The sequence below is a fragment of the Mustelus asterias genome, chromosome 21 (genome assembly GCF_964213995.1).
Source record: "Mustelus asterias chromosome 21, sMusAst1.hap1.1, whole genome shotgun sequence".
Classification (NCBI taxonomy): Eukaryota; Metazoa; Chordata; class Chondrichthyes; order Carcharhiniformes; family Triakidae; genus Mustelus; species Mustelus asterias.
This window is the reverse complement of record NC_135821.1, coordinates 12,975,577-13,047,665: the sequence shown is the minus strand read 5'-3', so window position 1 is coordinate 13,047,665 and position 72,089 is coordinate 12,975,577. Positions and strand designations below refer to the sequence as shown.

The window sequence follows — 72,089 nt, the reverse complement described above, 5'->3', positions numbered from 1 at the left end:
ATAGAGAATCTGGTGAACTGGTGCGGCAACAATAATCTCTCCCTCAATGTCAACAAAATGAAGGAGATTGTCATCGCCTTCAGGAAGTGTAAAGGAGAACATGCCCCTGTCTACATCAATGGGAATGAAGTAGAAAGGGTTGAGAGCTTCAGGTTTTTAGGTGTCCAGGTCACCTACAACCTGAGCTGGTCCCCCCATGCCGACACTATACTTTTTCTACTTTCTCAGAAGACTAAGGAAATTTGGCATGTCAGCTACGACGCTCACCAACTTTTACAGATGCACCACAGAAAGCATTCTTTCCGGGTGTATCACAGCTTGGTTTGGCTCCTGCTCTGACCAAGACCGCAAGAAACTACAACAGGTTGTGAATGAAGCCCAGTCCATCACGCAAACCAGCCTCCCCATCCATTGACTCTGTCTACACTTCCCGCTGCCTTGGCAAAGCTCTTGGAATGAGCTTCAACAATCTCAAAAGCCCACTTCCTCCCGCTTTGAACTGCTCCCTCTCGGGTCAGTTCCCACATCCTTTCCAAGAACTCGCTCAGGCTCCTGACTGCCTGTTACACAACTTGACCAATATCGTACAAAGATCAAAGATACAGAAGTCTGAGGTCACGTATCAACCGACTTGAGAACAGCTTCTTCCCTGCTGCTGTCAGACTTTTGAATGTACTTACCTTGCATTAAGTTGATCTTTCTCTACACCCTAGCTATGAGTGTAACAGTACATTCTGCACTCTCTCCTTTCCTTCTCCATGAACGGTATGCCTTGTCTGTATAGCACGCAAGAAACAATACTTTTCACTATGTTAATACATATGACAATAAATCAAATCAAATCAGAATGGCCACCTTCTGCACGGGAGGATTCTATGATTCTATGATTAAGCCTGGAAATCTCCGGCTGGTCACACCTTTGCGGCGAGGATGGAGAATTTGCCTCTCAGTCTCACTCTCTGTTCGCTGCAACGGGACTGGATAATCCCGGCTGCGATCGAGGTCGGAGAATCCGGCTCCAGATTTCCGGGATGAGTGAAGCAGCTGGGCTATGCCGGTCTGATAGCCTCACTGCTCCGCTTGTTGCTGCTAGTCCTGAATCCCAGATTGATCGGAACTTCCTTCAGCCTGGACAAGAGTTAACGGGATGAAGTATCTTCTATTAACGTTCAATTCCTCTGTCCTTAAGCAGAGTGAATAATAAATGAGAATCGTTTGGTCTTTTAATAATATAATCATTAATGATGGAATCTTCATAATGTCAGGCATTGATTTGCAAGATTTATCACGAAAATGGAACTGATGTGATTCTTATCCACCGCTCACAAAGCCGGCACGGTGGCCCAGTGGTTAGCACTGCTGCCTCACAGCGCCAGGGACTCGGGTTCGATTCCCGGCTTGGGGGTCACTGTCTGTGTGGAGTTTGCACGTTCTCCCCGTATCTGCGTGGGTTTCCTCCGGGTGCTCCGGTTTCCTCCCACAGTCCAAAGATGTGCGGGTCAGGCTGATTGGCCGTGCTAAATTGCCACATAGTGTCAGGGGGAACTAGCAGGGTAAATACTTGGGGCTACGAGGATAAGGGCTGGGTGCGATTGTGGTGGGCGCAGACTTGATGAGCCGAATGGCCTCCTTCTGCACTGTAGGGATTCTATCATCGGGTCTGTGGGAGGAAACCGGAGCACCGAGAGGAAAAACCCCACGCAGACACTGGGAGAACGTACAAACTCCACACAGACGATGACCCAAGCCGGGAATCGAACCCGGGCCCCAGGCACTGTGAGGCAGCAGTGCTAACCACTGGGCCAGTATGTCGCACACAGAAAGGGCAGGCAAGTGAGTCTGATTGGCTAGCTCTTGCAAGGAGGCAGCAGGAGCTGGAAGGGGTAAATTGCCTCTTACTAATATGAATCCTACACTCAAATTGATTGTGTCCATAATGCTGCGAATATCATCCGGTCATCATCACATTGCTGTTTTGTGGGATCTTGCTGTGCGCAAGCCGGCTGCTGTGTTCCCTACCTCACAGCTTCAGAAGTAAAATCAAAACATGGCGGCGGATACTTGAACCTGAAACAAAAGACAGAAAAATACTGGAAAACTCAACAGGCCTGGCAGCTTCTGTGGAGAGAGAAGCCAGAATTGACGTTTGGAGTCTGGATAAGTCGTTGACATTGGCTGTTCAGAGTTTGGGGAGACTCTCTTCAAGGTGGGAAAGGGTGCTATACAAATGTAGACTGTTCCTATCCTCTCACGGATAGACATCGAACAAATTAGGCTCCGCACCCGTACTCCTGTCCAGCCTCGCCGCGCGGCAACAGAGAGGAGACAGCTCATTAAGCGGATAAAAGGCAATGAAGATGGAGGGAAGTGGTGTCTGATAACCTCACTGCAGGTTCCATTAGCTCCCTTGGCGAATATCTCAGTCCATAAAGCAGCGCGGTAATTACTGAAGGAACCTCCAGGATGCTGCGAGTAATTTTCTGTTTCCTGAGCTGATTGAAAAAGGTTGACTGCTCCACGGGAGGCCGACAGAACCTCGGCTTCATCTGCTTATCGCTTGATTGGCTGGCACAGCTTGGCGCCACGTTGGATTGGCACAAATGACACATTTGCCATTGATGACGCAAGAGAGATTTTTTAAAAAAGCTTTTGGCCTGAATTAGCACCTTTGATGACCAGCCGAAGTCCCGCAGAGCTGTTCAGCCGATGATATAATTTTCGATTGTTGATGTTAGGGTCTACGACAGGCACAGCAAGATTCCGCAAGGATCGACTGATGACTTGGAGGCGCGTTGGTCCTCCTTTCCTCTATTGGGGAGGCGTGGAGAGGGAGAAAGCAGCGACAGAGTCAGCACCCCAGCTCATCAAACTGAGGACTTCCTGGTTTCACCTTAGCACAAACCGGGCGGCACAGCGGTTAGCGCTGCTGCCTCACAGCGCCAGGGGCAGGGGGTTCGATTCCCGGCTCGGGTCACTGTCTGTGTGGAGGCTGCATGTTCTCTCCGTGTCTGCGTGGGTTTCCTCCGGGTGCTCCGGTTTCCTCCCACAGTCTGAAAGACGTGCTGGTTAAGTGCATTGGCCGTGCTAAATTCTCCCTCAGTGTACCCGAACAGGTGCCGGAGTGTGGCGACTGGGGGATTTTCACAGTAACTTCATTGCAGTGTTAATGTAAGCCTTACTTGTGATTAATAAATAAACTTTAACTTTAATTATGCAACAAATGTTGGCAAAGGAAAGAGGTACAGTTTCAATGTATTCTTTCATCCCTTCCAGACCAGGCCCTGTCTTTGTACAAATCAAAGGTGAAGGAATGTGTGCGTACACAAGCACACAGACACACGTACACATTAACGCCTGCGACAGCACCTCCCAAACCTGCAGACTCCACCATCTAGAAAGACAAGGGCAGCAGATACCTAGGAACGCCACCACCTGCAAGTTCCCCTCCAAGCCACTCGCCATCCTGACTAGGAAATATATCGGCCATTCCTTCACTGTCGCTGGGTCAAAATCCTGGAACTCCCTCCCTAACAGCACTGCGGGTGTACCTACACCACATGTGACTGCTGTGGGTTCAAGAAGGCAGCTCACCCACCACCTTCTCAAAGGGCAATTAGGAATGGGCAAAAAATTCTGGCCTAGCCAACGACGCCCCCATTTATAAAAGGATATTCATTCATGGGACATGGGCGTCGCTGGCTGGGCCAGCATTTATTGCCCATCCCTAGTTGCCCGAGGGCAGTTGAGAGTCAACCACATTGCTGTGGCTCTGGAGTCCCACGTAGGCCAGACCGGGTAAGGACGGCAGATTTCCTTTCCTAAAGGGCATTAGTGAAGCAGATGAGTTTTTCCGATAGTGATTTCATGGTCATCAGTAGATGTTTAATTCCAGATATATTTTATTGAATTCAAATTCCACCATCTGCTGTGGCGGGATTTGAACCCTGGTTCCCAGAACATTAGCTGAGTTTCTGAATTAGCACCAATCGAGCGATAATACCACTGGGCCATTGCATACTATTATGATTGACTGAAGAGGAATTAACTGGAGGCTGTACGAACTGCTACCTGTTTATTGTACCATGATGCATATTAATACACAAGTATATTACCCATGGAGTCAAAGATTTCCTGCTACCTCCCCTCACGCCTAATTTCACTGTAAAATTCAGCCAATTGCAAAAACGACTCAGTGGGTTTACATTGGCAGAAGGCAGGCAACATATGTTGCAGGCATTTAGTGGACGGCCATCGGAATGTAATGAAAAGTGCCAGAAGGATGTGGAGGCTTTGGAGAGTGTAAAGAAAAGATTTACCCGGTGTGGAGGGCATTAGCTTTGAGGAGAGGTTGGAGAAACTTGGTTTGTTCTCATTGGAACGACGGAGGTTGAGGGGCGACCTGATAGAAGTCTACAAGGTTATGAGGGGCATGGACAGAGCGGATAGTCAGAAGCTTTTTCCCAGGCTGGAAGAGTCAATTACTAGGGGGCACGGGTTTAAGGTGCGCGGGGCAAGGTTTAAAGGAGATGTATGAGGCAAGTTTTTTTACACAGAGGGTGGTGGGTGCCTGGAACTCGCTGCCGGGGGAGGTGGTGGAAACAGATACGGTAGTGACATTTAAGGGGCTTCTTGACCAATACATGAATAGGGTGGGAATGGAGGGATATGGTCCCCGGAAGGGTAGGGGGTTTTAGTTCAGTCGGGTAGCATGGTCGGTGCAGGCTTGGAGGGCCGAAGGGCCTGTTCCTGTGCTGTAATTTTCTTTGTTCTTGTTCTTTGTTCTTTGAAAAGAGATCATTCCCAGACCTCATATTGGAAGCCAATTAATTCTCCCATCATTCATGGAACCAAGCTGATTCCTAAAGGCCACCATTTCCCCATTTTCCCGTTTGTTCCCCCTCTCGCCTTGACACTTGAACAGATGGAGGGGAAATGAGAGCTATTCTTTTTTGATTTGATTTATTATTGCCACATGTATTGGGATGTGAAAAGTATTGTTTCTTGCGTGCTATACAGACAAAGCATACTGTTCATAGAGTACATAAGGCAGGAAACGAGAGAGCGCAGAATGTAGTGTTACAGTCATAGCTAGGGTGCAGAGAAAAATCAACTTAATATAAGGTCGGTCCATTCAAAAGTCTGACGGCAGCAGGGAAGAAGCTGTTCTTGAGTCGGTTGGTACGTGACCTCAGACTTTTGTATCTTTTTCCCGATGGAAGAAGGTGGAAGAGAGAATTTCCGGGGTGCGTGGGGTCCTTGATTATGCTGACTGTTTTTCCGAGGCAGCGGGAAGTGTAGACAGAGTCAATGGATGAGAGGCTGGTTCGTGTGGTGGACTGGGCTTTGTTCACGACCCTTTGTAGTTTCTTGCGGTCTTGGGCAGAGCAGGAGCCGGACCAAGGAGAATGGCATTCAAGTTGTCAAAACAACACACTGATATATGAAAGGGAATCCTGAGCAACTGGAGTTAAGAACCAAGGCAACATTTAATTGAAGGCCGCTAAGGGGAGGTGACGGCGTAGTGGCGTTGTTGCTGGACCAGTAATCCAGAAACCCGGGGTAATGTTCTGGGGACCCGGGTTCGAATCCCACCACGGCAGATGGTGGAATTTGAATTCAATAAAAAATATCTGGAATTAAGAATCTACAGATGACCATGAAACCATTGTCGATTGTCAGGAAAAAACCCATCTGGTTCACTGATGTCCCTTGAGGGAAGGAAATCTGCTGTCCTTACCCGGTCTGGCCTACATGTGACTCCAGAGCCACAGCAATGTGGTTGACTCTCAACTGCCCTCTGAAATGGTCGAGCAAGCCACTCAATTCAAGGGCAATTAGGAACGGGCAAGACATACTGGCCCAGCCAGCGACGCCCACATCCCATGAATGAATAAACTAAAATGATTCAAAGAGTGTGAAAACATGTCATTCGTTGGATTTGCTCATTTGCATAGTCATTAACATAATTGCAATTTGTTTTGGACGACGGGGAGCCAATCATTTAATTATTTTACTTTGACGGAAGTGGCAGTCCTTCTGTGTAAGTGAAAATAAAATCAATCCAATTGTAAAACGTAATTAATGGTAAATTTTGGGGATGGCTGCACTGGAACTGAATCTGACCTTTCCCTCAATTCTGCTTCCTTATTTTCACCGAAATTGCCGATTAAGTTTTCAAGGTTGCCAATGCCTCATATCACCAAAGCTTCGCTGGCAAAATCACCCCTTTGAAAGGCAGTGAGTGTGGGCAAACATGGCAGCCATGCGAAGCCCAGAAAGACCCCACAAACTGCAATGAATCGTCACTTCCTCAGTTTGGTTTGCTACTGGCTGAGGGAGGAATGTTGGCCAAGGCACTGTAAAGTAAATTTATTTATTAGTCACAAGTAAGGCTTTCATTAACACTGCAATTAAGTTACTGTGAAATTCCCCTAGTCGCCACATGCCGGCATCTGTTCGGGTCAATGCACCTGATCAGCACGTCTTTCAGACTGTGGGAGAAAACCGGAGCACCCAGAGGAAACCCACGCAGGCACGGGGAGAATGTGCAAACTTCATACAGTGACCCAAGCCGGGAATTGAACCCAGGTCCCTGACGCTGTGAGGCAGCAGTGCTAACCACTGTGCTACCATGGCGTCACTGGTGGAATTAGTTGAGGGAGGAATGTTGGCCAAGGCATCGGTGGAATTGGTTGAGGGAGGAATGTTGGCCAAGGCATCGATGGAATTGGTTGAGGGAGGAATGTTGGCCAAGGCATCAGTGGAATTGCCTGCTCTTTGATGAGGTTTGAGACTCACCTGTACAGCCTCCCATCCATTGACTCTGTCTACACTTCCCACTGCCTCGGAAAAGCAGCCAGCATAATCAAGGACCCCAAGCACCCCGGACATTCTCTCTTCCATCTTCTTCCATCGGGAATGTGGAAACTCCACACAGTCACCTGAGGCCGAAATTGAACCCGGGTCCACGGTGGTGTGGAGCAGCAGTGCTAACCACTGTGCCACCGTATTCGAAGATGAATAGAGTTGTCTACAGTGCCCTCGCCAATATTCATCCTTCAACCAACACGACTGGGAAAAAAATCTGATCATTATCACATTGCTATATGTGGGATCCTGCTGTGCGCACGTTAGAGGCCGTGATCCCTACATTATAACAGTGACTGTGCTTCAGATGAGCTTCATTGACTGCAAAGCACTATGGGATAGATTTCCACCTCCCTTTTGTGTGAAAGAGTGCATCCTTCTTTTCAAAATATTTATCCATGGGATGTGGGCCTCACTGGCTGGGCCAGCATTTATTGCCCATCCCTCGAGAAGGTGGTGGTGAGCCGCCATCTTGAACCGCTGCAGTCCCTGAGATGTAAGTACACCCACAGTGTTGTTAGAGAGGGAGTTTGACCTCTGAACACTCTGGCTCTCATTCTAAAGTTGTGTCCCATTGTTCCAGATTCTCCCAATCAGAGGAAATGGTTTCTCTCTGTCTCCTACTCCTCCTCCTCCAGGTACCAGGCCCCGAGAGGCCATTGGCCACCATGGAATGCCATTGGATTGGTCCATGGTTAGACTTGGCATATTATTGCGGTGGTTTGCCTTTGTCTCTGCAGTATGGCTGACCAGGAAACTCTCCCTCTTTTACTGCCTGTCATCAGACATATTGGGAGGAATTACAGGCTGATACTCAACCTGTTTGGCCACGTTATAAACACACCTTCCATAGTCATCAAGTCCTGAGGTGGGACTTGAACCCAGAGCAGGCCCAGAGGCAGAGACACGCCACAACATCCCCATATCGCTCCAGCTGCCCTATTGAAATTCGTTCCACTTCTTAAGCAGTTCAATTAGAGTCATAGAGGTTTACAACATGGAATAGGCCCTTCGGCCCAACTTGTCCATGCTGCCCTTTTTTAAAATCCCTAAGTTAGTCCCAATTGCCTGCGTTTGGCCGATATCCCTCTATGCCCATCTTACCCATGTAACTGTCTAAACGCTTTTTAAAAGACAAAATTGTACCCACCTCTACTACTACCTCTGGCAGCTCGTTCCAGACACTCACCACTCTTTGTATTAAATAATTGGCCCTCTGGACTCTTTTGTATCTCTCCCCTCTCACCTTAAACCTATGCCCTTTAGTTTTCGACTCCCCTACCTTTGGGAAAAGATATTGACTATCTACCTTATCTATGCCCCTCATTATTTCATAGACTTCGATAAGATCACCCCCCAGCCTCCTATGCTCCAGGGAAAAAGTCCCAGTCTATCCAGCCTCTCCTTATAACAAACCATCAAATCCTGGTAGCATCCTAGTAAACCTTTTCTGCACTCTTTCTAGTTTAATAATATCCTTTCTATAATAGGGTGACTAGAACTGCACACAGTATTCCAAGTGTGGCCTTACCAATGTCTTGTACAACTTCAACAAGACATCCCAACTCCTGTATTCAATGTTCTGACCGATGAAACCAAGCATGCCGAATGCCTTCTTCACCACTCTGTCCACCTGTGGCTCCACTTTCAAGGAGCTATGAACACGTACCCCTAGATCTCTTTGTTCTGTAACTCTCCCCAACGCCCTACCATTAACTGAGTAAGTCCTGCCCTGGTTCAATTAGATCACCTCTTCACCGGAGAAATGGCAGATGGAATTTAATCCGGATAAATGCGAGGTGATGCATTTTGGTAGATCCAATTCAGGTGGGAGCTATAAAATAAATGGCAGAACCACCAGGAGCATGGACACACGGAGAGATCTGGGAGTACAGGTCCACACATCCTTAAAAGTGGCAGCCAAGTAGGAAAGATGGTGAAACATAGAAACATAGAAAATAGGCGAGTAGTAGGCCATTTGGCCCCTCAAGCCTGCTCCACCAGTCAATATGATCACGGCCGATCATGCACTTTCAGTATCCCACTCCCACTTTCTCTCCATACCCCTTAATCCCTTTAGCCGCAAGGACCACGTCCAGTTCCCTCTTGAACATATCTGACGAAGTGGCCCCAACAGCTTTCTGTGGCAGAGAATTCCACAGGTTCACAACTCCCTGAGTGAAGAAGTTCTTCCTCATCTCGGTCCCGAATGGCTTACCCCTTATTCTTAGACTGTGACCCCTGGTTCTGGACTTCCCCAACATCGGGAACATTCTTCCCGCATCTCGCCTGTCCAGTCCCATCAGGATTTTATGTTTCCATGAGATCCCCTCTCATTCTTCTGAATTCCAGTGAGTGCAAGCCCAGTCGATCCAGTCTCACTTTATATGTCAGTCCTGCCATTCCGGGAATCTGCCTGGTGAACTATCGTTGGACTCCCTCAATAGCAAGAATGTCCTTCCTCAGACTTAGGAGACCAAAATTGCATACAAGAAAGCATATGGAATGCTTGCCTTCATCGGCCGGGGCAGCGAGCATAAAAGTTGGCAAATTATGTTACAGTTATATAAAACATTGGTTAGGCCACATTTGGAATAATCTGTCCAATTCTGGTCACCATGCTACCAGAAGGATGTGGAAGCTTTGGAGGGAGTATAGAAAAGGTTTACCAGAATGTTGCTTGGTATGGAGGGTATTAGCTATGAGGAGAGATTGAATAAACTGGGATTGTTCTCCCTGGAAAGACGGAGGCTGAGGGGCGACCTGATAGAAGTTTATAAAATTATGAGGGGTATGGATAGAGTGAACAGTTGGAATCTTTTTCCCAGGGCAGAAATGACAATTACAAGGGGGCTTAAGTTCAAGGTAAGGGGGGGAAAGGTTCAGTGGAGATGTGCGGGGGAAGGTTTTTTACACAGAGGGTGGTGGGGGCCTGGAATGCACTGCCAAGTGAGGTGGTTGAGGCAGTTACATTAGCCACATTTAAGACTTACCTGGATAGACACATGAACAGGCGGGGAATAGAGGGATACAGGCGGTTGGTCTAGATAGGACAACGTGATCGGCACAGGCTTGGAGAGCCGAAGTGCCTGTTCCTGCGCTACACTGTTCTTTGTTTCACAGGGAGTGTAACCTGAGGTTGTACAATCTCGCATCATAATTCTACACTCTTCGCTTTGGTATCATTCTATTGAATCAGCACTGACCTCTTCCCCCTCTTTCTTCATCTGGAATGAAGAATTTACTGATGACCATGAAACCATTGTCGGGAAAACTGTGGTGGACCTCAGTTGTGCCTTTGTCCTATATGGACCACCGTTGTGTGTGCTTGTCATACCTGGACACATCCCCTTCCAGTTTGGGTCCTCCCCTCAGCACCTAGTATAAAGGTGGCTGTCTCCTCCCCCTTGTTCAGTCCAGGTCGGTTATTTGTTGGGATCTGCTCCTGATTCTGTTGTGAATAAAAGCCTACACTTATATTGGCATATCGGTAGTCTTTCGCCTTATTGATAGCGCATCAAAAACCCCATTTGGTTCCCTTAGGGAAGGAAATCTGCCATCCTTACTCTGTCTGGCCTACATGTGACTCCAGAGCCACAGCAATGTGGTTGACTCTCGAATGTCCCTCTGAAATGAAGGGCAGTTAGGGATGGGTAATGAACATTGGGCCCAGCCAGTGACGCCCATGTCCCATGAATTGAACAAATAAAAAAAAACCCTCCCCAACCCCCATCCCAGCGTCTCCCCTCCCCCACCCTGTCCAAACACCCCTCACAACCCCTAACTGCCCACCCGAACACCCCTCCCCAACCACCCCACCCCACTCCTACTCCGACACCCGTCCCCAACCATCGCCTGATCCCCGAAGTCCCACACGCGTTGCAATTGGCCACCCCCACATGGCCATTCTCCACCAATCAGAAAGAGGCTAGCTTCGCAACCCGATTGGCTGATTCTTGACTCCCGTGTTTTTCTCTCCCGTGTCTGATGTTTTTCTAACTAATACAAAATGTTTGAAGAAATTTAAAAACCAAAACACCATTTTATCATGCCCCATCGATTTTTCCACCTGGGTATTGCTTGGAACGGAGTCCAGGAGATTATTAATTTCTGAATCTTGGCATCACTATCGAAGGCATTGGCACTGTTTAGATTTCAGATCATAGAATCACATAGAAGGTGCAGCACATAAACAGACCATTAAGTCCATCTGGTATATGCTGGTGCTTTTGCTCCACAACCATACTTCGATTCCGGCCTCGGGTCACTGTCTGTGCGGAGTCTGCATGTTCTCCCCACGCCTACTTGGGTTTCCTCCAGGTGCTCCGGTTTCCTCCCACAGTCCAAAGATGTACAGGTTAGGTGGATTGGCCAGGCTAAATTGCCTCTTAGTGTCCAAAGATGTATAGGTTAGGGGGATTAGCCATGCTAAATTGTCCCTTAGAGTCCAAAGATCTGTAGGTTAGGTGGCTTGGCCACGCTACATTGCCTCTTAGTGTCCAAAGGTGTATAGGTTAGGGGATTAGCCATGCTTAATTGTTCCTTCGTGTCCAAAGATGTGCGGGTTAGGTGGATTGGCCATGCTAAATTGCCCCTTAGTGTCCAAAGATGTGCAGATTAGGTGGATTGACCATGCTAAATTGCCCCTTAGTGTCCAAAGATGTGTAGGTTAGGCGGATTGGCCATGCTAAATTGCCCCTTAGTGTCCAAAGATGTGTAGGTTAGGTGGATTGGCCATGCTAAATTGCCCCTTAGTGTCCAAAGATGTATAGGTTAGGGGGATTAGCCATGCTAAATTGTTCCTTTGTGTCCAAAGATGTGCGGGTTAGATGGATTGGCCCTGCTAAATTGCCTTTTAGTGTCCAAAGATGTATAAGTTAGGGGATTAGCCAGGCTTAATTGCTTCTTAGTGTCCAAAGATGTGCAGGTTAGGTGGATTGGCCATGGTAACTTGTCCCTTAGTGTCCAAAGATGTGTGGGTTAGGGGGATTAAGGGGATAATACAGGAAAAGGGCCTGTGTGGAATGTTCTGCGGGGTGGGTTGTGCAGACTCAATGGACCGAATGGCGCCCTTCTGCACTGCAGGAATTCTATTCTACAATTCTAAAGGGGCATTAGTGAAGCAGCCGGGGGTTTTACAATAACCAATGAGCATTCTCAAAGTCACTACGACTGAGACTAGCTTTCTTATGCCAGATTTATTAATGGAATTTAAACTCCACCAGCTGCTGTGGTGGGATTCGAACCCGTGTCCCTGGAGCATTTGCCTGGGCCACTGGATCATTAGTCCAGCGACGTTACCACTCTGCCACCTTCTCCCCTAATAGAAGGGAACAGTTGCTCGTGACAGTTCTACAGACAAACAGCATGAAAAATAATGTAACCGCGTTCAGAGAGTTGTCAACTATGTCCTGATTCTATTAACCAATTTATTCATGAGGTCTATGTCATAAAATCACTGGCGAAAAGGCCAATGTTTCATGAGAATGACTTCAGGGCTAGTGTTGCCAACGAGACGGTTTTGTTAGGTGTAGTGTAATGAGGTAAGGCTCCAATTCCGTTCCAATGAACTAACCAATGTTTATTAATATACACACTACAGAGCAAAGGAAAAAAGGTCTTAAACTCGACAGGCCCGAAGCTCCGACTGCTGGGCCAAGCCCAGGCACGTCTGGGTGAATCCCCAACTCAACTTCCAATTGGACCAGCGGGTCACATGACCCTTTCAGAGACATGCCCCTTAAAGGGGCTACCACACTGCATTAGGTTTGAATCATAGAATCATGGAATCCCTACAGTACAGAAGGAGGCTATTCGGCCCATTGAGACTGTACCGACCACAATCCCACCCAGACCATATTCCCGTAACCCCACATATTTACCCTGCTTATCCCCCTGACACTAGTGTCAATTTAACATGGCTAATCGACCTAACCTGCACATCTTTGGAGTGTGGGAGGAAACCGGAGCACCCGGAGGAAACCCATGCAGACACGGGGAGAATGTGCAAACTCCACACAGACAGTGACCCGAGGCTGGAATTGAACCAGGGACCCTGGCAGTGTGAGGCAGCAGTGCTGACCACTATGCCACCATTTGATGGGGTTGTTTGCAAAAAATACAACTGCATTTATATGGCACCTGTAGCAACATTTCCCAAGGTGCTTCATAGAGTACGATGAAATGATAATGTGACACCAAGTCACATTAGGAGATATTCGGGCAGTTGATCAAAAGCTCTGACAAAAGGTCATCCAGATTCAAAACGTTGGCTCTATTCTCTCTCCACAGATGCTGTCAGATCTGCTGAAATTTTCCAGCATTTTCTGTTTTTGTTTCCGATTCCAGCATCCGCAGTATTTTGCCTTTATTTCAGATTTTGAGGATCATCTCAAGAGAGGAGGCTAGGAATACTGCGGTGAGTAACTCACCTCCTGACCCCCCAAAGCCTGTCCACCATCTACAAGGCACAAGTCAGGAGTGTGATGGAATATTCCCCACTTGCCTGGATGGGTGCAGCTCCAACAATATAGGGCGTTGGTGAGGCCACACCTGGAGTATTGTTTGCAGTTTTGGTGTCCTTATCTGAGGAAGGATGCCCTTGCTATAGAGGGAGTACAGCGAAGGTTTACCAGGCTGATTCCTGGGATGGCAGGTCTGTCATATGAGGAGAGACTAAGTCGGTTAGGATTATATTCACTGGACAGTGAGAGGGAATCTCATAAAAACTTATAAAATTCTAACAGGTTGAGGCAGGGTAGATTCAGAAAGAATGTTCTCGATGGTGGGGGAAGTCTAGAACTAGGGGTCAGAGTTTGAGGATAAGGGGTAAACCTTTTAGAACTGAGGCGAGGAGAAATTTCTTCACCCAGAGAGTGGTGAATGTGTGGAATTCACTTCCACAGAAAGTAGTTGAGGCCAAAATGTTGTGTGATTTCAAGAAGAAATTAGATATAGCTCTTGGGGCTAAAGGGATCAAGGGATATGGGGGGAGGAAGGGGGGATCAGGATATTGAGTTTGATGATCAGCCATGATCAAAATGAATGGTGGAGCAGGATTGAAGGGCCGAATGGCCTCTTCCTGCTTCTAGTTTCTATGTAACACTCAAGAAGCTCAACACCATCCAGGACAAAGCCCCCTTGATTCCCACCCCTTCCACAAGCACCCATTCCCTCCACCACTGATGCACAGTGGCAGCAGTGTGTATGATCTACAAGATGCACTGCAGCAACTCACCAAGGTTCCTGAGGCAGCACCTTCCAAACCACAACTGCTACCACCTAGAAGGACAAGGGCAGCAGATACCTGGGAACAGCACCACCTGCAAGTTCCCCTCCAATCACTGTGCGGAGTTTGCACATTCTCCCCGTGTCAGCGTGGGTTTCCTCCGGGTGCTCCGGTTTCCTCCCACAGTCCAAAAGATGTGCAGATTAGGTGCAGTGGCCATGCTAAATTCTCGCTCAGTGCACAGAACGTGCAAACGCCACACAGAAAGTGACCCAAGTTGGGATTCGAACCCAGGTCCCTTGCAATGTGAGGCAGCAGTGCTAACCACTGTGCCACCGTGCTGCCCCAGAGTACTCAGGGGTGAAAGAAAGGAGTGGGTGTAGAATATAGTCTTACAATTATATCAAGGGTGCAGAGAAAGATCAACTTAATATAAGGTAGGTCCGTCCAAAAATCTGAGGGCAGCAGGAAAAAACATGACCTCAGACTTTTGTATTTTTTTCCCGATGGAAGAAGGTGGAAGAGAGTATGTCTGGGATGCGTCGGGTCCTTGATAATGCTGGCTGCTTTTCATAGAATCATAGAATCCCTCCAGTGCAGAAAGAGGCCATTCAGCCCATCCACCTGCACCGACAACAATTCCACCCAGCCCCTATCCCCGTAACTCCACATACTTACCCTGATAATCCCCCTGACACTAAGGGGCAATTGAGCATGGCCAATCCACATAACCTGCACACCTTTTCCGAGACAGCGGGAAGTGTAGACGGAGTCAATGGATGGGGAGGCTGGTTTGCGTGATGGACTGGGCTACATTCACGACCCTTTGTAGTCTCTTGCGGTCTTGGGCAGAGCAGGAGCCATACCAAGCTGTGATACATCCGGAAAGGATGCTTTCTCTGGTGCATCTGTAAAAAATTGGTGCGTGGTGTAGGTACACCCACGGTGCTGTGAGGGACGGAGTTCCGGGGTTTTGACTCAGCGAGTGATTTAAATGGCGGGATTGGAAGAGGAATGGGTGACTGACAGGAGAAGATGAAGAGTCAATCAAGATTGTGATGTGCCCTGAGTGAAATGGCAGAGGCTGAGAGTAGAGAAAGAGTAAGAAGTCTCACAACACCAGGTTAAAGTCCAACACGTTTATTTGGTAGCACGAGCTTTCGGAGCGCTGCCCCTTCATCAGCTGAGCGAAGAGTTGGGTTCACAAACAGGGCAAGTATAGACACAGATCAATTTACAAGATAATGGTTGGAATGCGAGTCTTAACGGGGTAATCAGGTCTTTACAGGTACAGATAATGTGAGTGGAGAGAGGGTTAAGCGCAGGTTAAAAGAGGTATGAATTGTCTCAAGCCAGGGACAGTTAGTGAGATTTTGCAAGCCTAGGCATGTTGTGAGACTTCTTACTGTCCAGTCCAACGCCGGCATCTCCACATCGTAGAGAAACACGCTTGAACATGAGGGGCGTCAGAATTGAAAGAGTATTCGCCCTCAGGAAAGTAACTAAAGCCGATCTAATGGCATTTCTGTCTGAAAGTGAAGCCCTCTTGCTTAGCAGTGAGGGGAATGAGGGAAGATTCGGCCTTGTTCAGTGGGGATGGGTGTCGGTATGACACATGGTCTCAACCAGCAGAGGGCGATGTGTCCTAGGATATGAGGCTCGGGGAGCGGAGAGTGCCAGGATGAAGCGTGAGCTGGAATTGTTCCTGTCAGTGAGAGCAGTTGGAGAAAACGCTTCACGTTCGGCCACAATCACAGGCCTTTGACGAGCTGCTTCTTGGCGTGTGTGGCCATGCTTGGCCTTAGCCATGTTCCAGTTAAATTACCCCACCCACACCCTCTCCCATTCCCCCCCTCTCTCTCCGTCCCTCTCTCCTGTGGTTTTCTGTGTGGCGCTAGATTGATTTGATTTTCTCTCTCTTGTATTCTCCCATCCTGGGGAGGGAGGTGGAATTGAAAATCAGCCCCCCCCCCGCCGCTTGCTCGCTTCTCAGTGGGGGCCACCTTTGCCTCCGAGTCAGGAAAATCGAGGGTTCAAGTCAAGCGGGAGGCTGCGGAAACTCAGGCTGGAATCTCAGCGCAGTACAACGGGAGTGCTGCATCGTCAACCGAGCTTTCAGCTGACATATTACACCGAGGCTTTATCTGCCTCTTCAGGTTGAAGATTCTATCTGGCACTGCATTGGGGAAGAACGGGGTGGGGGGGTGGGGGGCTGAGGGGGGGTGCCTCTGAGGTGCCTTGTCCGCAATGTTTATCCATTAAAAAGCATCTTTAATACAGTTAACCTGGTCTTTGCTTTTCGTGGGTGTTTAATATTACATACCACCATCCCCGTAACCCTGAGTATTTACCATGGTCGATCTACCCTAACCCGCACATCCCGGGACACTAAGGAGCAATATAGCATGGCCAATCCACCCTAACTTGCACATCTTTGGACACTAAGGGGCAATTTAGCATGGCCAATCCACCCTAACCTGCACATCTTTGGACACTAAGGGGCAATTTAGCATGGCCAATCCACCTAACCTGCACATCTTTGGACACTAAGGGGCAATTTAGCATGGCCAATCCACCTAACCTGCACATCTTTGGACGCTAAGGGGCAATTTAGCATGGCCAATCCACCTAACCTGCACATCTTTGGACACTAAGGGGCAATTTAGCATGGCCAATCCACCTAACCTACACATCTTTGGACACTAAGGGGCAATTTAGCATGGTCAATCCACCTAACCTGCGCATCTTTGGACACTAAGGGGCAATTTAGCATGGCCAATCCACCTAACCTGCACATCTTTGGACACTAAGGGACAATTTAGCATGGCCAATCCACCTAACCTACACATCTTTGGACACTAAGGGGCAATTTAGCATGGCCAATCCACCTAACCTGCGCATATTTGGACACTAAGGGGCAATTTAGCATGGCCAATCCACCTAACCTGTACATCTTTGGACACTAAGGGACAATTTAGCATGGCCAATCCACTTAACCTACACATCTTTGGACACTAAGGGGCAATTTAGCATGGCCAATCCACCTAACCTACACATCTCTGGGCACTAAGGGGCAATTTAGCATGGCCAATCCACCTAACCTGCACATCTTTGGATCATGGAATGAACCACATGGGATGGGGACAGCATTTGTTGCCCATCCCTTATTGCCCTTGAACTGATAGTCTTACTAGGACCATTCCAAAAGGCATTTATGGACCAATCACTTTGCTGCGGCTCTGGAGTCACATGTGGGTCAGACCGGGTAAGGACGGCAGATTTCCTTCCCTAAAGGGACATTAATGAACCAGATGGGGTTTTTTTTAAACAAAAATAGACAATCATTGCATGGTGACCATTAGATTTAATTCCAGATTTGTACTGGATTCATATTTGACCATCTGCTGGGGTGGGATTCGAACCCCGGTCCCCTGAGCATTATCCTGGGTCACTGAACGACTAATCCAGTGACAATATCACTGGGCCATCGCCTCCCCTTCATTGGCTGTGCAGTGCTGGGGAATTTCAGAGGGCCTGAACTCTGCTCGATATTGCAAGTCTTTAGTGAAGTTAAAATTGCTTGCTCTCCTGCAGACTTGGTGCAGTTTTCCCCAGGGCTATTGGATGGAATGGCAGTCTTGCTGTTTTAGTTTACATTAAGCCTGAATCATATGCACTGAGTGTCTGATCTTTACTAATAAAACAGGGAGAGCCTGAGCAAATTTTGAACCAGGAAAAGCTGAGGTTGGGAGCGGCCATTTTGTTGTTCGGGGTGATGCCATTTTGGGATGTTCATCGGCCTGACGGTTGGGGCTGTCCCTTTTATTGGGGATTGGAGATGGTGACAAAAAAATAATGGATTGAATTGATAGTGACTGCTTGCTCAATTTTCATCTCAATCTGGACTGAGTATCGGCACGTATAATGACCAAAGGCCCAAAGGAAGCAATCACACAGCAAAGAGCTCAATGAAAATTGGACAATCAGTGTTGAGAGAATTGCAGGAAGAGAACATAAGATCAAGGATGCTTAGAGAGACTAATAACCGAGATTATGAAGGGAAAATGTACATCAATCACCTTTAAAGACACGATATAGACGTGAGATAACTCTGGAGACATTGCTAACAATCACCATGGAAACAGGGTCAAGGCTCCCAAATCACTGCAAAAAATGGATACTCAGCAATGGTTCTCATGGACATGGACCCATAGCGAATGTACTACTCAGATCAGCGCGGCACGGTGACACAGTGGTTAGTACTGCTGCCTCACAGCACCAGTGACATGGGTTCAATTCCCCGCTTGGGTCACTGTCTGTGTTGAGTTTGCACATTCTCCCCGTGTCTGCATGGGTTTCCTCCGGATGCTACGGTTTCCTCTCACAGTCTAAAGAGTGCTGGTTAGGTGGATTGGCCCTGCTAAATTGACCTTAATGTCAGGGGGATCAGCAGGGTAAATATGTGGGGTTACGGGGATAGGGCCTGGGTGGGATTGTGGTCAGTGCAGACTCGATGGGCCAAATGGCCTCTTTCTGTACTGTAGGATTCTATGATTCCATCTGGAGTAATATGCACAAAAATGGTCGCTGAATTACGGGGTGTTATTGTTTTTTGAAGGGTACAAGCATCTGTCCTGTAGCGAAAATCTCTTCTTCCCAAAGCCTATCCACCATCTACAAGGCACAAGTCAGGAGTGTGATGGAATACTCCCCACTTGCCTGGATGGGTGCAGCTCCAACGACACACAAGAAGCTCAACACCATCCAGGGCAAAGCAGCCCCGCTTGATTGGCACCCCATCCACAAACATCCACTCCCTCCACCACCGACGAACAGTGGCAGCCGTGTGTACCATCTACAAGATGCACTCTTTGTTTTAATTCCTTGGTGGGACTGTTGGTCTTTCTCTACACCCTAGCTATGACTGTAACACTACATTCTGCACCCTCTCCTTTCCTTCTCTCCCTGTACTCTATGAACGGTATGCTTTGTCTGTATACTGCACAAGAAACTATAATTGGGGCGGCATGGTGGCACAGTGGTTAGCACTGCTACCTCACAGCACCAGGGACCAGGGTTCAATTCCCGGTTTGGGTGACTGCCTGTGTGGAGTCTGCACGTTCTCCCCGCGTCTGTGTGGGTTTCCTCCGGGTGCTCCGGTTTCCTCCCACAGTCCAAAGATGTGTAGGTTAGGTGGATTGGCCGTGCCAAATTGATCCTAAAGTCAGGGGGACTAGCAGGATAGCCTGCCTGGCCAGTATTTATTGCCCATCCCTAGTTGCCCGAGGGCAGTTGAGTGTCAACCACATTGCTGTGGCTCTGGAGTCACATGTAGGCCAGACTGGGTAAGGACGGCAGATTTCCTTCCCTAAAGGACATGAGTGAACCAGATGGGTTTTTCTGACAATGATCATCAGTAGATTCTTAATTCCAGATATTTTTTATTGAATTCAAATTTCACCATCTGCCGTGGCGGGATTCGAATCCGGGTCCTCAGAACATTAACATTAAATTTTGCCTGTGGAATGATGCTAACACTCTGCCAAATGTCCACTTGTCACCTTGGGATTTTTCACATCCATCTGCACTGGCTTTAACATGTCCCTGATGGTGCCAGTAGGGAAACAAAGGCCTGCATTCACCAACCCCTCACCCCTTAGGTATCCAAAGATATGTGCATTAGATGGATTGGTCATGAAAGTTGCCCCTTAGTGTTCAAAGATGTGCAGGTTAGGTGGATTGGCCATGCTAAATTGCCCCTTAGTGTCCAAAGGTGTGCAGGCTAGGTGGGTTGGCCATGCTAAATTGCCCCTTAGTGTCCAAAGGTGTGCAGGTTAGGTGGATTGGCCATGCTAAATTGCCCCTTAGTGTCCAAAGATGTGCAGGTTAGGTGGATTGGCCATGCTAAATTGCCCCTTAGTGTCCAAAGATGTGCAGGTTAGGGGGATTGGCCATGCTAAATTGCCCCTTAGTGTCCAAAGATGTGCAGGTTAGGGGGATTGGCCATGGTAAATTGCCCCTTAGTGTCCAAAGATGTGCAGGTTAGGTGGATTGGCCATGCTAAATTGCCCCTTAGTGTCCAAAGATGTGCAGGTTAGGTGGATTGGCCATGCTAAATTGCCCCTTAGTGTCCAAAGATGTGCAGGTTAGGTGGATTGGCCATGCTAAATTGCCCCTTAGTGTTCAAAGATGTGCAAGTTAGGTGGATTGGCCATGCTAAATTGCCCCTTAGTGTCCAAAGATGTGCAGGTTAGGTGGATTGGCCATGCTAAATTGCCCCTTAGTGTCCAAAGATGTGTAGGTTAGGTGGATTGGCCATGCTAAATTGCCCCTTAGTGTCCAAAGATGTGCAGGTTAGGTGGATTGGCCATGCTAAATTATGAGGACATGTTGGGGCGGTTGTCCTGGGTAAAATGCTCTGTTGGACAGTCAGTGCAGACTCGAAGGGCTGAATGGCCTCCTTCTGCACTGTTGGGGTACTGTGGATTCTCGGAAGTGGTTTGACCACACTTCCCTTTGTTCTTCATGAATTTATTATTTAACTGATGATCCATCAGTCCTGCTTTAATGTGTTGGTTCTCTGAAACACTTGGTAACTTAATGTACTAATTTTAGTTATTGGAAAAACTAAATAATTATATTATAGTTTCAACCTCCCATTTGATAATCCAACCATATTCAAACAGCAGGGGGATGTTTTACACCAAGAGTTTAACGATCATGTGAAATTAATTCCCCAATTATTTAATTTTAGAACATATTTCCAATAGTTACAAATGAATTCAATGGGTGGAAGATTCTTATATCCAGAAGAAAGCACAAATTAGGAACAGGAGGAGGCCTTCCATTCTCTCGAGCCTGCTCCACCACTCAATAGGCTCATGCAGGGGTGGCACGGTGGCGCAGTGGTTAGCACTGCTGCCTCAGAGTGCCAGGGACCCAGGTTCGATTCCGGCCTCGGTTCACTGTCTGTGCGGAGTCTGCACATTCTCCTCGTGTCTGCGTGGGTTTCCTCCGGGTGCTCCGGTTTCCTCCCACAGTCCAAAGATGTGCAGGTTAGGTTGATTGGCCAGGTTAAAAATTGTCCCTTAGAGTCCTGAGATGCGTAGGTTGGAGGGATTAGCGGGTAAAATATGTGGGGGTAGGGCCTGGGTGGGATTGTGGTCGGTGCAGACTCGATGGGCCGAATGGCCTCCTTCTGCACTGTAGGGTTTCTGTGTTTCTATGTTTCTTAGTTCATTACTTGCCACATCGAGTTTCCTTGTGTTACTCTAAGAGAGTCTGTCATTTCCCAAATTTTAATTCTTACTTGGCCTTCTTGACTTGGGAGGCGATGGCCTAGTGGTATTATCACTGGACTATTAATCCAGATACTGTTTTGGGGGACCCGGGTTCGAATCCCGCCACGGCAGATGATGGAATTTGAATTCAATAAAAAATATCTGGGAATTAAGAATCCACTGATGACCATTGTCGATTGTTGGAAAAACCCATCTGGTTCACTAATGTCCTTTGGGGAAGGAAATCTGCCGTCCTTACCCGGTCTGGCCTACATGTGACTCCAGAGCTACAGCAATGTGGTTGACTCTCAACTACCCTTCAAGGGCAACTAGGGATGGGCAATAAATGCTGGCCAGCCAGTGGCGCCCGTGTCATAGAAATCATAGAAATCATAGAAACCCTACAGTGCAGAAGGAAGCCATTCGGCCCATCGAGTCTGCACCGACCACAATCCCACCCAGGCCCTACCCCCACATATTTACCCGCTAATCCCTCTAACCTACGCATCTCAGGACTCTAAGGGGCAATTTTTAACCTTGGCCAATCAACCTAACCCGCACATCTTTGGACTGTGGGAGGAAACCGGAGCACCCGGAGGAAACCCACGCAGACATGAGGAGAATGTGCAAACTCCATACAGACAGTGACCCGAGCCGGGAATCGAACCCAAGTCCCTGGAGCTGTGAAGCAGCAGTGCTAACCACTGTGCTACCGTGCCGTCCCAAATGATTAAATAAAAAGCTAAATCCATCTCTTTTTGGGGTTACATGCCCTGTGAATGTGGCAAATTAATGTGGAAACATGCAAGTTAGAAAGTGTTTTTAAGTTTATTGATTAGTGTCACAAGTAGGCTTACATTAACACTGCAATGAAGTTACTGTGAAAATCCCCTTGTCGCCACACTCCGGCGCCTGTTCGGGGACACTGAGGGAGAATTTAGCACGGCCGATGCACCCTAACCAGCACGTCTTTCGGACTGTGGGAGGAAACTAAAACACTCGGAGGAAACCCATGCAGACATGGGGGGAGAATGTGCAGACTCCGCACAGACAGTGACCCAAACCAGGAATCGAACCCGGGTCCCTGGCGCTGAGGCAGCAAAGTGAAATTGTTGATTTGTGGAAATATCTTGTGTGCCCTTTTTTCATCCACCAAGGTAAAATGGACGGCGGGAAAAAGACCATTTGGTCTCTGCTGGTGGTTTTACTCCATGTGAATGTCCTTTTCTTCATTCTCTCATGGGACACTGGTGATGCTGGCTGGGCCAGCATTTATTGCCCATCCCGAGTTGCCCTTGAACTGAGTGGCTCACCCGGCCATTTCAGGGGGCAGTTGAGAGTCAACCACATTGCTGTGACTCTGGGGCCACATGTAGGTCAGACCAGGTAAGGACGGCAGATTTCCTTCCCTAAAGGATATTGGTGAACCAGATGGGTTTTTCTGACAATCGACAATGGTTTCATGGTCATCAGTAGATTCTTAATTCCAGATTTTTTTATTGAATTCAAATTTCACAAGCTGCCGTGACGGGATTCGAACCCAGGTCCGCAGAGCCTTACCTTGGGTCTTTTAGTTACTACTCCAGTGACATTTACCCTAGCTAGTCCCCTTGACACTAAGGGGCAATTTAACATGGCCAACCCAACTAAGTCGCATGTCTTTGGACTGTGGGAGGAAACCGGAGCACCCGGAGGAAACCCACGCAGACAAGGGGGAGAACATACAGACTCCGCACAGTCACCCGAGGCTGGAATTGAACCCGGGTCCCTGCCACTGTAAGGCAGTAGTGCTAACCACTGTGCTACTGTGCTACCCATAAGTACCACCGTGCTGCGAAGTCACAAACTCTATCGATGTTATTCACCTCAAGTGCTCCCATATTCCCACCGCTCTCTGGGCAAAGACATTTCCTCCTGAGTTCCGTACTGGATTGATTTAGTGACTGTCCTGCCTTCATGGCTTCAACTTTGATTGGACATCTGCACACGAAGGATCCAGGAAATCTAAAGCTTGCTACCATAAAAGGCAGTAGTGGGTAAAGGGAGTTTTAAAAACTGAGATCCGTAGATTTTTATTCGCGGGGGAATGGAACAAAAATGCGAAACGCTGGAAAATCTCAGCAGGTCTGACAGCATCTGTGGGGACAGACTAGAGCCAATGTTTCGAGGCTGGATGACCCTTTGTCAGAGCAGGGGAATGGAGTTAGGTACAGACCAACCATGGTCCCACTGGATGGTGGGACAGCTTAGAAGGGCTGAATAGTCCACCCCTATTCAAACATACATAAATCATCCCCTGCGCTACTGATCTTGAAATAAACACTTTCCAATCGTCCAATTCTGTCGTCATCGTTGTGGGTCTAAGTTGAGGTTGTTCAGAGTTTGGATTTGACAGGTACCGCTGGAGTCAAGGTTGTTGGTAAAATTAATTAACCTTTAATTGGACAGTATGTGGTACGTAAAGTATGAGGCCTAGTACGAGGCTCTGCATCAATGGGTAACCTGCAGCCTAGGGGGGGCCACATGTGGCCCATCTGGGTTCTGAGTGCGGCCTCCACAAGACACATTTTGTTGACCGGTGCCCCATGCGCAGGGTTGCCACATTCCGTTGACTCCCGTCCGTGTAGTTTTTTTCCTACCGGTGTGACTGAAGTGATTCGCACGTAAAGCGAGGGCGAGTGAAGTGAGGTGGGTGCTGATTCCTCACAACATTGACTGTGAGAGCCGTGCGCTCCCTCTGTGTCCAAAGCGTCAATATTTCTTTTGTTTTTACCGTTGATGACAGTTCTATTAATATATAAACGATTCAGCATTTTCCATAACTGGTTGTGAAACATTCAGCTTGTATTAAATGTATTTAATCTTATTCATGGGATCGTAGAATCATAGAATCCCTACAATACAGAAGGAGGCCATTCAGCCCATCGAGCCTGCCCTGACCACAATCCCACCCTATCCCCGTAACCCCACATATTTACCCTGCTAATCCCCCTGACATTAAGGGACAATTTAGTATGGCCAATCAACCTCACCCGCACATCTTTGGAGTGTGGGAGGTAATCTTATTCATGGGGCCATGGTTAGTGGGCAAGCCTCGTTTGAGTTATAAGGAGTTATAAGGTGCTAAATTGGGGGAAGGCTAACTATAGCCGGATTAGGCAGGAATTGGTGGGCGTTGATTGGGAGAGGATGTTCGAGGGTAAGTCCACGTCTGACATGTGGGAGTCTTTTAAGGAACAATTGATAAGGCTGCAGGATAGGCATGTGCCTGTAAAAAGGAAAGATAGGAAAGGTAGGATTCGAGAGCCGTGGATAACCAGGGAAATTGATGATCTGATTAAAATGAAAAGGGAGGTGTACGTTAAGTCCAGGCAACTGAAAACAGACGGAGCTCTGGAAAAATACAGAGAGAGTAGGAAAGAACTCAAACGGGGAGTTCGAAAGGCAAAAAGAGGTCACGAGATGTTCTTGGCAGGCAGGATTAAGGAGAATCCTAAGGCATTCTATTCATACGTTAGGAACAAAAGAGTTGTCAGGGAGAAAATCGGACCTCTCAGGGACAAAGGGGAATTATGCTTAGAACCCAAGGGAATAGGGGAGATCCTAAAGGAATACTTTGCATCAGTATTCACGAAGGAGAGGGACGTGTTAACCGGGAGTGTCTCGGAGGGGGGTGTTGACCCGTTAGAGAGAATCTCCATTACAAGAGAGGAAGTGTTAGGTTTTGTAGGAAACATCAAAACTGGCAAAACCCCAGGGCCTGATGGCATCTATCCTAGACTGCTCAGGGAGACGAGAGATGAAATTGCTGGGCCTCTGACTGAAATCTTGGTCGTTTCTTTGGACACAGGTGAGGTCCCTGAGGATTGGAGGATAGCGAATGTGGTCCCGTTGTTTAAGAAGGGTAGCAGGGATAACCCGGGAAATTATAGGCCGGTGAGCTTGACGTCCGTGGTAGGGAAGTTGTTGGAGAGGATTCTTAGAGACAGGATGTATGTGCATTTAGAACGGAACAATCACATTAGTGACAGACAGCATGGTTTTGTAAGAGGGAGGTCGTGCCTTACAAATTTGGTGGAGTTTTTTGAGGAAGTGACAAAAACCGTTGACGAAGGAAGGGCCGTGGATGTCGTCGATATGGATTTCAGTGAGGCATTTGACAAAGTCCCACATGGCAGGTTGGTTAAAAAGGTTAAGGCTCATGGGATACAAGGAGAAGTGGCTAGATGGGTGGAGAACTGGCTTGGCCATAGGAGACAGAGGGTAGTGGTCGAAGGGTCTTTTTCCGGCTGGAGGTCTGTGACCAGTGGTGTTCCGCAGGGCTCTGTACTGGGACCTCTGCTATTTGTGATATATATAAATGATTTGGAAGAAGGTGTAACTGGTGTTATCAGCAAGTTTGCGGATGACACGAAGATGGCTGGATTTGCGGATAGCGATGAGCATTGTCAGGCAATACAGCAAGATATAGATAGGCTGGAAAATTGGGCGGAGAGGTGGCAGATGGAATTTAATCCAGATAAATGCGAAGTGATGCATTTTGGAAGAAATAATGTAGGGAGGAGTTATACAATAAATGGCAGAGCCATCAAGAGCATAGAAACACAGAGGTGTGCAAGTCCACAAATCCTTGAAGGTGGCAACACAGGTGGAGAAGGTGGTGAAGAAGGCATATGGTATGCTTGCCTTTAAAGGACGGGGTATAGAGTATAAAAGCTGGAGTCTGATGATGCAGCTGTATAGAATGCTGGTTAGGCCACATTTGGAGTACTGCGTCCAGTTCTGGTTGCCGCACTACCAGACGGACGTGGAGGCGTTAGAGAGAGTGCAGGGAAGGTTTACCAGGATGTTGCCTGGTATGGAGGGTCTTAGCTATGAGGAGAGATTGGGTAAACTGGGCTTGTTCTCCCTGGAAAGACGGAGAATGAGGGGAGATCTAATAGAGGTGTACAAGATTATGAAGGGGATAGATAGGGTGAACGGTGGGAAGCTTTTTCCCAGATCAGAAGTGACGATCACGAGGGGTCACAGGCTCAAGGTGAGAGGGGCGAAGTATAACTCAGATATTAGAGGGATGTTTTTTACACAGAGGGTGGTGAGGGCCTGGAATGCGCTGCCAAGTAGGGTGGTGGAGGCAGACACACTGGCATTGTTTAAGACTTACCTGGATAGTCACATGAGCAGCCTGGGAATGGAGGGATACAAACGATTGGTCTAGTTGGACCAAGGAGCGGCACAGGCTTGGACGGCCGAAGGGCCTGTTTCCTGTGCTGTACTGTTCTTTGTTCTTTGTTCTTTGAGAGGCTGGATAGACTGGGACTGTTTTCTCTAGAGCTTAGGAGGCTTAGGGGTGATCGTATAGAGGTCTATAAAATAATGAGGGGCATAGATCAGCTGGAAAGTCAATATCTTTTCCCAAAGGTAGGGGAGTTTAAAACTAGAGGGCATAGGTTTAAGGTGAGAGGGGCACCCATCTTTCGGACTGTGGGAGGGAACCTGGACACTCGGAGGAAACCCACGCTGACACGGGGAGAACATGTAGACTCCCCTTTGGAGGGGGAAGGGGGGGTGGCGGCGTGCAGGTTTTGAGGCCTGGTCTTGACTGCCTCGAGCCAACCCAGCCCTTCCCCCAACAGGAGCCTGGAGGCCAATTGATTGGCTTTAAGGTGCTCAGGTGACAACCTGTCTCTAGTGGACAGGTAGCCCTGAGGGTCCAGAGGGGCAGTTTTTTCACACAAAGGGTGGTGAGTGTCTGGAACGAGCTGCCAGAGGTAGTAGTAGAGGCGGGTACAATTTTGTCTTTTAAAAAGCATTTAGCGAGTTGCATGGGTAGAATGGGCATAAAGGGAAATGCGCCAAATGCGGGCAATTGGGATTAGCTTAGTGGTTAAAAAAAAAGGGGTGAACAAAGAACAAAGAACAGTACAGCACAGGAAACAGGCCCTTCGGCCCTCCAAGCCTGTGCCGCTCATTGGTCCAACGAGACCATTCGTTTGTATCCCTCCATTCCCAGAATGCTCATGTGACCATCCAGGTAAGTCTTAAACGATGCCAGCGTGTCTGCCTCCACCACCCTACTTGGCAGCGCATTCCAGGCCCCCACCACTCTCTGTGTAAAAAACGTCCCTTTGATATCTGAGTTATACCTCGCCCCTCTCACCTTGAGCCCGTGACCCCTCGTGATCGTCACCTCCGACCTGGGAAAAAGCTCCCCACTGTTCACCCTATCTATACCCTTCATAATTTTGTACACCTCTATTAGGTCTCCCCTCATTCTCCGTCTTTCTGGGGAGAACAAGCCCAGTTTACCCAATCTCTCCTCATAGCTAAGACCCTCCATACCAGGCAACATCCTGGTAAACCTTCTCTGCACCCTCTCTAAAGCCTCCACGTCCTTCTGGTAGTGCGGCGACCAGAACTGGACGCAGTATTCCAAATGTGGCCTAACCAGCGTTCTATACAGCTGCAACATCAGACTCCAGCTTTTATACTCTATACCCCGTTCTATAAAGGCAAGCATACCATATGCCTTCTTCACCACCTTCTCCACCTGTGCTGCCACCTTCAAGGATTTGTGGACAAGTTGGGCCGAAGGGCCTGTTTCTATGCTGTAAACCTCTATGACTCTATGACATGACTCTTAGCCGGATTGCAATCTTGTGGGCCATTGAGATGAAGGAGGTCCCACTCATGCGGCCCACTCACTAGGCTAGGTCGCTCATCACTGCTCTATATAAAACTGATGTCACTGTGCTTTATTATCATGTGAGCTTGCATCAATGATGCTGGAGATTTTGGGGCGTGATCTTACTGGCCATTCACCCCAGTCTCCCGCTGCGGCAGAATCGGAGGATTTGGCGCCAGCCGGTACGATTCCGGCCTTTATATTTCCATTTTTGACACAAATTCTTTATACAACGTTAATTTCCATCCGTCACGAAGGCTAACTCCACCTGGTCATCACTGCGTTAGCTCTGAGGTCACAGGTCATCGTTCGGTGACTACTTCCTGCAGCTTATTTGCATCTTATACGGCCGGGGAGTCACAATGATTTGATACAACCCTTGCAGGTCTGGAGAAGAGGCTTCATCAGGCCAACAAAAGTCAAAGGTCTGAAGGAGCGAGGTGAAAATGAGGAAGAGCTCCATCTTGGCCAGTTTCTCCCCAAGGCACGCCCGTAGACCTATTGGCGAATCAAGATGGAAGATGATTTGTTAGCGCTTAGGAGGAGCCAAGAGTGTTCACAACACGGGCAGGATTTTTAGCCCCACCTCCCACCCTGTTCCCTCGCCCATGGTGGAAAGGGCGGAGGCTGGTGGGTTGCAAAGATTTGTGCCCTCAGCTGGCATGGCCATTCCTTACCCGCTCGCTATTGTCCTAGATGGCAGGCAGCAGGGCTACCTGTCCACTAGAGACAGGTCGCCACCTGAGCTCCTTAAAGCTAATCAATTGGCCTCCAGGCTCCTGCTGGGGGAAGGGCTGGGTCGGCTCGAGGCAGTCAAGACCAGGCCTCAAAGCCTGCACGCCGTCCCAACCACCGCCCCCCCCCATCCCCCCACCAGAGGAGAGTCTACACGTTCTCCCCGTGTCTGCACGGGTTTCCTCCGAGTGTTCGGGTTCCCTCCCACAGTCCGAAAGACGTGCCGGTTAGGTGCATTGGCCATGCTAAATTCTCCCTCAGTGTACCCGAACAGGTGCCGGAGTGTGGCGACTGAAGTCAAGTGAAGTTTATTTATTAGTGTCACAAGTAGGCTTACATTAACACTGCAATGAAGTTACTGTGAAAATCCCCCTAGTCGCCACACTCCGGCGCCTGTTCGGGTACACTGAGGGAGAATTTAGCACGGCCAATGTACCCTACCCAGCACGTCTTTTGGACTGTGGGAGGAAACCGGAGCACCTGGAGGAAACCCACGCAGACATGGGGAGAACGTGCAGACTCCACACAGATAGTGACCCAAGCCGGGAATCGAACCCGGGTCCCTGGCGCTGTGAGGCAGCAGTGCTAACCACTGTGCCACCATGCCGCCCCAAGGGGGATTTTCACAATAACTTCCTTGCAGTGTTAATGTAAGCCTATTTGTGACACTAAATATATAAAAGCTCCTGTTGGGGAAGGGCTGAGTTGGCTCGAGGCAGTCGAGACCAGGCCTCAAAGCCTGCACGCCCACCCTCCCCGCCACCTCACCCCCCTCCTCCACTGGGCAGGCTTTGAGGCCTGGTGTCGTCAACCTGTGGGCCACCCAGTGGGGGGACATTTTCCTCTTGAAAATGGCGTTCGGACTACCCATTCTCACCCGAGTTTGACAAATTTCAGAGGTTGCGAAGAGGGCGTCTCCATCTTGAACTGCCCTCTTGCCCCGACCTGGAAAGGCAGCCTGCTGCTTCCCCCAGGCTGGACAGACCCTTATTGAATGTCTGGCTTTGAAAGCCTGCGTGCCACATTTTAATTATACCTCGAGCCCGCACCCTGGCTACCGATTGTCCAATTCTGGGACAATCACTGCTGGGCGACTGTTCCCCGTGGCCTGCTGGGTACTGCACCATTTGTCCTTGACGTCAGGAGTCCTGAAGGATGTAGGGATAATCCTGCCTCACATTTTTTTCCCCAAATCCTCTTGCTAGCAGGCCATAGCCCACCCATCAAACTCCACACTCCAGAATAAGGCCAATATTGGTGAGAACATGCTGAAAGAATGGGGATCCACAAAGCTTTAGGTTGCCACCTTCACTGGCTTAACTTTACAATGTTGGGCCATTCCTGTTGGCCCAATTGGAGATCACATGGCATGGAGATAGGGTGAAAATCAAATTAATTCAGGCAGCACCACCCACAAGGCACAGGTCAGGAGTGTGATGGAAGACTCTCCACTTGCCTGGATGGGTGCGGCTCCAACAACACTTAAGAAGCTCAACACCATCCAGGACAAAGCAGCCCCACTTGATTGGCACCCCATCCACAAACATCCACTCCCTCCACCACCAATGCACAGTGGAGGCCATGTGCACCATCTAAAGTTTATTTATTAGTCACAAGTCGGCTTACATTAACACTGCAATTAAGTTACTGTGAAAATCCCCGAGTCGCCACACTTCGGCGCCTGTTCGGGTACACTGAGGGAGAATTTAGCACGGCCAATGCACCCTAACCAGCACGTCTTTCAGACTGTGGGAGGAAACCGGAGCACCCGGAGGAAACCCACGCAGACACGGGGAGAATGTGCAAACTCCACACAGACAGTGACCCAAGACGGGAATCTACAAGATGCACTGTGGCAACTCACCAAGGCTCCTTAGGCAGCACCTTCCAAACCCCCGACCGCTTTCATCTAGAAGGACAAGGGCAGAAGATACATGGGAACACTGTGCGGCACGGTGGCACAGTGCTTAGCACTGCTGCCTCACAGCGCCAGGGACCCAGGTTCGATTCCCGGCTGGGTCACCGTCTGTGCGGAGTCTGCACGTTCTCCCCGTGTCTGCGTGGGTTTCCTCCGGGTGCTCCAGTTTCCTCCCACACTCCAAAGATGTGCGGGTTAGGTGGATTGGCCGTGCTAAATTGCCCTTTAGTGCCAGGGGACTAGCTCAGGTGAATGCATGGGGTTACGGGAATAGGGACTGGGTGGGATTGTGGTCGGTGCAGACTCGATGGGCCGAATGGCCTCCTTCTGCACCGTAGGGATTCGATGATTCTCCCACCAACTGGAAGTTCCCCTCCAACTCACTCACCATCCTGACTTGGAAATATGTCGGCTGTTCCTTCACTGTCGTTGGGTCAAAATCTGGAGCTCCCTCCCTGACAGCACTGTGGGTGTACGTACACTGCAGCGGGTTCAATAAGGTGGCTCACCACCACCTTCTCAAGGGGCAATTAGGGATGGGCATCAAATGTTGGGTCCATCCAACGATGCTCATAAGAACACAGGAATTAAGAGCAGAAGTGGGCCATTCAGCCCTTCGAGCCCCTGCTCCGCCATTCAATGAGATCATGGCTGATCTCTCCCTGGACTTAAATCCATCTCCTCACCTGTTCCCCATATCCCTTTAATGGGTTTTAAAATTAGAAATCTTGGAAATGAATTGAAAAAAAGATCTCAAATCAGTACTTAAGCTGAGGACTCACCCAATGAGAATGGAATGAATGCATCCGGTTTGAAAAATTCCCCATTTTCAGTCAGGAAGTTTTCGGGTTTGAACTGGTTTGGATATTTCCATTGGGTCTCGGCCCACAAGACCGACGACAGGTTGATTAGAACAAAGGTCCCCTGGAAGGACAGCGCACAGACACTGTTGAGATACATGGTTAAACAGAGATATCGTGCCCGCAGCTTTTGTACAGGATGTTAATTCCCTGGCCTACGTCTTCCAGTCACACATATCCCGAAAAAGCAAACACCTTCGCCCTTTAACACCACCTCTTGCTGTCCACATTGTGTGGAAGCTTATATACCAGGGAAAAATATAGGGTTCTGACAGGAACGGGCAGCAGGGTGGCGCAGCGGGTTAGCACTGCTGCCTCACAGCGCCAGGGAACCAGGTTCCATTCCCGGCTTGGGTCACTGTCTGTGCGGAGTCTGCACGTTCTCCCCGTGTCTACGTGGGTTTCCTCTGGGTGCTCCAGTCTCCTCCCACAGTTCAAAGATGTGCAGGTTAGGTGGATTGGCCATGCTAAATTGCCCCTTAGTGTCCAAAGATGTGCAGGTTAGGTGGATTGGCCATGCTAAGTTGCCCCTGAGTGTCCAAAGATGTGCAGGTTAGGTGGATTGGCCATGCTAAATTGCCCCTTAGTGTCCAAAGATGTGCAGGTTAGGTGGATTGGCCATGCTAAATTGCCCCTTAGTGTCCAAAGATGTGCAGGTTAGGTGGATTGGCCATGCTAAGTTGCCCCTTAGTGTCCAAAGATGTGCAGGTTAGGTGGATTGGCCATGCTAAATTGCCCCTTTGTGTCCAAAGATTTGCAGGTTAGATGGATTGGCCATGCTAAATTGTCCCTTAGTGTCCAAAGATGTGCAGGTTAGGTGGATTGGCCATGCTAAATTGCCCCTTCGTGTCCAAAGATGTGCAGGTTAGGTGGATTGGCCATGCTAAGTTGCCCCTTAGTGTCCAAAGATGTGCAGGTTAGGTGGATTGGCCATGCTAAATTGCCCCTTAGTGTCCAAAGATATGCGGGTTAGGTGGATTGGCCATGTTAAATTGCCCCTTAGTGTCCAAAGATGTGCAGGTTAGGTGGATTGGCCATGCCAAATTGCCCCTTAGTGTCCAAAGATGTGCAGGTTAAGTGGATTGGCCATGCTAAATTGCCCCTTCATGTCAGGGGGACAAGCAGGGTAAATATGTGGGGTTACGGGAATAGGGCCTGGGTGGGATTGTTGTCAGTGCCGGCTCGATGGGCCGAATGGCCTCCTTCTGCACTGTAGGGATTCTATGATTGTTTTTTCGAGCGATGGATTCGTTGCCCTTAATAATTTGCAACATCCCACTTGGTTCCATCATTGATCGATGCGGAAGGTTTTCAATATGATTGACAGAAGGCCACTGACAGGGAAAAAACTATATCCCTCTTCACTCATTGCCAGGCCTGGTGACATTGTATTGGTTACTTTGATTTACATGATAAGTACTGGCCACGTGCCTGATGGACAGCTTCACCTGCCCCCTGCCCACCCCCCCAGCCCGGGGTAACGTTGTCACTACGTCAACCCACACCACCCCTTCCCCCCAACACTAGCCTGCTCCCACAGCCATGACACACTGCAGGAGGGCTAAATATCCTGCCTTTGGCACTTCCATCCCTCAGTGGCTAGGAGGCTCCACCCTCACGACCTGCCAGCCAATCAGAGTGACCAGCAGCCCCAGCCATCCCGACAATAGTGCGTAGACAGTGCGGAGGGAAGTGGCAGCTTACAGAGGGACATAGATAAGCTGCAGAGCTGGGCTGAGAGGTGGCAAATGGAGTTTAATGCGGAAAAGTGTCAGGTGATTCACTTTGGAAGGACTAACAGGAATACAGAGTACTGGGCTAATCGTAAGATACTCGGTAGTGTGGATGAATAGAGAGATCTCGGTGTCCATGTGCATAGATCCCTCAAAGTTGGCACCCAGGTTGATAGGTTTGTTAAGTAGGCGTACGGTGTGTTAGCTTTTATTGGTAGAGGGATTGTGTTTCGGAGCCATGAGGTCATGTTGCAACTGTACAAAACTCTGGTGCGGCCGCACTTGGAGTATTGCGTACAGTTCTGGTCGCCGCATTAGATGTGGAAGTGTTGGAAAGGGTGCAGAGGAGATTTACCAGGATGTTGCCTGGTATGGTGGGAAAATTGTATGAGGAAAGGCTGAGGGACTTGAGGTTGTTTTCGTTGGAGAGAAGAAGGTTAAGAGGTGACTTAATAGAGGCATACAAGATGATCAGAGGATTAGATAGGGTGGATAGTGAGAGCCTTTTTCCTCGGATGGTGATGGCTAACATGAGGGGACATAGCTTTAAATTGAGGGGTGAGAGATATAGGACAGATGTTAGAGGTAGGTTCTTTACTCAGAGAGTAGTAAGGGCGTGGAATGCCCTGCCTGCAGCGGTAGTGGCCTCGTCAACATTGAGAGCATTCAAATGGTTATTGGATAAACATATGGATGATATTGGAATAGTGTAGGTTAGAGGGGCTTTAGATTGGTTTCACTGGTCGGCGCAACATCGAGGGCCGAAGGGCCTGTACTGCTATGTTCTAACACCAAAATATACTCGTGGCCGCTGCTGGAACTCCATGCAGGTCCAAGAAGAAAGCCCAATGGATTCTGGAGCAAGGTAAATCTGGGTTTGTTTAAAGTTTTAAAGTATTTATTAGTGTCACAAGTAGGTTTACATTAACACTGCAATGAAGTTACTGTGAAAATCCCCTAGTCGCCACACTCCTGCGAATGTTCGGGGACACTGAGGGAGAATTTAGCACGGTTAATGCATCTAACCAGCACGTCTTTCGGACTGTGGGAGGAAACCGGAGCACCCGGAGAAAACCGACGCAGACACGGGGAGAATGTGCAGACTCCACACAGACCCAAGCTGGGAATCGAACTGTGAGGCAGCAATGCTTTTTAAAAATTCATCTGTGGTATCTGGGTGTCGCTGGCTGGCCAGTATTTATTGTCCATTCCCAAGTTAAAAGTTAGTTAAAGTTTATTTATTAGTCACAAGTAAGGCCCACATTAACACTGCAATGAAGTTACTGTGAAATTCCCCTAGTCACCACACTCCGGTGCCTGTTCAGGTACACTGAGGGAGAATTTAGCACGGCCGATGCACCTAACCAGCACATCTTTCGGACTGTGGGAGGAAACCGGAGCACCCGTAGGAAACCCACGCAGACACGGGGCGAACGTGCAAACTCCACACAGACAGTGACCCAAGCCGGGAATCAAACCCAGGTTCCTGGCACTGTGAGGCAGCAGTGCCAACCACTGTGCCACCGTGCCGCCCTTGTCCAGAGGGCAGTCGAGAGTTAACCACATTAATGTGGATCTGGAGTCACATGTAGGCCAGACCGGGTAAGGACGGCAGATTTCCTTCCCTAAAGGGACATTAGTGACCCAGGTGGGTTTTTCTGACAATAGTTTCATGGTCATCAGTAGATTCTTAATTTCAGATATTTTTTATTGAACTCAAATTCTGCCGTGGCGGGATTCGAACCCGGGTCCCCAGAATGTTAGCAGAGTTGCTAGATTCATAGTCCAGCGATTGTACCAGTAGGCCATCGCCTCCCCGCTAACTACTGTGCCACTGTGCCGCCCAGTGAAACTGATGGTTCGAGAAAAAAAGTTATAAGAAAGTTTCAGTACCTTCTTCAACGTGTATCCCATAAATTTAGTGTCCTGCGTTGTAGCGTGGCTGACAGAAAATGGAACTATGTTCGCAAATCTTTGAACCTCATGAATGACGGCATTGACGTATGGCATGTTGGTTCTGTCAGCCAACAGTGGGGCCCGGGACTTGCCAACCACTTCCTCGATCTCCTTCTGACACCTCCCTGCAAGACCAAAGAGAAAAATCCAAACTAATGATTCGGGTTGCGAATTTTCCAGGCCGTTCGCCTGAGCTCTGGATAAACTTGAGGAGATTCAGGGTGGACTGAATCAGGGACAGGTAGCGAGGAGGAAGATGTTCCAGTTCTATTGGATCCCTGCCACCATTCCCAGTGTTTTTTGGATCAGTCGTGAGAGTTTAATGAAAGGTCAACCGAGACAGAAGGGTTGGCTGGAATTCTAGGCCGCAGAAGCGAGGTGGCATGGGGAAGGAGGTGACTTGAAATCAGGTGCCCTTGCCCATCCATCTCCATGGGAATTTTACCATTGCTAGGAGAGGCATCAGATGGTTCCCACCAGCCTTGGGACAATTGAGGCATTTAGGTGGCCAATTAATGGCTTCCTCCTGCCACCCCTGACATTCTAGGAGATAGTCATCGACTTCAGGAAGCATAGTGGAGAACATGCCCCTGGTTACATCAACGGGGATGAAGTGGAAATGGTCGAGAGCTTCTAATTTCTTGGTGTCCAGATCACCAACAGTCCTGGTCCCCCCATGCTGACGCTATAGTTCAGAAAGCCCACCAACGCCTCTACGTCCTAAGGAAATTCGGCATTTCCGAATGTGAACGTAGCCCAGTCCCATCACGCAAACCAGCCTCCCACCCATTGACTCTGTCTACACTTCCCGCTGCCTCGGGAAAAGCAGCCAGCATAATCAAGGACCCCACGCACGCACCCCGGACATTCTCTCTTCCACCTTCTTCCGTCAGGAAAAAGATACAAAAGTCTGAGAACATATCTCAAATACCTCGAGGCCATCTCCTCCCTCTTGGTATTTCTCTTACATGACAACAGTGGGGACACATTAACGATAGTTCATTGGCTCTAAAGTGGTGAGCTGTCTGGGGGTAATCTTTGTGAAAGGCCCTATATAAATGAAAGTCTTTTCACAGACAAATTGGAATTGGTCGATGAGGTTTACAGGGATGGCAATGGTTCCAGAATGCGCCTCGCCACCACCTTCTCAAGGGGCAGTTAGGGATGGGCAATAAATGCTGGCCTAGCCAGCGACACCCACGACCAATGAATGAATCATTAAAAAAAAGAACTTATTGGGAGCGGCAGAACGGGACGGCACGGTAGCACAGTGGTTAGCACTGCTGCTTCACAGCTCCAGTGACCTGGGTTCGATTCCCGGCTTGGGTCACTGTCTGTGTGGAGTTTGCACATTCTCCCCGTGTCTGCGTGGGTTTCCTCCGGGTGCTCCAGTTTCCTCCCACAATCCAAAAATGTGCGGGTTAGGTTAATTGGCCATGCTAAATTGCCCCTTAGTGTCCCGGGATGCGTAGGTTAGAGGGATTAGTGGGTAAAATATGGAGGGATATGGGGATAGGGTCTGGGTGGGGTTGTGGTCGGTGCAGACTCGATGGGCCGAATGGCCTCTTTCTGCACTGTAGGGTTTCTATGATTCCTATGATTATGCCTTTGGTTTTTCCCCAGTCCAACGCTGGCATCTCCACATCATAGTTGTCAAGAAGGCAACTCACCACTACCTTCTCAAGGCCAACGAGTGATGGGCAATGAATGCTGGCCTAGCCAGCGACGCCCATGCTCTACGAATGAATGGGGAAAGATTCCTTTGTGCTGGAAGTTGATTTTTACCTTGTACATCTGGATAAGCCATCATGTACAGGAGACCCCAGAGAAGGGTAGTTGTTGTGGTCTCGGTGCCAGCGAGGAAGAGATCGTAGATATCGTACAGCAGGTTCCCTTCCGTCAGACACGAGTCGGGGAAATTACGTTCCTGCAAAATAAATGTCTCTCCGTTCAATAACCTTTCAACCTGGCATACTTAGTTAGTCAAACCCTTGTCCCCACATTCCAGGACTTTACTACAGATGTCAATGCTGAGGTTCCTGGTGCAGTACTGAGGGAGTGCAGCATTGTCGAAGGCAGTAGCTGTGTGTCTCAAGTGGTAGTCATGATGTGGAGATGCCGGCGTTGGACTGGGGTAAGCACAGTAAGAAGTCTCACAACACCAGGTTAAAGTCCAACAGGTTTATTTGGTAGCAAATACCATAAGCTTTCGGAGCGCTGCCCCTTCGTCAGCTGGAGTGGTTATCTGTTCTCAAACAGTGCAAACAGACACAGAAATCAAATTACAGAATACTGATTAGAATGCAAATCTCTACAGCCAGCCAGGTCTTAAATGTACAGACAATGTGGGTGGAGGGAGCATTCAACACAGGTTAAAGAGATGTGTATTGTCTCCAGACAGAACAGCCAGTGAAATTCTGCAAGCCCAGGAGGCAAGCTGTGGGGGTTACTGAGAATGTGACATAAATCCAACATCCCGGTTTAGGCCGTCCTCATGTGTGCGGAACTTGGCTATCAGTTTCTGCTCAGCGACTCTGCGCTGTCGTGTGTCGTGAAGGCCGCCTTGGAGAACGCTTACCTGAAGATCCAAGGCTGAATGCCCGTGAGTTTGCACATTCTCCTCGTGTCTGCGTGGGTTTCCTCCGGGTGCTCCGGTTTCCTCCCACAGTCCAAAGATGTGCGGGTTAGGTTGATTGGCCAGGTTAAAAATTGCCCCTTAGAGTCCTGGGATGCATAGGTTAGAGGGATTAGCGGGTAAATATGTGGGGGTAGGGCCTGGGTGGGATTGTGGTCGATGCAGACTCGATGGGCATTCAGCCTTGGATCTTCAGGTAAGCGTTCTCCAAGGCGGCCTTCACGACACACGACAGCGCAGAGTCGCTGAGCAGAAACTGACAGCCAAGTTCCGCACACATGAGGACAGCCTAAACCGGGATGTTGGATTTATGTCACATTATCAGTAACCCCCACAGCTTGCCTCCCTGGCTTGCAGAATTTCACTGGCTGTTCTGTCTGGAGACAATACACATCTCTTTAACCTGTGTTGAATGCTCCCTCCACCCACATTGTCTGTACATTTAAGACCTGGCTGGCTGTAGAGATTTGCATTCTAATCAGTATTCTGTAATTTGATTTCTGTGTCTGTTTGCACTGTTTGAGAACAGATAACCACTCCATCTGACGAAGGGGCAGCGCTCCGAAAGCTTATGGTATTTGCTACCAAATAAACCTGTTGGACTTTAACCTGGTGTTGTGAGACTTCTTACTGTCTCAAGTGGCACAGTGGTTAGCGTTGCTGCCTCACAGCGCCAGGGACCCGGGTACGATTCCCGGCTTGGGTCACTGTCCGTGCGGAGTCTGCACATTCTCCCCGTGTCTGCGTGGGCTTCCCCCCACAGTCTGAAAGATGTGCTGGTTAGGTGCATTGGCCGTGCTGAATTCTCCCTCGGTGTACCCGAACTGGGAGAATTCTCCCAGGCTGGACAAATGGGCAGCACAGTGGCACAGTGGTTAGCACTGTTGCCTCACAGCGCCGGGGACCCAGGTTCGATTCCCGGTTTGGTTCACTGTCTGTGCGGAGTTTGCACGTTCTCTCCGTGTCTGCGTGGGTTTCCTCCGGGTACTCCGGTTTCCTCCCACAGTCTGAAAGACGTGCTGGTTAGGGTTCATTGACCCGAACAGGCGCCGGAGTGTGACGGCTAGGGGAATTTCATAGTAAATTTATTGCAGTGTTAATGCAAGCCTTACTTGTGTTTAACAAATAAATTTTAAACTTTAATTGCCCCTTAGTATGCAAAGATGTGCAGGTTAGGTGGATTAACCATGCTTAATTGCTCCTTAGTGTCCAAGTATGTGTAGGTTAGGTGGATTAGTGGGTGATCCCAGAATGTGGTGGGCATGGGTGGGATTCTCTGTCAGAGAGTCGGTGCAGACTCGATAGACCGAATGGCCTCCTCCTGCACTGTAGGGGATTCTATGATCAGTATTACACCTTCACCTCTACTTCAATTCAATGAGTGCTGGTGAGGCCGCACCTGGAGTACTGTGTACAGTTTTGGTCTCCTTACTTGAGAAAGGATATACTGGCACTGGAGGAGGTGCAGAGGAGATTCACTGAGTTGATTGCGGAGTTGAGGGGGTTGGCTTATGAGGAGAGACTGAGTAGACTGGGGCTATACTCGGGTCACTGTCTGTGTGGAGTTTACACATTCTCCTCGTGTCTGCGTGGGTTTCCTCCGGGTGCTCCGGTTTCCTCCCACAGTCCAAAGATGTGCGGGTTAGGTTGATTGGCCAGGTTAAAAATTGCCCCTTAGAGTCCTGGGATGCGTAGGTTAGTGGGATTAGCGGGTAAATATGTGGGGGTAGGGCCTGGGTGGGATTGTGGTCGGTGCAGACTCGATGGGCCGAATGGCCTCCTTCTGCACTGTAGGGTTTCCCTGATTTCTATGATTATACGCATTGGAATTCAGAAGAATGAGGGGAGATCTTATAGAAACATATAAGATTATGAATCATAGAAATCATCATAGAAACCCTACAGTGCAGAAAGAGACCATTTGGCCCATCGAGTCTGCACCGACCACAATCCCACCCAGGCCCTACCCCCATATCCCTACATATTTACCCACTAATCCCTCTAACCTACGCATCTCAGGACACTAAGGGGCAATTTTAGGATGGCCAATCAACCTAACCCACACATCTTTGGAGTGTGGGAGGAAACTGGAGCAGACACGAGGAGAATGTGCAAACTCCACACAGACAGTGACCCAAGATGGGAATCGAACCCAGATCCCTGGAGCTGTGAAGCAGCAGTGCTAACCACTGTGCCACCGTGCCACCCAGGGAATAGGGATGAAGGGAATAGATAAGATAGAAGCAGGGAAGTTGTTTCCACTGGCGGGTGAAACTAGAACTAGGGGGAGCAGATTTAGGACTGAGTTGAGGAGGAACTTCTTCACCCAAAGGGTTGTGAATCTGTGGAATTCCCTGACCAGTGAAGGCTACCTCATTGAATATTTTTAAGGCAAAGATAGACAGATTTTTGAACATAAAGGAATTAAGGGTTACGGTGGGTGGGCGGGTAAGTGGAGCTGAGTCCATGAGATCAGCTATGATCTTATTGAATGGTGGAGCAGGCTCGAGGGGCCAGATGGCCTACTCCTGCTCCTAGTTCTTATGTCCTTAAGACACGGCCCTGACATTGTTGCTTCCCACGATAACCCCAGCTCAAAATCAGTCTCCCGCTATTGGTATAAAAGCTGGTAGCTGGAAATCTGAAATACAGACGTACAGAAAACGCTGGAAAAACTCAGCAGGTCTGGCAGCGTCTACAGGGAGAGAAACTGTGCTAAACCAAGTGGAGCGGAGGTTAGCACTGCTGCCTCACAGCGCCAGGGACCCAGGTTCGATTCCCGGCTTGGGTCACTGTCTGTGTGGAGTCTGCACGTTCTCCCCGTGTCTGCGTGGGTTTCCTCCAGGTGCTCCGGTTTCAACAAAGAACAATACAGCACAGGAACAGGCCCTTCGGCCCTCCAAGCCTGCGCTGCTCATGTGCCCACTAGACCATTCTTTTGTATCCCTCTATTCCCAGTCTGTTCATGTGGCTATCTAGATAAGTCTTAAACGATCCCAGCGTGTCCGCCTCAATCACCTTGCTTGGCAGTTCATTCCAGGCCCCCACCACCCTCTGTGTAAAATACGTCCCCCTGACATCTGTGTTAAACCTTGCCCCACTCACCTTGAACCCGTGACCCCTTGTGTTCGTCACCTCCGACCTGGGAAAAAGCTTCCCACTGTTCACCCTATCTATGCCCTTCATAATTTTATACACCTCTATTAGGTCGCCCCTCTTCCTCCGTCTTTCCAGGGAGAACAACCCCAGTTTACCTAATCTCTCCTCATAGCTAAAACCCTCCATACCAGGCAACATCCTGGTAAACCTTCCCTGTACTCTCTCCAAAGCCTCCACGTCCTTCTGGTAGTGTGGCGACCAGAACTGGACGCAGTATTCCAAATGTGGCCTAACCATCGTTCTATACAGCTGCAACATCATATGCCAACTTTTATATTCTATGCCCCGTCCAATAAAGGCAAGCATGCCATATGCCTTCTTCACCACCCTCTCCACCTGTGCTGCCACCTTTAAGGATCTGTGGACATGTACAGCCAAGTCCCTCCGTGTGTCTATACTCCTGATGGTTCTGCCATTTATTGTATAGCTCCCCCTTACATTAGATCTACCGAAATGCATCACTTCGCATTTATCTGGATTAAATTCCATCTGCCATTTCTCCGCCCAATGTTCCAGCCTATCTATATCCTGCTGTATTCTCTGACAATGTTCATCACTATCCGCAACTCCAGCAATCTTCGTGTCGTCCGCAAACTTACTGATCACACCAGCTACATCTTCCTCCAAATCATTTATATATATCACAAACAGCAGAGGTCCCAGTACAGAGCCCTGCGGAACACCACTAATCACAGACCTCCAACCGGAAAAAGACCCCTCCACTGCTACCCTCTGTCTTCTATGGCTAAGATGTGGAGATGCCGGCGTTGGACTGGGGTGAACACGGTAAGAAGTCTCACAACACCAGGTTAAAGTCCAACAGATTTATTTGGTAGCAAATACCATAAGCTTTCGGAGCACTGCTCCTTCGTCAGATGGAGTGGAAATGTGCTCTCAAACAGTGCAAACAGACAAAATCAAGTTGCAGAATACTGATTAGAATGCGAATCCCTACAACCAGCCAGGTCTTAAAGGTACAGACAATGTGGGTGGAGGGAACATTAAACACAGGTTAAAGAGATGTGTATTGTCTCCAGACAGAACAGCTAGTGAGATTCTACAAGCCCAGGAGGCAAGCTGTGGGGGTTACTGATAATGTGACATAAATCCAACATCCCGGTTTAGGCCGTCCTCATGTGTGCGGAACTTGGCTATCAGTTTCTGCTCAGCGACTCTGCGCTGTCGTGTGTCGTGAAGGCTGCCTATGGCTAAGCCAGTTCTCCACCCATCTAGCTAGCTCACCTTTTATCCCGTAAGATTTAACCTTTTTCACCAGCCTGCCATGAGGGACCTTGTCAAACGCTTTATTAAAATCCATATAGACGACATCCACGGCCCTTCCTTCGTCAATCGTTTTTGTCACCTCCCACAATCTGAAAGACGTGCTGGTTAGGTGGATTGGCCATGCTAAATCGCCCCTTAGTGTCAGGGGGGACTAGCTAGAGTAAATGCATGGGGTTATGGGAATAGGGCCTGGGTGGGATTGTGGTCGGTGCAGACCCGATGGGCCGAATGGCCTCCTTCTGCGCTGTAGGGATTCTATGATTCTTACCGCTTTCCCTCTCTCTCACGTGAAACCAAACTGTTACCACTGGGATTCATTGGAGATTACCAGTTCATGAAGGACACAAATATGGATAGGCAACCTTCTTCCCGACAGCCATTAGCACCAGGGTGTCCCTTCTAAAAGCTGTGCTCACCTTCTCCATTTCCAGTAAATAGGCATCGATAAAATCGCGGATCTCTTCCCCATTCAATGTGTCTTTATGCTGATTGATAAAATCCTGAAACATGGCTTCGATTAATGCCTGGTTTTGGAATATCCTCTGGTGAGGCCCGGGGATGTGATTCATATATGGAATCGCACAGCAAACCTAAGCAGAAAACAGCAGATTGGTTTAGTTTCTATTTTAAAGCGAGTTACAAGGTTTTAATACTTAGGATTTCTAGATTAAGAGACAGCTTTGGGACAAGACTGAGTTTCATTGGGTTAAGGGAGGCGTGTGTGTGAGTGTTTAAAAGTTTATTTATTAGTGTCACAAATTGGCTTACATTAATACAGTAAGAAGTCTCACAACACCAGGTTAAAGTCCAACAGGTTTATTTGGAATCAGGAGCTTTCGGAGTGCTGCTCCTTCATCAGGTGAGTGGAGGTTAATTCACAAACATGGCATATATATAGACAAATGCCGTGTTTGTGAATTAACCTCCACTCACCTGATGAAGGAGCAGAGCTCCGAAAGCTCCTGATTCCAAATAATCCAAATGTGGGTTTCCTCCGGGTGCTCCGGTTTCCTCCCACAGTCCAAAGATGTGCGGGTTAGGTTGATTGGCCATGCTAAAATTGCCCCTTAGTGTTATGAGATGCGTAGGTTAGAGGGAATAGTGGGTAAATATGTAGGAATATGGGGGTAGGGCTGGGTGGGATTGTGGTCGGTGCAGACTCGATGGGCCGAATGGCCTCCTTCTGTACTGTAGGGTTTCTATTTCTATTTCTATTTCTAAACCTGTTGGACTTTAACCTGGTGTTGTGAGACTTCTTACTGTGCCCACCCCAGTCCAACACCGGCAATCCCACATCATACATTAACGCTGCAGTGAAGTTACTGTGAAAATCCCCTAGTCGCCACACTCCGGCGCCTGTTCGGGAACACTGTGGGGGAATTTAGCACGGCCAATGTACCTAACCAGCACGTCTTTCGGACTGTGGGAGGAAACCGGAGCACCCGGAGGAAACCCACGCAGGCACGGCGAGACTCCGTGCAGTGGGAATCGAACCGGGTTCCTGACACTGTGAGGCAGTCGTGCTGACCGCTGTGCCACCGTGCCACTCATTTGATGGCACGCGTGTGAGCACGTGGGTGTGAGCGTGGGTGTGAGCCTGGGCGTGAGCGTGGGCGTGCGTCCGTGAGAGTGTGTGAGAGTGTGTGAGAGTGAGTGAGAGTGAGTTGGTCAACCAGCTCCCAAAGGACATGATCCTGATCCCGAATTCCTCATAGTGACTCAAGCAGGGCCCCATCAAGAGGTGAAGCTGTGCTTTCAGAGCGCTCGATATAATCCGCTTCTCTGCCTGAGGAGATCCCCCAGAGATTGTAGATCTGCACTTTGTGCAGGAAGTCAGCATCCTATCACAGAACAGTGGGAGCTCTGGCTCCTCCGGGGCTGGCGTTCCTCCGCAGGTTCCTGAGCTGCTTCATCAGTCTCAGAGCGAGGTCAGGAGCCTGCTACTAGGCCGGACACAGCCACGCAGTGTGGTTCTCCCCATGCCAAAACAGCCAATCAATGGTCAGAGGGTGGGTTCCCAACCAAATACAGGCTCAGCAAGGGGACCAATTGGAAGCCTTCCAGCTTGAAAGAGTTGTCGTGGGAGGGAGAAGCCGCTTTAAGATGGAGGCTTCCTCTTTATAACCTTTTTCAAAGCTTAAACTAAAAAGAAAAAATGCCTTTTGCGGCCGAGCTGTTGGGTTGAGAAGGAGGGTGGGAGACACTTGGCAAAGCAGCCTGCCACTGCTACACCCAGGCAGGCAAGGTAGGCCTCTAAGCCTGCCTGGAGTGCTGCTCTCACACCACCCATGGACATAGTAAGAAGTCTCACAACACCAGATTAAAGTCCAACAGGTTTATTTGGAGTCACGAGCTTTCGGAGCGCTGCTCCTTCCTCAGGTGAGCAAAGCGCGTGATTCCAAACAAACCTGTTGGACTTTAACCGTTTTGTTGTGAGGCTTCTTACTGTGCCCACCCCAGTCCAACGCCGGCATCTCCACATCATGGCTACCACTCATGGGAACCTGGAAATTGCCAACTGGCCTCCCTCGATTGGCCTTACCCAGCCTATAATCAGTACCCGGTCACGTGCCGGCTTTGGACTGTGGGAGGAAACCGGAGCGCCCGGAGGAAACCCACGCAGACACGGGGAGAACGTGCAAACTCCACACAGACAGTGACCCAAGCCGGGAATCGAACCCAGGTCCCTGGCGCTGTGAGGCAGCAGTGCTAAGCACTGTGCCACCGTGCCACTCCCCTCGGCGGACTCCCTGAATGACCATCCACTTTGTGGGCTCATATCATACCCATAATCCTCTTCAAAATTTGGGCCTAACTCAGGCATTTGTTAGCGATAGAGGGAAACTTACAGATGTATGGGGCACTTCGCAACCAAGAAGTACTTCTGAAATGTAGTCAATGTAGGAAATGGGGTGACAAATTTGTGCATAGCAAGATCCCACAAACAGCGATGTGATAAATGACCAGATAATCTGTTGTGATGTCGATTGAGGGATAGATATTGGCCAGGACATCAGGACTCCCCCCCCTTGCTCTTCTCTAACACTGGCCGGAATTCTACCATCCTGCCCGCCACGGGAATCGGAGCGGGCGAGGGGCGGACAATGGAAAGGTCTTTTGACCGTGGGGAGAGGGATATTTTCTGGTTTTGGGACGAGGGAAGCCGTAAAATCCCTCCCATTGCGTCCCTAGAATCTACATCCACGTGAGCAGGCGAATAGGTCCCCAGTTGGATGTCGCGTTAGAAAAAGGTACCTCTGGCAGTGCAGTGCCCCCGCGGTGCTGCGCTGACACATCAGCCTGGATTGGTTGCTCAATTTCACGGGCCTCCATCTTGAGGACGTTGTTCTCTTATTTGTAAACGGAAGGAGTTTATACGCCTTCATGTTTTTTTTTTGCTTACCATGGCCCAGAATCCTCCTTGAATCTTCAGGGCCTCATCGAACAACTCGACCAGTCGTGTGAATGTCTTGTCCTCATAATGGAAACGTTTGCCTAAGATAACCCGACAGGTCACGTTGGAGACAGCGCTGGTGATGAGGGCTCTGGGGTCAAAGGGTGAACCTAAGCAAGAACGCAAATCCAATCAATCCGACGCAGGAAATGACCATTTCTCCTCCAGTTCTCTGCCTGAACGCAGGTCTGGCCTGGGCGTTGCACCTTTCTGCGGGGATAGCAGAAGGAGACAGATCCTGAATCCAAACCCCTGTCCCTCCCCAGCCAGAACGGGCATCGAACTCAAGGCTATCTGACCCAAGCCAACTGAGTTAACTGCTCCCCTGTCTCTCTCCCTCTGTCTCCCTCCCTCTGTCTCTCTAACTCTCTCCACATACGCTGCCAGACCTGTTGAGTTTTTCATAGAATCCCCACAGTGCAGAAGGAGGCTATTCAGCCCATCGAGTCTACACCAACTCTCCAACAGAGCATCTTACCCAGGCCCTATCCCCATAACCCCACATATTTACCCTGCTAATCCACGTAACCTACACATCTTGTGATACTTAGAGGCAATTTACCATAGCCAAACCACCTAACCTGCACATCTTTGGAGACTTAGGAGCAACTTAGCATGGACAGTTCACCTAACCAGCACATTTTTGGAGACTAAGGGACAATTTACCATGACCAATCCACCTAACCCGCACATCTTTGGAGTGTGGGAGGAAACCGGATCTCCTGGAAGAAACCCACGCAGATACGTGCAAACTCCACACAGACACCCAAGGCCGGAATTGAACCCGGGTCACTGGCGCTGTGAGGCAGCAGCGCTAACCACTGTGTCACCGTGCCGCCCCAAAGAAGGAACAAGTAAAAGAGGAAAGGGAGGTTCAGGGGCAACGTTGGAACCGTGGAAAGCCCGAAAGCTTTCAGGCTGAAAGGAGCCGGGGAGTGTCGCCGTGTGAAGGAGCCATGGAAAAGTGCATACCTTGCAAAGCTCTGAAGGTCTCGGTCACATATCGGGTCTCTTCCAGAATGTTCTCCTCGAAGGCAAATTGCCCTAAGCCAAAGTTTCTCAAGACGCTCAGTGCAAACCTGCGTTGCTGCTTCCAGGACCTGCCATAGGGGGCTGTTATAATGCCTGAGGGAAAATAAGGGCAAGAATGGATTCAATCATAAATAACTACATCCTGCTGCCTGTGTTTTGAGGTCCAGGAGGAAAACAGATGCACAACGTAAAAGGACTTGGGTTCCCCTCCGACTAAAACATTGAAATAATTTGCATCTCTGACTCAGAATGTGAGCATGTGATCCAAGGTGATGGCCCAGTGAGAATAGGGAGTGCTGCAGTGTTGCAGCCGCTGTCTTTCAGGTAGGACATCAAGAACAAAGATCAAAGAACAGTACAGCACAGGAACAGGCCCTTTGGACCACCAAGCCTGTGCCGGCACATGACGCCTTTCTAAACTAAAGACCTTTTGCCTCTACGTAGTCCATATCCCTCTATTCACTGCCTATTCCTGTATCTGTCAAGATGCCCCTTAAACGTTGCTATTGTATCTGCTTCTACCACCTCATCTGGCACTTACCACTCCAGGTACTTACCACTCTCTGTGTAAAGAAAGTTGCTCCTCACACCTCCTTTAAACTTTCCCCCTTTCACCTTTAACCCACATCCCCTAGTAATTGACATTTCTACTCTGGGAAAAAGTCTCCGACTATCCATTCTATCCATTAATCATCGACTTCAGGAAGAGTAGTATCTACAAGAAGGATGTGGAGACACTGGAAAGAGTGCAAAGGAGATTTACCAGGATGCTGCCTGGTTTGGAGGGTAGGTCTTATGAGGAAAGGTTGAGGGAACTTGGGCTTTTCTCTTTGGAGCAGAGGAGGTTGAGGGGAGACTTGATAGAGGTTTATAAGATGATGAGGGGGATAGATAGAGTGAACGTTCAAAGACTATTTCCTAGGGTGAATGGAGCGGTAACTAGGGGACATAACCATAGGGTTCATGGTGGGAGATATAGGAAGGATGTCCGAGGTAGGTTTTTTACTCAGAGAGTGGTTGGGGTGTGGAATGGACTGCCTGCAGGGATAGTGGAGTCAGAAACTTTAGGAACATCTAAGAAGCTATTGGATAGGCACATGGAGTACTTCGGGGTGATAGGGAGGAAATAGCTTGACCTGGGTTTCAGGCAAAGCTCGGCACAACATCGTGGGCCGAAGGGCCTGTTCTGGGCTGTACTGTTCTATGTTCTATGTACCTCAATGGTGATGAAGTGGAAATGGTCGAGAGCTTCAGGTTTCTAGGTGTCCAGATCACCAACAACCTGTCCTGGTCCCCCCACACCGACGCTATAGTTAAGAAAGCCCACCAACGCCTTTACTTTCTCAGGAGGCTAAGGAAATTGGGCATGTCCACTATGACTCTCACCCATTTTTACAGATGCACCATAGAAAGCATTCTTTTTGGATGTATCACAGCTTGGTATGGCTCCTGCTCTGCCCAAGACCAAAAAAAATTACAAAGGGGTGGTGAATGAAGCCCAGTCCATCACGCAAACCAGCCTCCCATCCATTGACTCTGTCTACACTTCCCGCTGCCTCGGCAAAGCAGCCAGCATAATTAAGGACCCCACGCATCCCGGACATTCTCTCTTCCACCTTCTTCCATTGGGAAAAAGATATAAATGTCTGAAATCACTTACCAACCGACTCAAGAACAGCTCCTTCCCTGCTACCACCAGACCGTTGAATGGACCTCCCTTGTATTAAGTTGATCTTTCTCTACTCCCTAGCTGTGACTGTAACATTCTGCACTCTCTCCTTTCCTTCTCCCCTATGTACTCTATGAACGGTATGCTTTGTCTGTATAGAGCGCAAGAAACAATACTTTTCTCTGTATCCCAATACATGTGACAATAATAAATCAAATCAAATCAAATTGAATCATAGAATCACTACAGTGCAGAAAGAGCCCATTCGGCCCCTCGAGTCTGCACCCTGTGCAATCCCACCCAGGCCCGATTCCCGTAACCCCACACATTTACCCTAGCTAGTCCCCCTGACACTAAGGGGCAATTTAGCATGGCCAATCCACCTGGCCCGCACGTCTTTGGAGTGTGGGAGGAAACCGGAGCACCCGGAGGAAACTCACGCAAACACGAGGAGAACGTGCAGACTCCGCACAGACAGTGACCCAAGGCCAGGAATCAAACCCGGGTCCCTGGCGCTGTGAGGCAAGCAGCACCAACAACTGTGCTGCCCAAATTAAATCAAATGAACCAGGGCCTGTTCAGGTGGCTGATAAAAAGATTTCTCCCACCCACCCTCCTTACCCCCCCAGGCATTATGGAGAGTTCTCCATATGGCCCTGATCAATACTTAAGCCTCAAAAAACACAATTAAAAGTGACAATTTCTGGTTATTATCACAATGCGGCACGGTAGCACAGTGGTTAGCACTGCTGCTTCACAGCTCCGGGGACCTGGGTTCGATTCCCGGCTCGGGTCACTGTCTGTGTGGAGTTTGCACATTCTCCTCGTGTCTGCGTGGGTTTCCTCTGGGTGCTCCGGTTTCCTCCCACAGTCCAAAGATGTGCGGGTTAGGTTGATCGGCCATGCTAAAATTGCCCTTAGTGTCCTGGGATGCATAGGTTAGAGGGATTAGTGGGTAAATGTGTAGGGATATGGGGGTAGGGCTTGGGTGGGATTGTGGTCGGTGCAGACTCGATGGGCCGAATGGCCTCTTTCTGTGCTGTAGGGTTTCTAAGAATGCTGTTTGTCAGAGCTTGCTGCGTGCAAACTGATGCTGTGCTGCGGCACTCCGGAGGTTCCGGGCTGGCTGCAGAGGGACCTGGGGACATTCTGAGGATGTGCTAGGCGCTATATCAAGGCAAAACCCTCTTGGCTGAAACCAAGGAAACCCGAACTGATGCCAGTCAATGAGAACGACCCAATATTCCGGGAATTTGTTACCTTGACCTTTGGACAAGAGGTCGGTTATGCGTGCGTGGGGTCGGCCTGCGAATTCCCTGCCGTGTTGGATCAGTGCCTCTTGGATGGTCTGGAACCCATTCAGGATGACGAGAGGAATCCACAGGATGTGCGTCGTAAACATGTCCCCATATTTCTTAGAGAGCTGTTCGAGGAACAGGTGGAGCAATGAAGATGAGTTACTTACATTGCTAATTATACTCTTGGGAGTGGGCTACTGTCACTAATTACACTGGGAGGAGGGACAGGGGAGTGGGGCCTTTTCCGAGCTTTCCCATCCCCCATGCTTAGGTGTTCAACGTGAGTGATTGGATCCCTGGCTAGGGAGCTGAGGGTCACGACCCAGGGAGTTGAGGGGTCATAGCCCAGGGAGCTGAGGTTCACAACCTGGGCAGCTGAGGGTCATAACCCAGGGAGCTGAGGGTCACAACCCAGGGAGCTGAGGGGTCACGACCCAGGGAGCTAAGGAGTCACGACCCAGGGAGCTGAGGTTCACAACCCAGGGAGCTGAGGGTCACGACCCAGGGAGCTGAGGGGTCACGACCCAGGGAGCTGAGGGGTCACGACCCAGGGAGCTGAGGGGTCACGACCCAGGGAGCTGAGGGGGTCATGACCCAGGGAGCTGAACGTCAGGAGCTGGGGTGGCACGGTGGTTAGCACTGCTGCCTCACAGCACCAGGGAATTGGGTTCAATTCCCGGCCTGGGGTCACTGAGGCCTAATTGACAGCCTGGGCCTCCGGTTAGGCAGGAATCTGAGGATACAGGCTAGACTGTTTAGGACAGAGGTGAGGGGAAATTTCTTCACTCAGCGAGTGGTGAGCCTCTGGAATTCACCACCACAGAAAGCAGCAGAGGCCAAAACATTGTGATCTGTCCAGCCATTCATGCCACGCTCCCGCTACAGCAAAGTTGGAGAATTTGGGCGTCAAACCTCCGTTCACTGCGGCGGGATGGGAAAATCTCCCAGTGCGAACGGCCATAACATTCCAGCCTGTCCATTTTCAAGAAGAAGTTAGATATAGCACTTGGGGCGAATGGGGATCAAGGGATATAGGGGGGGAGAAAGCAGGATCAGGCTATTGAGTTGAATGATTAGCCATGATCATAATGAATGGCCGAGCAGGCTCGAAGGGCCGAATGGCCTGTTAATATTTACTATGTTTCTATATTTTGTGCTGATGGTGAGCCAATTAGCAGTGAACGTGGGGGGTAGGGGGGAAGAAAAAGCCCGTGATTGGAGGAGCAGCAAACACCAGCAAAGGTGTGGGGGTGAAAAGCTGAGGGGTCACGACTCAGGGAGCTGAGGGGTCACGACCCAGGGAGCTGAAGGTCACGACCCAGGGAGCTGAGGGTCACGACCCGGGGAGCTGAGGGTTCATGACCCAGGGAGCTGAGGGGCCACGACCCAGGGAACTGAGGGGTCATGACCCAGGGAGCTGAGGGGGCACGACCCAGGGAGCTGAGGGTCATGACCCAGGGAGCTGAGGGGTCAAGACCCAGGGAGCTGAAGGTCACGACCCAGGGAGCTGAAGGTCACGACCCGGGGAGCTGAGGGTCACGACCCGGGGAGCTGAGGGTTCATGACCCAGGGAGCTGAGGGGTCACGACTCAGGGAGCTGAAGGTCACGACCCGGGGAGCTGAGGGTCATGACTCAGGGAGCTGAGGGTCAGGACTCAGGGAGCTGAGGGGTCACGACTCAGGGAGCTGAGGGTCAGGACTCAGGGAGCTGAGGGGTCACGACTCAGGGAGCTGAGGGTCAGGACTCAGGGAGCTGAGGGGTCACGACTCAGGGAGCTGAGGGTCAGGACTCAGGGAGCTGAGGGGCCACGACTCAGGGAGCTGAGGGTCAGGATCCAGGGAGCTGAGGGGTCACAACCCAGGGAGCTGAAGGTCACGACCCGGGGAGCTGAAGGTCACGACCCGGGGAGCTGAAGGTCACGACCCAGGGAGCTGAGGATTAGGAAGCCAAGGAACAGGGCCAGCGATTTAGTCGAAAGAATATTTAAAAGATATCTCCCCCCTGCCCCCCGCCTTGCATCATCCCACACCCCCCACTCCCTCCCCCCCCCACAACTCAACACAACCGTTACCTTAGTCGCATGGATGTGGGGATCATTGCGGTAGGGATGGAAAATGTTTCCATGGGGCGACCAAGGCGAGGGCCCAGGGGGGAGGTGATTGCTCTTCCTTGCTTGGATGATCACAGTTACCAGAAGAAAGACCACCAAGAATATCAGGAGTGTCTGCAGATCCAGCCAGTGGACAGGAAACATCCTCCAACAAAGCTGCGCCACTTTCCAGCCTCAGATTTCGCAATCTTCCCCGCAGCAAGTCGTCCTTTGGACTTTGAGCAAATATTTGTGAACTAACCAGTCTTGTCAGAGACTGAGTGTTTTGTTCGTTTCCCCTGTTTCCCCTCTCTTCCTGCTGCCACCCCCCGCCCCCCCCCGCCCCGCGTTTCAGGCCTAGATTCAGGCCGGGTTCGAGTCTACTTTCCCAGCTTTAGCTGTTTGTTGTTTCCACGGAGAGAGGAGAGGAAGGTGGGCAAACCGCCAAAGGCTGAGCTGGAGGGGGACGGCATGTTGCTTGCCTTGTCTGCAGTCACTTGCCAACAATCTCTGGCAGAGTTCCCAAAGCGACAGATTCTTTCGAAGTTTGAAAGGAAGGATCTTCCTCAGGCTTAGCAGACGCCGGGAGGGCCTAATGCCTGTATTAGGTGGCCAGCATAGTTCTTCAAAGGCAGCACAGTGACGGTGGCACAGTGGTTAGCACTGCTGCCTCACAGCGCCAGGGATCCGGGTTCAGTTCCCAGCCTCGGATGACTGTCTGTGCGGAGTCTGCACGTTCTCCTTGTCCCTGCATGGGTTTCCTCCGGGTGCTCCGGTTTCTTCCCACACTCCAAAAATGTGCAGGTTAGGTGGATTTGCCATGCTAAATTACCCCTTAGTGTCCAAAGATGTGTAGGTTAGGTGGATTGGCCATGCTACATTGCCCCTTAGTGTCCAAAAATGCTCAGGTTACGTTGGTTGGCCATGCTAAATTGCCCCTTAGAGTCCAAAAATGTGCAGGTTAGGTGGATTTGCCATGCTAAATTACCCCTTAGTGTCCAAAGATGTGTAGGTTAGGTGGATTGGCCATGCTACATTGCCCCTTAGTGTCCAAAAATGCTCAGGTTAGGTTGGTTGGCCATGCTAAATTGCCCCTTAGAGTCCAAAAATGTGCAGGTTAGGTGGATTTGCCATGCTAAATTACCCCTTAGTGTCCAAAGATGTGTAGGTTAGGTGGATTGGCCATGCTAAATTGCCCCTTAGTGTCCAAAGATGTGTAGGTTAGGTGGATTGGCCATGCTAAATTGGCCCTTAGTGTCCAAAGATGTTCAGGTTAGTTGGATTGGCCATGCTAAATTGCCCCTTAGTGTCCAAAGATGTCTAGGTTAGGTGGATTGGCCATGCTAAATTGCCCCTTAGTGTCCAAAGATGTTCAGGTTAGGTGGATTGGCCATGCTAAATTGCCCCTTAGTATCCAAAGATGTGTAGGTGAGGTGGATTGGCCATGCTAAATTGCCCCTTAGTATCCAAAGATGTGTAGGTTAGGTGGATTGGCCATGCTAAATTGTCCCTTAGTGTCCAAAGATGTGAAGGTGAGGTGGATTGGCCATGCTAAATTGTCCCTTAGTGTCCAAAGATGTGTAGGTGAGGTGGACTGGCCATGCTAAATTGTCCCTTAGTGTCCAAAGATGTGTAGGTTAGGTGGATTGGCCATGCTAAATTGCCCCTTAGTGTCCAAAGATGTGTAGGTGAGGTGGATTGGCCATGCTAAATTGTCCCTTAGTGTCCAAAGGTGTGTAGGTTAGGTGGATTTGCCGTGCTAAATTGCCCCTTAGTGTCCAAAAATGCTCAGGTTAGGTGGATTGGCCATGCTAAATTGCCCCTTAGTGTCCAAAAATGCTCACGTTAGGTGGATTGGCCATGCTACATTGCCCCTTAGTGTCCAAAGATGTGTAGGTTAGGTGGATTGGCCATGCTAAATTGTCCCTTAGTGTCCAAAGATGTGTAGGTTAGGTGGATTGGCCATGCTGAATTGCCCCTTAGTGTCCAAAGATGTGTAGGTTAGGTGGATTGGCCATGCTAAATTGCCCCTTAGTTTCCAAAGATGTGTAGGTTAGGTGGATTGGCCATGCTGAATTGCCCCTTAGTGTCCAAAGATGTGTAGGTTAGGTGGATTGGCCATGCTAAATTGCCCCTTAGTTTCCAAAGATGTGTAGGTTAGGTGGATTGGCCATGCTGAATTGCCCCTTAGTGTCCAAAGATGTGTAGGTTAGGTGGATTGGCCATGCTAAATTGCCCCTTAGTTTCCAAAGATGTGTAGGTTAAGTGGATTGGCCATGCTAAATTGCCCTTTAGTGTCCAAAGCTGTGCAGGTGAGGGTGGATTGGCCATGCTAAATTGCCTCTTAATGTTAAGATGTGCAGGATTTGCCAGGGTAAATGCATGGACTTACAGGGAATGGCTGGAACGGGGTGGCCCTGAGTAAGATGCTCTGTTGGAGGGCTGGTGCTGACTCGATGGGCTGAATGGTCTCCTTCTGCACTGGAGGGATTCTATGGATTCTTCTTCAGGGCTGGTGATCGAAAGAGCAGTGCGTGGGACGGGAGTGAGGTGGCGGGGTGTCAAGGATTGGGCAGGGGGACAGGGGAGTGATGGGGTGGGGAGTGGTTTCAGTGATGAACAAGTGTCATATGGACTCCAAATGTTGACTCTTTGTGTCTCTGCAGATACGACAGGACCTGCTGGGTTTTTCCAGAATCTTCCGTTTTTCATTTCAGATTTCCTGCACCTGTTCCATTTTGCTTTCATTTAAGGACGTCAGATTTCCCTCCCTAAGGGGACATTAGTGAACCAGATGAGTTTTTCTGACAATCGACAATGGTTTCATGGTCATCAGTGGACTTTTAAATCCAGAATTTTATTGAATTGAAATTTCTGCCTGGTTGGATTTGAACCCGGATCCCCAGAGCATTCGTCTGGGTCGCTGGATTCCTGGGGAAGGCGATGGCCTCGTGGTATTATCGCCAGGCTATTAATCCAGAAACTCAGACAATGTTCTGGGGACGCAGGTTCGAATCCCGCCACGGTAGATGGTGGAATTTGAATTCAATAAAATATCTTGAATTAGGAATTTACTGATGACCATGAAACCATTATCGATTGTTGGAAATGTCACCATCTTATCTTGGTGACCTTTCTATCTCCAGCAAATCAACATCGCAGACCAGGGCATGGACTGGATGGGGCGAATGGCCTCCCTCTGTGCCATAACGGCTGCAAGGGAGACAGACAAAGGGAGGGCAGAAAAAGGAATGGAAGGATATCTTGACGGGGTTCAATGAAGAACCATAGAATTTATACAGTACAGAAGGAGGCCATTCGGCCTATCAAGCCTGCCCCGACAACAATCCCACCCTGGCCCGACCCTAGGGTGGCACGGTGGCACAGTGGTTAGCACTCCTCACAGCCCAGTGTTCGATTCCCGGCTTGGGGGGGTCACTGTCTCTGTGCAGAGTCTGCACATTCTCCCCGCGATTACTGGGTGATTAGTAGACGGAGCTTTCAACCATCCATCTCTCATTCCACACAGCTTCACTCAGGGGCAATTTAGCGTGGCCAATCCCAACCCGCATAAGAAGGAAAGGAGGAATCTCGCGTGGAGCGAGCTAGCATGGAACCGGCGGGCCGAACGGCCTGTTGCAACTCCTTTGTCACCCAGTGTAACTGAGATATAACTGATGTAACTGAGGGCGGCACGGTAGCACAGTGGTTAGCACTGCTGCTTCACAGCTCCAGGGACCTGGGTTCGATTCCCGGCTCGGGTCACTGTCTGTGTGGAGTTTGCACGTTCTCCTCGTGTCTGCGTGGGTTTCCTCCGGGTGCTCCGGTTTCCTCCCACAGTCCAAAGATGTGCGGGTTAGGTTGATTGGCCATGCTAAAATTGCCCCTTAGTGTCCTGAGATGTGTAGGTTAGAAGGATTAGTGGGTAAAATATGTTGGGATATGGGGGTAGGGCCTGGGTGGGATTGTGGTCGGTCGATGGGCTGAATGGCCTCTTTCTGTACTGTAGGGTTTCTATGATATGATTGCCGCATCCATTCACAACCGCAGTAAATAGCCCCGCTACTCATAATTTAGCTTGCATAAGGATGAGGAGAGGCTTTGTGCGTGTAATCGGGAAAATGTTGCTCACTCGAGTGCGCACTTTGGCTCAATGTATTTTGTTCCCCTGAGATAATTGTGCGGTGATCAAGTTGTGTTTGATCAGCGCTGACTCATTAAGCACCGCGCTAATAATTCAGGAGACCCACGGCTCACTCGGTCTGAACCAGCGTGTAAACAGATTCAATCATCCGTTTGTCTGTGTCATGAATGGAAAGCATTCTCACTTCCGTCATCAATTTACCGAGAGAATGGAGTGTCAGCGTTTCTGAAGCAATTCCACAGGATCTGAAGAACAGCAGAGAGCCGACATCGGTTTGCAAGTCATATGCTCTGCGTTTTGAGCCTATAAATATTCTAATTCTTAATAAGGGACCCATCTCTCATCAACATTGACAGTGGTAATGGGGGCAGACTGGGTGATTAGTAGACGGAGCTTTCAACCATCCATCTCTCATTCCACACAGCTTCATTTCTGGAACATCTTTCCAAGAACGCTAAAAGAAAATTGCATTCACGCACACAAGATGGCAAGGGGCCAGTTTAAAGTTTATTAATTAGCGTCACAAGTAGGCTCACATTAACAGAGTGGATCCCAGATGAGCCCCACCAATCTTCTCTGCCGACAGTTACGTGGGTAAGATGGGTATAGAGGGATGTGGGACAATCGCGGGGCAATTGGGACTAGCTGAGTGGTTTAAAAAAAAGGGCGGCATGGACAATTTGGGCCGAAGGGCCTGTTTCCATGCTGCAAACATCGAGGAGTAAAGTAAAGTTTATTTATTAGTCACAAGCAGGCTTACATTAACACTGCAATGAAGTTACTATGAAAATCCGCTAATTGCCGCACTCCGGCGCCTGTTCGGGTACACTGAGGGAGAATTTAGCATGGCACTCCAGATGGCAAAGATTAGCATGGCAAATCCACCAGCCAGAACATTATACAGATTGTGGGAGGAAACCGGAGCACCCGGGGGAAACCCACGCAAACACGGGGAGAACGTGACTCTATGACTCTAACACTGCAATGAAGTTACTGTGAAAATCCCACAGTCGCCACACTCCGGCGCCTGTTCGGGAACACTGAGGGAGAATTTAGCACGGCCAATGCACCCTAACCAGCACGTCTTTCGGACTGTGGGAGGAAACCGGAGCACCCGGAGGAAACCCACGCGGACACGGGGAGAACGTGCAAACTCCACACAGACGGTGACCCAAGGTTGGGAATGGAACCTGGGTCCCTGGCGCTGTGAGGCAGCAGTGCCAACCACTGTGCCACCGTGCAGACGTTTCGTGAATGCCCTCCACAGCCCATTGATATCCCCGACGTGGTTTTATTCAGGGCGGCACGGTGGTCAGCATTGCAGCCTTGAAGTGTTAAAATGATTTTGTTGCTGTGACGACGTGCAGTGGACGGAGATGAGAACCAAGCAACAGCTCCTGGTGTCAGCATATTCCTCCCTCCCACGCTCGCTCGCTCTCTCGCTGTCTCTCTCTCTCTCTCTCTGTGGCAGCCTCCACATTTACTGCAGGACATGTTCCTTCCCCCAGGCAGTGAAAATGAGTCCATTTGTCAAGGTCCGAAGCTGCTCGATGCTGGGAGCTGTCAGCCAGTGAGCCGAGGCTACCTCTCCCCAAAAGCAGCGGGCTGCGGACACCATTGCACTGACAGCCTATTAGAGGCAGTCTGAAGCAAGTCCCTGCTATTTAATATTACACGCCATGTTGGTCTGGCTTCTTTCTTAGGGATCAGTTACTAAAAATCAAGCTTCGCTGCCCTTTTGTTAACAGTTTGTGGAAACAGAAAGAGAAGGGGGTTCAATTAATTCAGGCAATTTGAACTCGGTTAGCACCACTGCCTCTCAGCGCCAGGGACCCGGGGTTCAATTCCGGCCTCAGCTCACTGTCTGTGTGGAGTCTGCCCGTTCTCCCCGTGTCTGCCTGGGTTTCCCCCGGGTGCTCCAGTTTCCTCCCACACTTCAAAGATGTACGGGTTAGATGCATTGGCCATACTAAATTGTCCCTTAGTGACCAAAGATGTGTAGGTTAGGGGGATTGGCCATGCTAAATTGCCCCTTAGTGACCAAAGATGTGTAGGTTAGGGGGATTGGCCATGCTAAATTGTTCCTTAGTGACCAAAGATGTGCAGGTTAGTTGAATTGGCCGTGCTAAATTGTTCCTTAGTGACCAAAGATGTGCAGGTTAGTTGAATTGGCCGTGCTAAATTTTCCCTTAGTGACCAAAGATGTGTAGGTTAGGGGGATTGGCCATGCTAAATTGTTCCTTAGTGACCAAAGATGTGCAGGTTAGTTGAATTGGCCGTGCTAAATTGTTCCTTAGTGACCAAAGATGTGCAGGTTAGTTGAATTGGCCGTGCTAAATTGTCCCTTAGTGACCAAAGATGTGTAGGTTAGGGGGATTGGCCATGCTAAATTGCCCCTTATTGTCCAAAGATGCTTAGATTAGGTGGATTGGCCATGCTAAATTGTCTTTTAGGGGGATTAATCCAATCAAATCAGATTAATCCAATCAATTCAGGCGGCACGGTGGAACCGTGGTTAGCACTGCTGCTTCACAGCTCCAGAGACCTGGGTTCGATTTCCGTTTTGGGTCACTGTCTGTGTGGAGTTTGCACGTTCTCCCCGTGTCTGCGTGGGTTTCCTCCGGGTGCTCCGGTTTCCTCCCACATTCCAAAGATGTGCGGGTTAGGTCCATTGGCCGTGCTAAATTGCCCCTTAGTGTCAGAAGGATTAGCAGGGTAAATATGGAGGATTATGGGGATAGAGCCTGGGTGGGATTGTTGTCGATGTAGACTCGATGGGCTGAATGGCCTCCTTCTGCACTGTAGGGATTCTATCTTACATCAAATTTTAAAAATCCATGATCTTCCAAAATACTGATTAGTCTTTTAGATAGTAAGAAGTCTCACAACACCAAGTTAAAGTCCAACAGCTTGGTATGGCTCCTGCTCTGCCCAAAACCGCAAGAAACTACACAAAGTCGTGAATGTAGCCCAATCCATCACGCAAACCACCCGCCCATCCATTGACTCTGTCTACACTTCCCGCTGCCTCGGCAAAGCAGCCAGCATAATCAAGGATCCCACGCACCCTGGACATTCTCTCTTCCACCTTCTTCTGTCGGGAAAAAGATACAAAACTCTGAGGTCACGTACCAATCGACTCAACAACAGCTTCTTCCCTGCTGCCATCAGACTTTTAAAATGGACCTACTGTATATTAAGCTGATCTTTCTCTACACCCTAGCTATGACTGTAACACTACATTCTGCACCCTCTCCTTTCCTTCTTTATGAACGGTATGCTTTGTCTGTATAGCGCGCAAGAAACAATACTTTTCACTGTATGCTAATACATGTGACAATGATAAATCAAATCAAATCAAAGGTTTATTTGGAATCACAAGCTTTCGGAGTGCTGCTCCTTCCTCAGGTGAGTCCTGCTGGACTCCAGCTGGACTTGAACCTGGTTTTGTGAGAGTTCTTATTCTGCCCACCCCAGTCCAACGCCGGCACCTCCATATCATGGCTACCTTTAAGATAGAGTGCTGAACTTGCTGACGACACTCTCAACTATGTTCTGGAGGGAAGTAAAGGGTCTCGGAAGTATGTCTGCAGTGGGCATAAAAAGCAAAGGAGGAATGGCCAAATACTGGTTCACTAATGTCCCTTTTTAAGGGATGAAATCTGCCGTCCTTACCCGGTCTGGCCGATGTGTGACTCCAGAGCCACAGCAGCCTGGTTGACGCTGAACTGCCCATCTGAAATGGGCCTACTGAGCCACTCAGTTCCACGGAGGTTAGGCCTCACCTGTGACGCCCACAATGCATAAAGATAATTTTTCAAAACGCTTGCTCTTATTTGTGCCAGCGAGAAGAAAATGATTTCAGAGGATGCAGAGGAATAGGGCATTAAAACACTTATTAAATTGAGAAGCCAATGCTCTGAGCTTAGGCCCACGGTGCAGGCCCAAGGTTAAAACGACTGCGAGGCAGTGATAAGGTTGAGTTTTCAAAGCTTACGCCTTAACGGTGGGCAGGAAGGCCACAGGTCAGGGATCTTTCTAACAAGTTGCCCTCAGGATTTGATAACACGGACAGGATCGCATTGATCATTTCAGCCCTGCTGCCTCCATGATGGCCGGCTTCTCGAAGCGGTTTTCCTTGCAGCTGGCAAAATGCCGCCGGAAATCTGAAGTATAAACAGAAGATTCTGGAAGCCCTCCGGTGGTGTCCGTGGGGAGGGAAAAAGCAGCGTCAGAGTCAGCGCCCTAGCTCATCAAACTGAGAATTTCCTGGTTTTACATAACGGCAAACCAGGCGGCACGGTGGCACAGTGGTTGGCACTGCTGCCTCACAGCATTCCCGGCTTGAGTCACCGTCTGTGCGGAGTTTGCGCATTAGGTTAGGGGAGGTTAGGGAATAGGGCCTGGGCGGGATTGTGGTCGGTGCAGACTCGATGGACCAAATGGCCTCCTCCTGCACTGTGGGGATTCTATGATTCTATGATTCTAACTGGAATGGCTATCATCATATTCTCATGACTGCAATTCTCCAGTCTCCTGTGCCCCCCTATTGCTGCCAGTGAGAGCGGAAAATTTGGCATTCAGAATCCCAGCCACGGACAAGGCTGGAGAATTCTGGCCGCAGTCTTCAAAAGCCAGCTAATCATTGGCAATAAATTGGCCCTTACCATTGGCCACAAGAGTTGGGAAGTCTTGTTGAAGTTGCACAAGACATTGGTAAGGCCACACTTGGAATACTGTGTACAGTTCTGGTCACCCTATTACAGAAAGGATATGATTAAACTAGAAAGAGTGCAGAAAAGATTTACTAGGGTGCTACCGGGTCTTGATGATTTGAGTTATCAGGAGAAGTTGGATAGGCTGGGACTTTTTCTCTGGAGCGTAGAAGGCTTAGGGGTGATCTTATAGAGGTCTATAAAATAATGAGGGGCATAGATCAGCTAGATAGTCAATATCTTTTCCCAAAAGGTAGGGGAGTCTAAAACTAGAGGGCATAGGTTTAAGGTGAGAGGGGAGAGATACAAAAGTGTTCAGAGGGTCAATTTTTTCACACAGAGGGTGGTGAGTCTGGAACAAGGTGCCAGAGGTAATAGTAGAGGTGGGTACAATTTTGTCCTTTAAAAAGCGTTTAGACAGTTACATGGGTAGGATGGGTATAGAGGGATATGGGCCAAATGCGGGCAATTGGGATTAGCTTAGGGGTTTGAAAAAGAAAGGTGGCATGGACAAGTTGGGCCAAAGGGCCTGTTTCCAAGCTGTAAACCTCGATGACTCTATGACATAAGAGAATGAATATCTATTGAGAAAAGGTTTTTTTAATTCATTTATGAGACATGGGCGTCGCTGGCGAGGCCAGCATTTATTGCCCATCCCGAGTTGCCCTTGAACTGAGTGTCTCATTTCAGAGGGCAGTTGAGAGTCAACCACATTGCTGTGGTTCTGGAGTCACATGTAGGCCAGACCAGGTGAGGATGGCAGATTTCCTTCCCGATAGGACATTAGTGAAACAGATGGGTTTTTCCGACAATTGTTTCATGGTCATTATTAGATTCTTAATTCCAGATATTTTTTATTGAATTCAAATTCCACCATCTGCCGTGGCGGGATTTGAACCCGGGTCCCCAGAACATGAGCTGAGTTTCTGGATCAATAATCTAGCGATAATACCACTCGGCCATCGTCGCCCTCCCTTGAACAGAATGGCTTGCTGGGATATTTCAGAGGGTCTTTAAGAGTCAACCACATTGCTGTGGCTCTGGAGTCACATGTAGGCCAGACCGGGTAAGGTCGGCAGATTTCCTTCCCTAAAGGACATTAGTGACCCAGATGGGTTTTTTCGACGATCGACAATGGTTTCACGGTCATCAGTAGGTTCTTAATTCCAGATAATTGTTTGTGTGTGAGGGAAAATGCAAAAAGATCCTTTGTGTACACAAATTTTTAAAAAAAATTATATGGATCTAAAATGTTCCAAATCAGCATTCAGTCAGTGCCAAGCTGTGCCAGGGGACAGTGCCAGGGCTGGGTCCTTGTGGAATCCCCATAGTGGGGGTGTTGTTATTCATTGGGGCAGCACGGTGGCACAGTGGTTAGCATTGCTGCCTCACAGCGCCAGGGACCCAGGTTCGATTCCTGGCTTGGGTCACTGTCCGTGTGGGGTGTGCACGCCCTCCCCGTGTCTGCGTGGGTTTCCTCTGGGTGCTCCGGTTTCCTCCCACACTCCAAAGATGTGCGGGTTAGGTTGATTGGCCATGCAAAATTTACCCAGGTTTCAGGGGGATTAGCAGGGTAAATATGTGGGGTTACGATAAAGGGCCTGGGTGGGATTGTTGTTGGCGCAGACTCAATGGGCTGAATGGCCTCCTTCTGCACTGCAGGGATTCTATTTGATTTGATTTATCATTGTCACATGTATTGGCATACAGTGAAAGGTATTGTTTCTTGCGCATTATACAGACAGGGCATACCGTTCATAGAGAAGGAAAGGAGAGAGTGCAGAATGTAGTGTTACAGTCATTGCTAGGGTGTAGAGAAAGATCAACTCAATGCGAGATAGGTCCATTCAAAAGTTTGATGGCAGCGGGGAAGAAGCTGTTCTTGAGTCGGTTGGTACGTGACCTTAGACTTCTATATCTTTTTCCCGAAGGAAGAAGGTGGAAGAGAGAATGTCTGGGATGCGTGGGGTCCTTAATTATGCTGGCTGCTTTGCTGAGGCGGTGGGAAGTGTAGACAGAGTCAATGGATGGGAGGCTGGTTTGCGTGATGGATTGGGCTACATTCACGACCTTGATTTATTTGTGGTAGTGGTGGGAGGGGTGTATTGAGCGCCGGGTGGGCATGGGGTAGTAGGTGAGGATCATGGTGGAGGAGGGGTAGCCTCCGATACCTCTGCGGCATCAGGGGAGAAGGTTAAAGGGTGCCGATCTCTGTGCAATCGGTCTTGCCGGCTCTGTGAGTCTCTGTCTTGATGTGGAGATGCCAGCGTTGGACTGGGGTAAGCAGAGTAAGAAGTCTCACTCTTGCGACTCGGCCAACATTGTTGACCTGATACGCTGCAGGAAAGGATGTTCCAAGGCATGGTACATTGGGGAGACCATGCAGATGCTACGACAGCGGATGAATGGACACCGCTCGACAATCACCAGGCAAGAGTGTTCCCTTCCTGTTGGGGAGCACTTCAGCAGTCACGGGCATTCAGCCTCTGATCTTCGGGTAAGCGTTCTCCAAGGCGGCCTTCACGACAATGCAGAATTGCCGAGCAGAAACTGATAGCCAAGTTCCACACACATGAGGACGGCCTCAACCAGGATCTTGGGTTCATGTAAGACGATCTGTATCCCCCACGACTTGCCTGGGCTTGCAAAATCTCACTAACTGTCCTGGCTGGAGACAATACACATCTCTTTAACCTGTGCTAAATCCCCTCTCCATTCACATTGTCTGTACCTTTATAAAGACTCGCATTCCAATCATTATCTTGTAAATTGAGTTTGTGTCTATATGTGCCCTGTTTGTGAACACAGCTCCTCACTCACCTGATGAAGGAGCAGCACACCGAAAGCTCGTGCTACTAAATAAACCTGTTGGACTTTAACCTGGTGTTGTGAGACTTCTTATTGTCCCCGTCTTGCCAGAGTGATGGTGTAAACCGCACCCACTCATTTTCTTTTGGTCTCAGAAGCTCAAAATCTGGAGGGATAACCAGGCTGTGGAGCTGGGAGAACCACCAGCCAGTTGTCTGTCCGAGCCTGGCATGAGGAATTTGGGTCAGGTTCCATCCACGGTGGGCTGAATGGCCTCGCGCTGGCAGGTAGCATTCCATGACAGGCTTTTCTGCGTCGAAAACACTTCATCTGAACTGCTGAGAATCGAAAGGTTTCATTGCGACACATTCACTTCTATCGAGCAGAGAATCATCGAATCCCCACAGTGCAAAAGAGGCCATTTGACCCATCGAGTCTGCACCGCCTCTTTAGCAGAGTATCTTATCCAGGCTCTCGGGCCTGCCCTGTCCTTGTAACCCCACACATTTACCATGGCCAATCCACCCTAACCCACACATCAGTGGGCACTAAGGGGCAATGTAGCACGGTCAATCCATCAAACCTATACATCTTTGGACACAAAGGGGCAATTTAGCATGGCCAATCCACCTAACCTACACATCTTTGGATGCTAAGAGGCAATTTAGCATGGCAAATCCACCTAACCTACACATCTTTGAACACTAAGGAGCAATTTAGCATGGCTAATCCACCTAACCTACACATCTTTGAACACTAAGGAGCAATTTAGCATGGCTAATCCACCTAACCTACACATCTTTGAACACTAAGGAGCAATTTAGAATGGCCAGCCCACCTAACCTGCTCATCTTTGGATACTAAGGGGCAATTTAGCATGGCCGATCCACCTAACCTGCACATCTTTGAACACTAAGGAGCAATTTAGCATGGCTAATCCACCTAACCTACACATCTTTGAACACTAAGGAGCAATTTAGCATGGCTAATCCACCTAACCTACACATCTTTGAACACTAAGGAGCAATTTAGAATGGCCAGCCCACCTAACCTGCTCATCTTTGGATACTAAGGGGCAATTTAGCATGGCCGATCCACCTAACCTACACATCTTTGGACAGTAGGGGGCAATTTAGCATGGCCAATCCACCTAACCTACACATCTTTGGATACTAAGGGGCAACTTAGCATGGCCAATCCACCTAACCTACACATCTTTGGATACTAAGGGGCAATTTAGCATGGCCGATCCACCTAACCTACACATCTTTGGACAGTAGGGGGCAATTTAGCATGGCCAATCCACCTAACCTACACATCTTTGGATACTAAGGGGCAATTTAGCATGGCCGATCCACCTAACCTACACATCTTTGGACAGTAGGGGGCAATTTAGCATGGCCAATCCACCTAACCTACACATCTTTGGATACTAAGGGGCAATTTAGCATGGCCAATCCACCTAACCTACACATCTTTGGATACTGAGGGGCAATTTAGCATAGCCAATCTACCTAACCTGCACATCTTTGGACACTAAGGGGCAATTTAGCATGGCCGATCCACCTGACCTGCACATCATTGGACATTAAGGGGCAATTTAGCATGGCCAATCCACTTAACCTGCACACCTTGAGACTGTGGGAGGAAACTAGAGCACCTGGAGGAAACCCACGCAGGCACGAAGAGAATGTGCAGACTCCACACAGTCACGCAAGGCCGGACACGAACCTGGATCCCTGTCGATATGATGCAGCAGCGCTAACCACTGTGCCACCGCGCCACCCTTGCCTATTGTGCACTCACTGCAATCGCAGTTTTATTTCACCAGAGATTAAAATTTATCAAGCTATTTCCTATCACATTTGTCATACACGCTGGGTACATTCATTGCTGCAATATGATATATGTCACTCAGAGGATATATTGGCACTGTTATTAATATAAATTAAACACGCATGTTGCAGATCTCAATGAAGTATTCCCGTGGAGTCTGGCAATTTCAGGGATCTGAATAATTGTGTTATCCAATCTATTGATCCATCCCACATTCAATACATGTTTACGATGAAACAGTCTGTGCTTCAAATTACTGTGCAGAGGAATAATGGTGTTCATAAAAAGATTACACAGCCTGGAACTTGCAAGACAGACCCGTTTTTAATAAATGTGCTTTTTTAAAGAAAATAATCTTGTGGTTTTTTTTCCTAGACGCCTCCGTAACAAGGTTTGTTCGTTCATTTTTCCACGTGTGAGTGGGGAGTGGAAGATTTCTCGTCTTCACAGTCAGGGTCAGGAGGATTCGACACAATATTAAGCCCGGTGCTCACGCCGTCCGGGTCTCAGCAGTGGCTCAGTCGATAGCGCTTGTCCCTTTGAGCACGTGGAAGGCCAAGAGTATCAGTCCTGATTCCAAATACAAGTAGTGGGTGGCACGGTGGCACAGTGGTTATCAATGCTGCCTCACAGCGCCAGGGACCCGGGTTCCATTCTGGCCTTGGGTGACTCTCTGTGCGGAGTCTGCACATTCTCCCTGTTTCTGTGTGGGTTTCCTCCGGGTGCTCCGGTTTCCTCCCACATTCTAAAAATGTGCAGGTTAGGTGGATTGGCCATGCTAAATTGCCCCTTAGTGCCCAGAAACGTGCAGGTTCAGGTGGCTTGGCCATGCTAAATTGCCTCTTAATGTCCAAAGATTTGCAGGTTAGATATATTGGCCATGCTAAATTGCCCCTTCATGTCCAAAGATGTGTAGGTTAGGTGGATTGGCCATGCTAAATTGCCCCTTCATGTCCAAAGATGTGTAGGTTAGGTGGATTGGCCATGCTAAATTGCCCCTTCATGTCCAAAGATGTGCATGTTAGGTGGATTGGCCATGCTAAATTGCCTCTTCGTGTCCAAAGATGTGTAGGTTAGGTGGATTGGCCATGCTAAATTGCCCCTTTGTGTCCAAAGATGTGCAGGTTAGGTGGATTGGCCATGCTAAATTGCCTCTTCATGTCCAAAGATGTGCATGTTAGGTGGATTGGCCATGCTAAATTGCCCCTTAGTGTCCAAAGATGTGCAGGTTAGGTGGATTGGCCATGCTAAATTGCCTCTTCGTGTCCAAAGGTGTGTAGGTTAGGTGGATTGGCCATGCTAAATTGCCCCTTAGTGTCCAAAGATGTGCAGGTTAGGTGGATTGTCCATTCTAAATTACCGTTAGTGTCAAGGGGACTAGCAAGGTAAATCCGTGGGTAGATCATTGTTGGTACAGGCTTGATGGGCTGAATGATCTCCTTCTGCCCTGAAGGGATTGGATGATTCCATGAACCTTGAGACTGCTGTTTGATTGCAAGAGATCCCCTGGCACTGTCAAAAGGGGATCAGGTGACCTCTCCACAATGTCAAAGCCAAATGTCTATCCCTTTAGAAAGTCACGAGAAGATAGACACCTGGTCATTGTCACACACTGTTTGTGGGATCTTGCTGTGCCAGGACTGGCTGCATTACAACCTGGCTGTCCTCACAAACTGTTAGTGGTGCTTGGGCCCAGGCCAAAAGGTGTTTTGTGAAGTTCACCGAGACCCTAACTTTTACATTCGATTTTGACCTTAGGGTGGTCATAAAGTATTTCACTCCAGGTATGATTCGAGTGACCCACTTGGAAGCTTTTATTAAAATAAACTTAATTTAAGAACACCATTAGAATATAACAAAAATATTCAGCATAACTTTTACCAATCAAAATACTTAAACATGGTAAAGCATAATTCTTAACAGCTAGCTATCTCTGTTGTTCCAATTTAAAGCAATATCCCCATAGACATATACAATTTGTCAGAATTAGTTAGCACAAAAAACAAGTATGCTGGATTTCCAGCCTTTTAACACTTCGGGACAGCGATCTAGACAGCAGTTTCCAGAGAAGGATATATCCTGAAACAGCACAACTTCAGAGAAGTAAACCTAGTCTCTGGCAGATCCCAGTCTCCAGACTTCAGAGAGAGGAAAAGAGAGGGACACTGCTGTCTCTCAACTCCATCAGCATATAAGCTTGGATAGCCTGTGTAAGCCTAGCTCCACCCAGTCACATGATCTTACCTGTCAATGAACCAAATCAAGCCCTACTCTGCAAAATCCCAGTTAACGGGACAGAGCGGTGGGAATGGAAGATCCCACGGCCAGCCAATGTCAGGCCACCTCTGCCGCTGCAAAACCCCTGCAATGGGAGGGTGGAAAATCCCGACTTTTGTCGGCAATTGTAAACTTCCCTCGCTAACATCTTCCAAACTCGTGACCTCTACCCTAGCTAGTCCCCCTGACACCAAGAGGCAATTTAGCATGGCCAATCTTCCTAACCCGCACATCTTTGGACACTAAGGGGCAATTCAGCATGGCCAATCCACCCAGCATAGACATCTTTGGACATTAAGGGACAATCTAGCATGGCCAATCCACCTAACCCGCACATCTTTGGACTCTAAGGGGCAATTTAGCATGGCCAATCCACCTAACCCGCACATCTTTGGACTCTAAGGGGCAATTTAGCATGGCCAATCCACCTAACCTGCACATCCTTGGACACTAAAGGGCAATTTAGCATGGCCAATCCACCGAACCTACACATCTTTGGACACTAAGGGGCAATTTAGAATGGCCAATCCACCTAACCTGCACATCTTTGGACACTAAGGGGCAACTTAGCATGGCCAATCCACCTAACCTGCACATCTTTGGACACTAAAGGGCAATTTAGCATGACCAATCCACCTAACCTGCACATCTTTGGATGCTAAGGGGCAATTAACCATGGCCAATCCACTTAACCTATGTATCTTTGGATGCTAAGGAGCAAGTTCGCATGGCTAATCCACCTAACCCGCACATCTTTAGACTGTGGAAGTCAACCGGTGCACCCGGAGGAAACCCACGCAGACACGGGGAGAACGTGCAAACTCCACACAGAGAGTGGCCCAAGCCCGGAATGGAACCGGGCTCCTGACGCTGTGAGGCAGCAGTGGAGGACAAGGGCAACAGTTGTACGAGAACACCACGACCGACAAGATCCCCCTCCGAGCCACTCGCCATCCCGACTTGGAAACATATTGGCCGTCCCTGCACTGCGGCTGGGTCAAAATCCTGGAGCTCCCTCCCTAACAGCGTCGTGGGGGTACCTACAACGCAGAGGCTGCAGCGGGTTCATCATTTGGAAGCAGATTCTTTTGCCTCCCACCAAATTCATAGAAATCATAGAATCCCTACAGTACAGAAAGAGGCCATTCGGTCCATCGAGCCTGCACCGACCACAATCCCACCCAGGCCCTACCCCCATATCCCTACATATTTACCCACTAATTCCTCTAACCTACGCATCTCAGGACGCTAAGGGGCAATTTTTAGCATGGCCAATCAACCTAACCCGCACATCTTTGAACTGTGGGAGGAAACCGGAGCACCCGGAGGAAACCCACGCAGACACGAGGAGAATGTACAAACTCCACACAGACAGTGACCCGAGCCGGGAATCGAACCCGGGTCCCTGGAGCTGAGAAGCAGCAGTGCTAACCACTGTGCTACCGTGCCGCCACGATTCCCACTAATGGTGGGAACGGAATATTCCACCCTTTCTTCAGTGAGTTCTCGCTCCCTCAGTGAAATGAAGTTCCCCTCTAACTCACTCACCGTCCTGACTTGGAAATACTATCGTTGGGTCAAAATCCGGGAACTCTCTCCCTAACAGAGTGGTGGGTGTACCTACACACCTCACGGACTGCAGCAATTCGTGAAGGCGGCTCACAGCTACCTTCTCAAGGGGCAATTAGGGATGGGCAACTAATACTAGCCCAGTAAATGAATGAAGAAGCGAGTGTTTTGACATGTTGTGAGTGCTGCATTATAAACACACACCAGGATGAAAGAGGGACAAAAAAGAATGAGGTCGAAAGATGGCAGATTAACAAATGCAGGTAAGAAATCATTTAATTATGTTGTTCAGTAATGTAAAATAAAAGAATATTACCTTGCTGGGTTGAAATCACACTGTGGGAGACAATTTATGCAGTAAAATGTTCAATTAAACAGCAGACAAAATAACTTAAAACAGAAAAGCTGTTAATATTCGCAGAGTATAATTTCAGAGCACCAGCGTTCACCTAAAATTGAATATATAAATAGTCGGACTTCATGAAGGCTTTTCAGATGTTGGTAATGAGAAAAACATACCCTACATTAACTGACTAAAGAAAAGCTTCATAATTGGTCCAAAGTTGTTTTTGGTTCTGTCATGATACCATCGTTCCGGATCACGTTGTTTCGCTCAGGGCGAATGAATTGGCTTCAAACTATTTCTTTTGTCTATTCGTGGGACACGGGCGTCGCTGGCTGGCTGGCATTTGTTGCCCATTCCGCGTTCCCCTTGACGACGTGGCTTGTTAGGCCAATTCAGAGGGTAGTTGAGAGTCAACCACGTTGCTGTGGCTCTGGACTCACACCTGCACATCTCTGTTAACGAAGGGGCAATTTAGCATGGCCAATCCACCTAACCTGCACATCTTTGGATACTATGCGGCAATTTAGCATGGCCAATCCACCTAACCTGCACATCCTTGGACACTAAGGGGCAATTTAGCATGGCCAATCCACCTAACCTGCACATCTTTGGACACTAAGGGGCAATTTAGCATGGCCAATCCACCTAACCTGCACATCTTGGGACACTAAGGAGCAATTTAGCATGGCCAATCCACCTAACCTGCACATCTTTGGACACTAAGGGGCAATTTAGCATGGCCAATCCCCCTAACCTGCACATCTTGGGACACTAAGGAGCAATTTAGCATGGCCAATTCACCTAACCTGCACATCTTTGGACACTAAGGGGCAATTTAGCATGGCCAATCCACCTAACCTGCACATCCTTGGACACTAAGGGGCAATTTCGCATGGCCAATCCACCTGACCTGCACACCTTGGGATACCAAGTGGCAATTTAGCATGGCCAATCCACCTAAGCTACTCATCTTTGGACACTAAGGGGCAATTTAGCATGGCCAATCCACCTAACCTGCGCATCTTTGGACTGTGGGAGGAAACTGGAGCACCCGGAGGAAACCCACGCAGACACGGGGAGAACATGCAAACTCCACACAGACAGTGACCCAAGCTGGGAATCGAACCCGGGTCCCTGGCGCTGTGAGACAGCAGTGCTAACCACTGCTAACCACTTCATTCCTTCTTGGAATCAGACAACGTTTTGGCCTCAACTACTTTCTGTGGGAGTGAATTCCACACATTCACCACTCTCTGGGTGAAGAAATTTCTCCTCACCTCAGTTCACCTCACCTCAGCCTCGAATCTCACCAACCTTTACAGATGCTCCATAGAAAGCATTCTTTCTGGTTGTATCACAGCTTGGTATGGCTCCTGCTCTGCCCAAGACCGCAAGAAACTACAAAAGTAGCCCAATCCATCACGCAAACCAGCCTTCCATCCATTGACTCTGCCTACACTTCCTTCTGCCTCAGCAAAGCAGCCAGCATAATTAAGGGCCCCACGCACCCTGGACATTCTCTTTTCCATCTTCTTCCGTCGGGAAAAAGGTAAAATAGTCTGAGGTCACGTACCAACCGTCTCAAGAACAGTTTCTTCCCTGCTGCTGTCAGACTTTTGAATGGGCCTACCTTGCATTAAGTTGATCTTTCTCTACAGCCTAGCTATGACTGTAACACTACATTCTGCACTCGCTCTTTCCTTCTCTATGAATGGTATGCTTTGTCTATATAGTGCGCAAGAAACAATACTTTTCACTGCATGTTAATACATGTGACAATAATAAATCAAATCAAAACAAGCACGTCTTTTGGACTGTGGGAGGAAACCGGAGCACCTGGAGGAAACGGAGACAAGGGGAGAACTCTCAGAATCCATACGGACAGTAATCCGAGGCTGGGAATCGAACACTGGTCCCTCCTATCACCAGTGAGGCAGCAGTGCTAACCACTGTGCCGCTCAGGTGCGTTAGCCATGGTAAATAGCTTCTTAGTGTCAGGGGGACTAGCAGGGTAAATACGTGGGGTTATGGGGATAGGGCCTGGATTGTTGTTGGTGCAGGCTCGATGGGCCGAATGGCCTCCTACGGCACTGTAGGGATTCTATAATTCTAAGAGATAATCCATCCATCTCTGTTGCATACTCAGTGACATTTGGGGAGAGTTACAGAACAAAGAGATCGAGGTGTACATGTTCATAGCTCCTTGAAAGTGGAGTCACAGAGTGGTGAAGGAGGCATTCAGCATGCTTCATTTCATCGGTCAGAACATTGAATACAGGAGTTGGAACGTCTTGTTGAAGTTGTCCAAGACATTGGTAAGGCCACACTTGGAATACTGTGTGCAGTTCCGGTCACCCTATTATAGAAAGGATATTATTAAACTAGAAAGAGTGCAGAAAAGATTTACTAGGATGCCACCGGGACTTGATGGATTGAGTTATAAGGAGAGGCTGGATAGACTGGGACTTTTTTCTCTGGAGCGTAGGAGGCTGAGGGGTGACCTTATGGAGG

At 49.1% G+C, this 72,089-nt stretch overlaps 1 protein-coding gene across 1 annotated transcript; it reads right to left on the bottom strand.

The window, feature by feature from the left end:
• Window positions 1-27,860: 27,860 nt before the first annotated feature.
• On the bottom strand, window positions 27,861-52,489 carry LOC144509104 (cytochrome P450 2D6-like). Its single transcript, XM_078237462.1, has 9 exons — window positions 51,866-52,489; window positions 49,756-49,918; window positions 46,767-46,919; window positions 45,744-45,904; window positions 42,757-42,930; window positions 37,048-37,189; window positions 35,200-35,387; window positions 31,496-31,637; window positions 27,861-28,558 (listed from the first exon to the last, which is right to left on the bottom strand). The coding sequence occupies exons 1-9, from the start codon at window positions 52,046-52,048 to the stop codon at window positions 28,377-28,379; spliced, it is 1,488 nt and encodes a 495-aa protein (XP_078093588.1). The 5' UTR covers window positions 52,049-52,489; the 3' UTR covers window positions 27,861-28,376.
• Between the last annotated feature and the right edge of the window lie 19,600 nt (window positions 52,490-72,089).

Coding starts and splice junctions, on each gene's coding strand:
- LOC144509104 (XM_078237462.1), bottom strand. CDS start 52,048: ATGTTTCCTGTCCACTGGCTGGATCTGCAGACACTCCTGATATTCTTG. Junction 45,905..46,766: donor GACCTTCAGAGCTTTGCAAG/GTATGCACTTTT, acceptor GTTCTTGCTTAG/GTTCACCCTTTGACCCCAGA. Junction 42,931..45,743: donor AAGGAGGATTCTGGGCCATG/GTAAGCAAAAAA, acceptor TTTTCTGCTTAG/GTTTGCTGTGCGATTCCATA.